Raw genomic sequence first — 67,261 nt, 5'->3', positions numbered from 1 at the left:
CCCTGAACCTTGTCAAGGCCATTAACTTTTTTTTCAGCTGTATCAATTTAAGAATTTTTTATTGAGATGTAATTGACATCTAACATTATATTAGTTTCAGGTGTGCAACATAATGACTCGCTATTTGTATGGAACGCTGAGTCTGGGTGCTGAGCAGCCGATCTGGTGAGGGTGGGTCCAGGCCTCATTCACCCCTGCACCCCAGCACCCAGCCCTGTGTCTGCCACCTCAAGGCCACTTCCGCAATGTTTGCTGTGCTGAAATGAGCTGCATTTAGTCCACATTTGTGGAATTTGGGTCTACCTCCCCAAGCCTTTTAATATCCCCAAATAAGTCTCAGGCTCTGAAAAAGATAAATTGATTTTACTAATTGACTCAGGTGATTCTAATTCTTTGTCTTTGCTTTTCTAATTGTTCTCCGTGCTCCGCAAGCATCAAGGAGTGCAAAGTGCAAAGGAGTAGAAAGCGAAGGGAAAGACCCCTTCTTATCTTCAGACCAGACTCTCATGTGCTTTTGTGGAATAAGTATTTTGTACCAGGACTGGACAACAAAGTGGGTTCCTGATGAGAGAAGATGAAAGGAATGACCGCGTGGCCAGGATGGGGATATCAAAGGCCGCCCTCTCTTCCCTCTGGCCAGCTGCTCAGCTCCGTGGAGCAAAACAACCCTTCTGTCCGGGATTTGTGTTAGACCTGATCCTGCTGTGGCTTTTCCCCAGACTCTGTAAGGCAAGTTCCCTGCTTATTATCCTTGTTTAGACTCAGCTAAACTCATAAACAGGACCTCTTAGGTTGCTGCTATTGTTTTGAAACTTTCTGGGCTTTGAAGATGGTCTGTGATTGATTTATTACTTACAGAACCTCGAATTCTTGGTTCATTAACCCTCACAGCTCCCAACTCTTGGTGCAAATGGAATAACTTAGTTGAAGTGCAGCTGAATTATCTAAACCTGCAAAAGATTTTAAATGGTTGCTCTTTGACCTTGTGGTATATGTGTGGCAAACTGTTCTCTGAACCCCATACAGGACATGTAAGAAAGGAGATTTGAAATCAAAACTGTCCTGGGAGTGAGTTGTATGGTCACTTTATGTATATTGCATATTACTTGGTTAACAAAGTCATTTGCCTAAACTTGTTTTGCTTAGACAGATATTATAACTACTTATATTCTGTAACCTCACACCAATTTGAAGGTATGGCAAACAGTTGTGGGTAAGAGAAAGACGGGAAGAGACAAACTGGTTCAGGTGTTCTGAATGAATGTTTTGGAGCTATAGGTGCTACTGATCTAAAATTAGTTATTTGTATTTTATTTTATTATTTCCATTACATAGCATATATTGATACAATATGTAAGTATATATATTATATTAAATTTAATGTATTCTGTTAATATATAATGCATTAATATGAACATATATTTAATTTATTGATAAATATATTACTTTACCTTTGATATATTAATATATAACATGTAATGTATGTTATATTAAATATAAATTATATATATTTAATTGGAAGTCCCTTTAGTAAATAAAACAACTTGTTCTGTGATGGCTCAGAGAATACTATTTGGTTAAGCACCTGAATTCCAGTTGCCTTACTTTAGAGGCGAGAGTGCTTCACTGCCAAGCTTTAGTTTAGTTTGTCATTTTTCCTCATTTTGCCTTTGCAGAAAGTCATCATATGAGTTATCTACTTCTGTGTAACAAGCTAACCTACAGCTCAGTGGCTTAAAATTGTAAGTGTTTATTATCTCAGTTTCTGTGGGCCTTGAATCTGGGTGCAGCTTAGGTGGTTGCTTGAGCTCCTTGCTGGCTGTCAACTAGAAACTTCCCTCAGTTCTTTGACATGTGGGCCTCCCCACAGCATGGCAGCAGGATCCTCAGAGTGAGTAAGAGTGAGCAAAAGAGAGCAAACAGAAGCCTGTCTTTCTGTGACCTAATCTTGGAAGTGACACCCTGTCAATTTTGTCACAGGGTCCAGCCCAGTCAAGGGGAGGGGATTCCACAAGAGCATGAATATCGCATGTAGGGATTTGAAGCCATCTTAGGTGCTGCCTACCCCAGCTAAAGAGAGAAAAGTGACTTTTTACTTATCAAAATGAATATCATCGAGATATGACACCAAATACACAAGTAACCAAAGAAAAACAGGTAAATTGGACTTCATCTAAAGACTTACATATCACAGGATACTATCAAGAAAGTGAAAAGACAATCCACAGAATGGGAGAAAATATTTGCAAACCACATATGGAATAAAGGTCTAATATCCAAAATACATAAAAAGCTCTTACAGCTCAGCAATAAAAAGACAAATAACCCAATTTAAAAATAGGCAAAGGAGGGCTTCCCTGGTGGAGCAGTGGTTGAGAGTCCGCCTGCCGATGCAGGCGACACGGGTTCGTGCCCCGGTCCGGGAGAATCCCACATGCTGCAGAGCGGCTGGGCCCGTGAGCCATGGCCACTGAGACTGCGCGTCCGGAGCCTGTGCTCCACAACGGGAGAGGCCACAACAGTGAGAGGCCCATGTACCGCAAAAAAAATAATAATAATAGGCAAAGGATTTACATAGACATTTCTCTAAAGAAGGTATACAAATGGGCAATAAGTGCATGAAAAGATGCTCAGCATCATTAGTCACTAGGAAAATGCAAATCAAAATCACAATGAGCACCACTTCATACACACTATATTTTATTTTATTTTTTAATTAATTTTTTACTGGAGTATAGTTGATTTACAATGTTGTGTTAGTTTCTGCTATACAGCAAAGTGAATCAGTTATACATATATCCACTCTTTTTTAGATTCTTTTCCCACATAGGTCATTAGAGAGTACTGAGTAGAGTTCCCTGTGCTATACAGTAGGTTCTTATTAGTTACCTATTTTATATAGAGTAGTATGTACATGTCAATCCCAATCTTCCAATTTATCTCTCCCTGCTCCTTCCCCCTGGTAACCATAAGTTTGTTTTCTACATCTGTGACTCTATTTCTGTTTTGTAAATAAGTTCGTTTGTACCAGTTTTTTGCATTCCACATATAAGCGATATCATATATTTGTCTTTCTCGGCCTGACTTCTTTCACTCAGTATGACAGTCTCTAGGTCCATCCATGTTCTATATTTTTTTTAAATGAAGAATAACAAATATTGACAACAATATGGAAAAACTGGAATCCTCACACACTGAGGTATAAAATGGTGCAGCCACTGTGGAAACAGTTTGGCAGTTCCTCCAAAAGTTAAATATAGAATTACCACATGACCCAGCAATGCTACTCCTACATAGGTATACACCCACGAGACATGAAAATATACATTCACAAAAAAACTTGTACATGAATGATCATAGCAGCATTATTCATAATAGCCAAGAAGTGGAAATAATGCAAATGTCCATCAACTAATGAATGTAAAAACAAAATGTAGTCTATCCATGGAATGTTACTCAGCCATAAAAAGAAATGAAGCACTGATACATGCTACAACATGAATGAACCTTGAAAACATTATGCTAACTGAAAAAAGCCTGACACCAAAGGCCACATAGTGTATGATTCCATTTATGTGAAGTGTCCAGAATAGGAAACTCTGTAAAGACAGAAAACAGATTAATGTTTGCCAGGGGCTTGGAGGAAGGGGGAATAGGGACTGCCTGCTAATAGGTACAGAGTCTCTTTTTGAGGTGGTGGAAATGTTCTGAAATTATATAGTGGTGCTGGTCACACAACTCTGAGAATACACTAAAATCCACTGAATTGTACAGTTTAAAATGGTGAATTTTATGTTATGTGAATTTTATCTCAATAAGAATTTTTTTTTAAGTTACTATGACCAATGGTAACAAATATTTACCGAATGTTTGGTAGCCTGCTAAGTACCCTGCTGTGTTTGGGTTCTAGAACCCAGGTCAGTGGTTTTCAACCTCAGTGGCACATTAAAATTACGTGGGAGCTTTTAAAATTTTTGATGCCCAGGCCACACCCCAGACCAGTTAAATCAGAATCTCTAGGGTAGAATCCAGGCCTCAGTGGTTTTTAGGGTGCCGCATGAAATTCCACTGTGCGGCCAAGTTTGAGAACCGCCAGCCTAGAGCATCATGACTCCTCAGCAAGTTGGGTTCCCTCAAGAAGTGACCACTCTCACACCCTGTCTTCTTTCCATTAACAGTAATCAGCAAAGAAAACTGCTTGTCCTCAAGGACAGACTCCTCTTCCAAGTCAAGACGGCCCCTTAGTTTCTCCTAATTCACCACTATTTTCCTTTCTGTGGGTGACCCAGAATGTTCAGTAATTTAAAGAGGGAATATTTTATGCTTTGCAGTTTTTTTCTCATTTTGGATTAGGTTGCTGTGATTCAGCTGTGGGCAGAGAATCATTTGTTCCACTTTGGAACAAAAGTTGAATTCTGTCCAAATGGGTTGGCACTTTTGCCCTGAAAAACCTGGATTTTATAGTTTATGAAGTTCTGAGCAAAAAACTAAGATGAAATGAGCTAGAAATGTGAGGACTTTTACTGAGCCTATGTGGTCTCTTTTGTATTTATCATCTAACTGTAATACTTTAGTTTATTTAACCATCTTCTTGGCCTCCCAGAGCCTTAGCCTTTAGTGTCCTAAATCCTCCGTTGCCAGCAGCACAGCAAGCTGCTTTTGCACGGTATTCATTCTGTTTGGCAAACCCATGTGGTCTTGTGTCCCAAACCACAAGTGGTCCTAGTTAAATCCACCAATCAAAGTACTAACTTTTTTTTTCATTTGTCCCCAGAAGCTGAAGCCAATTTGTGAAAAAGATGGAAATGGGTTAAAAAAAAAAAAGTTAGATGATTTTAAAGAACCATAAAGAAAGGGTCAGCAACAGCTACTTTAGGCCAGTGAGGTTTTAGCTAGTAACCCACCCTGGTGGTAGGTGATGGGGGTAAATATAGTTGGTCCTCCGTACCCCGGGGTTCCACATCTGCAGATTCCACCAACCATGGAACAAAACATATTTGAAAAAAAAATTCCAGAAAATTCCAAAAAGCAAAACTTGAATTTGCCATGCGCAGGCAACTATTTACATAGCATTTACACTGTATTTGCAACTATCTCTATAGCATTTACATTGTATTAGGTATCATAAGTAGTCTAGAAATGATTTAAAGTATACAGGAGGAAGTACACAGACTATTTGCAAATACTATGCTATTTTATATGAGGGACTTAAGCATCCAAGCATTTTGGTATCTGCAGAGGGTCCTGGAACCAATCACCCAAGGATCCAAAGGGACAGCTGTACACAGGATCAGCTCTGGCACCACTCACAGGGACAACGAGAGAAATACTCTGGAAGGGAGACTGATCAGAGACTAGCAACTGCCGAAAACTTCTGACAAGAACATAAAAAAATTGCAGAGGCCTGTGGAGTGGAGGAAACCCAGACAAGAAAGGGCAGGGAAGTAACAAGCAGAAGCGTGTGGATCTGCCCCTTAAAGGTAGTAGAAATCAGCCATCTTCCTAGAATTAAATAGAGTGCACAAGTCTTAAGTATATAGCTCAGTGAATTTTTACACATATACACCTATGAAACCACCAGCCAAATCAATACCTAGAACATTCCTATCTTCCCAGAAAATTCTCTCATGCCCCCTCCAGCTCAGTAGCCTCCTCTCCTCACCCAGAAGTAGCCTCTATTCTTATTCATATCACTGTAAATTAGCTTTGCCTTTTCTTGATCATCATATGAATGGAATCATATAGCATATTTTCATTTGTATATGGCTTCTCTTGCATGGCATAATGTTTTTGAGATCTACCCGTATTGTTATGTGTATCAATAGTTTGTTCTTTTATTATTGCTGCATAGTATTTCATGATATAAATATGCCATATTGCTTATCCAGTCCTCTGTTGATGGACATTTGGCTTGTTTAAAGTTTGGGGCTATTCTGAATAAAGCTGCTATGAACATTGGGGGTACAGGCCTTTTCATAGACATACACATTCATTTTTCTTGAGGATATATCTAGGAGTGGAATTTCTGGGTCATACAGTAGGTATATGTTTAACTTTAGTAGATACTGCCAAACAGTTTTTCAGAGGTGGTTGTATCATTTCACACTTTCAATAACAGTGAGAACTCCAGTGGTTGTTTTTGAGATGAAAAGAAAATCAGCAAATACCTTAACCTGGGCCAAGTTCCTGGCAGCATAAAATTTGGGATATGAACTATCCATGCTTTGCAGTTGAGTGATGAAAGAAAAACAATAAAAACAGAGGCCAGGGAGGGGCCTGTAACTGTCCCACCCCAACCAGTACCAGCAGGAAGGAAACCCTGCAGCTATTTTGGGATAGTTTCCTAGCAGGGACATTAGCTAGTTAAAAGGGAAAGGGATTTGATAGAAAGGGAGATGCTAAAGTTGTTTCCAATTAACCTGTTGAAAAACAGTAATTAAAAAAAAAAACAGGTAGGTAGCAATGTTCCTCATACTTTACTGGGCAGGAGAATTCTGGTTAAAAATACAGAATTTGCATTTTTATTTTTATTTTTATTTTATTTATTTTTTTTTTTTGGTGGTATGTGGGCCTCTCACTGTTGTGGCCTCTCTCGTTGCGGAGCACAGGCTCCAGACGCGCAGGCTCAGCCGCCATGGCTCACGGGCCCAGCCGCTCCGCAGCATGTGGGATCTTCCCGGACCGGGGCATGAACCCGTGTCCCCTGCATCAGCAGGCGGACTCTCAACCACTGCGCCACCAGGGAAGCCCCAGAATTTGCATTTTTAAAGAGATATCCCAGGTGATATCACTGGTGTTTCAAAAACTACTCCAAAACATTGTTTAGAGGTTCAGCAATGCTAGCACATAATGTGTGCTGGGGATAAAAGTAAGAATATTCCCATCTCACTCTACATCATAGCACCTTACTGACACTGACCTTTTTGACCATTAAATGTTTTGTTGAGTATTCTTTTAAACACATAAAAATTGGGGGCAAGCTCCCACCTTTCACTTTGCCCCCTGGGGGTCTTCGTCTCAGTAATGCAAGGTTTAAAAGTGAGAGTCGGCTTCTTTCCTCCCTTCCTTGTTGCCAAGGGGGACGATCAACCTAGGTGACCCCAATCACCTTTTAAAAAGATTTACTGTTAGTCTCAATGTAGAGCTCTGAGGAGATATCAAAAATTACTGATACATCATTGCAAAGTTAAAGCTATTTTGGCACATAGTAGGTACTTGACACATGTTGAGAGAATTACATTTATTTCATTAAAAAATATATTAAGTGCCTGTTATGTGACAGGCACTATGCCAAAGCAAGGAATACCGTGGTGGAAAAGATAGAGAAGGTTTCTATTTTGAAGAGGTTTGCGTTCTAATGGGGAACTGTATTAGTCAGGGTGGGATAACTTCTCTAACGAAAACACACAGACACCTAATTCTCAGTGGCTTATTAGCTCAATAAAAAATGGATTCTTCACTCGTTTCGTCTCAGTCTGATTTGGGCTGATGAGAGGATGGGTGTTCTGCTCCATGCAGACCTTCGAGGTCCCAGGCTCCTTCCACATTCTTTTATGTCCACAGAGCCCTCTCCATTCAGCCAGCAGATTGGAAAGAGAGTTAGGAGACTGCACGGGTAGTTTTCATGATACGGCCAAGCCTGGAAGTGGCAGACATCACTTTACCCACATTGCATTGACCAGGCTGAGTCATGTGGCCACACCTAACTGCAGAGGATGTTAGGAAACATAGCTGAGTACGCAGAAAAGAAAGGAAAGAGTTTGGTGAACACACACAGTCTCTACTGAAGGGGTAGACAAGGAAGTATAATCTGGTGTGGTAAGTGCTGTAACTATGGGGAGGTAAAGGGTGCTTGATAATATACAGGAGAGACACCTAACCCATACTGAGCTTGGGCAGAGAATATCCTGAAGGAACTGATGCCTAAGCTGGCAGAAAAAAAAGTTCATTGCTCTCTAGAATATGGTAACTTGTCCCCTAATGAGATACTACTCCCTTGCATGAACAATTTGTTTAAATCTAAAACCCTTTTTTTCCCCAAAGTAACCATTAGAAAATAATAAGCCCTTTCTTGGGTTCCTCTTGTTCTCTGCTTTAAGAAGAAATGGTAGGGCGGAGTCAAGATGGTGGACTAGGAAGATGCAGAATTCGTGTCTCCTCACAACTAGGGCACCTACAAGGCACTGGTGGGGGACCATGGACGACTAAGGGGACGGGAGGAACCTCCAGTGACCGGGTAGGATGTGAGGCATGGGGGGAGTGAGGGGGGAGGAGAAGTGGAGGCCAGGCAGGACTGGTGCCCCTGAGGGGCGTCTAGGGGAGGGGAAGGGATGCCACACCCGAAGAGGGAAACTGGGGGACCGTTGGGAGGGCGGAGGATCAAAAGGGAGCGTGGCCAGGCTTCTCCTGCCTACTTGGGCCCCCAGAGCCTGCTGAGATCCGGGGCCTGATCCTCTGCCCACTGAGGCCCCCTCCAGCTGGGCGGGTCCTGCGGGAGTGGGAGGGGGGGAAGGCAGAACAAAAGTAAAGGCCGGACCTCTGGGACCAGCACCCCTGAGGGGCGGCTGGGGTGGGGGAGGAGTCCCTACACCCAGCGGGACCCACCCATGGTGAGGGGTCCAGCGGTGACGGGGGAGACCCTGGGGGAGATGGGGAGGAGGGGCACGAAGGAACGGAAGGGAACGGTGCCCATGCTTTTCCTGTCCACTTAGGCACTGGGGAGCCTGTTGGGCTCCCGGGCCTCAGATCCTCCCTCCTAACACGCAGAGCCCAAGCCCCGTCCCTACACCCCCACCCAGGGCCCCACCTCTACACTCGGTGACCCCCTCTGAGACCCCCTCCAACGTGCTGGGGCTAAACCCCACCCACACACCCTCACCCAGGGCCCTACCTCCAAACTCCGGAACTCCACACTCCAAAGGCCCTCCTTTCCACATGCTGCCTCTCCCCTTCTGTGCAGGTCCTAAGCAGAGGCCCCACCCCACGCTTGAACGGCACCCTGCCTAGGCCCGGCCCCCAAAGCCTTTTCTGGCTGCGTGGGTCCTGAGCCTTGGCCCCTCCCCATGCTCAAACGTCACCCCCACACCCGCCTAGGGCCCGCCCCACCCTAAACCCCGCCCCTCCTAAACTCTGCCCCCATAGTCAAGGCTTTTTTTATTTTATTTTATTTTCTCTTTTAGATTGGGGTTCTCTTTTACCTTGTTGATTCACTGTAGTTGATTCTTTCAAATTTTTATTTTTCCTAATAAATCTTTTATTTTTCTAATTTTATTCTTTATACTTTGTTACTATTCTCTCCTTTTGGCTTGTCCCCCCCCCCCTTTTTTTCTTTTCTTTTTTTCTGTTGTAGTTTTATTTTACCTTGTTGCAGTTGTTTCAATTATATTTTTCCTATTATTCTTTGATATTGTACTGCTTTCTTTTTTTTTTACTGTGCCACGAAGCTTGTGGGATCTTGGTTCCCAGGCTGGAGGTCAGACCCAAGCTCCTGTGGTGGGAGCTCTGAGTCCAAACCACTGGACTAACAGAGAACCTCAAACCCCAGGGAATATCAATTGGAGTGAGGCCTCCAGGAGGTCCTCATCTCAGCACCAAGATCTGGCTCTTTCCAACTGCCCGCAAACTCCAGGGCTGGACGCCTCAGGCGTAAGACAGGAATACAGCCCCACCCATCAAAAAAGAAAAAAAAGAAGAAACGACAAAAAAAATATGTTACAGACCACGGAGCAAGGTAAAAACCTACAAGACCAAATAAATGAAGATGAAGTAGGCAACCTACCTGAAAAAGAATTCAGAGTAAAGATAGTAAAGATGATACAAAATCGCAGAAACAGAATGGAGAAAATACAAGAAATATTTAACAAGGATCTAGAAGGACTAAAGGCAAACAAACAGTGATGAACAACACAATTACTGAAATTAAAAATAGAAGGAATGAATAGAATAACTGAAGCAGAAGAACAGATAAGTGAGCTGGAAGATAAAATGGTGGAAATAACTGCCAGGCAGGGAGCAGGATAAAGAAAAAAGAATGAAAAGAATTGAGGACAGTCTCAGAGACCTCTGGGACAACATTAAATGCACCAACATTCGAATTATAGGGGTCACAGAAGAAGAAAAAGAAAGGGTGTGAGAAAATATTTGAAGAGATTATAGTTGAAAACTTCCCTAACATGGGAAAGGAAATAGTCAATCAAGTCCAGGAAACACAGAGAGTACCATACAGGATAAACCCAAAGAGGAACATGCCGAGACACATATTAATCAAACTATCAAAAATTAAATACAAAGGAAAAATATTAAAAGCAGGAAGGGAAAACAATAAATAACATACAAGGGAATCCCCATAAGGTCAACAGCTGATCCTTCAGCAGAAACTCTGCAAGCCAGAAGGGAGTGGCGGGACATATGTAAAGTGATGAAACGGAAAACCTACAACCAAGATTACCCAGCAAGGATCTCATTCAGAGTCAGTGGAGAAATTAAAACCTTTACAGATAAGCGAAAGTTAAGAGAATTCAGCACCTCCAAACCAGCTTTACAACAAATGCTAAAGGAATTTCTCGAGGCAGGAAACACAAGAGAAGGAAAACACCTACAAAAACAAACCCAAAACAATTAAGAAAATGGTAATAGGGACATACATATCAATAATTACCTTAAAAGTAAATGGATTAAATGCTCCAACCAAAAGACATAGACTGGCTGAATGGATACAAAAACAAGACCTGTACATATGCTGTCTACAAGAGACCCACCTCAGACCTAGGGACACATATAGACTGAAAGTGAGGGGATGGAAAAGGATATTCCATGCAAATGGAAAGCAAAAGAAAGCTGTATAACAATTCTCATATCAGACAAAATAGACTTTAAAACAAAGACTATTACAAGAGGCAAAGAAGGACATTACATAATGATCAAAGGATCAATCCAAGAAGAAGATATAACAATTGTAAATATTTATGCACCCAAGATAGGACCACCTCAATACATAAGGCAGATGCTAACAGCCATAAAAGGGGAAATCGACAGTAACACAGTAATAGTAGGAGACTTTAACACCGCACTTCCACCAATGGACAGATCATCCAAAATGAAAATAAATAAGGAAACACAAGCTTTAAATGACACGTTAAACAGGATGGACTTAATAGATAGTTACAGGACATTCCATCCAGAAACAACAGAATACACTTTCTTCTCAAGTGCTCATGGTACATTCTTCAGGATAGACCATATCTTGGGTCACAAATCAAGCCTTGGTAAATTTAAGAAAATTGAAATCAGATCAAGTATCTTTTCTGACCACAACACTATGAGACTAGATACCAATTACAGGAAAAAAAACTGTAAAGTACAAACACATGGAAGCTAAACAATATGCTACTAAATAACCAAGAGATCACTAAAGAAATCAAAGAGGAAATCAAAAAATACCTAGAGGGGCTTCCCTGGTGGCGCAGTGATTGAGAGTCCGCCTGCCGATGCAGGGGACATGGGTTCATGCCCTGGTCCGGGAAGATCCCACATGCCACGGAGTGGCTGGGCCCATGAGCCATGGCTGCTGAGCCTGCACGTCTGGAGCCTGTGCTCCGCAATGGGAGAGGCCACAGCAGTGAGAGGCCCATGTACTGCAAAAAAAACCCCCAAAAACCTAGAAACAAATGGCATTGAAAACATGATGACCCAAAACCTATGGGATGCAGCAAAAGCAGTTCTGAGAGGGAAGTTTATAGCAATACAATCCTACCTCAAGAAACAAGAATAATTTCAAACACCCTAACCTTACACCTAAAGCAATTAGAGAAAAAAGAACAAAAAAACCCAAAGTTAGCAGAAGGAAAGAAATCATAAAAATCAGATAAGAAATAAATGAAAAAGAAATGAAACAGTGGCAGAGATCAATAAAACTAAAACCTGGTTCTTTGAGAAGATAAACAAAATCGATAAACCATTAGCCAGACTCATCAAGAAAAGGAAAAGACAAATCAACAGAATTAGAAATGAAAAAGACATAACAACTGACACTGCAGAAATACAAAGGATCATGAGAGATTACTACAAGCAACTCTATGCCAATAAAATGGACAACCTGGAAGAAATGGACAAATTATTAGAAAAGTACAACCTTCCAAGACAGAACCAGGAAGAAATAGAAAATATAAACAGACCAACCACAAGCACTGAAATTGAAACTGTGATTAAAAATCTTCCAACAAACAAAAGCCCAGGACCAGATGGCTTCACAGGTGAATTCTGTCAAATATTTAGAAGAGCTAACACCTATCCTTCTCAAACTCTTCCAAAATACAGCAGAGGGAGGAACACTCCCAAACTCATTCTATGAGGCCACCATCACCCTGATACCAATACCAGATAAAGATGTCACAAAAAAGGAAAACTATAGGCCAATATCTCTGGTGAACACAGATGCAAAAATCCTCAACAAAATACTAGCAAACAGAATCCAACAGCACATTAAAAGGATTATACACCATGATCAAGTGAGGTTTATCTCAGGAATGCAAGGATTCTTCGATATATGCAAATCAATCAATGTGATACACCATGTTAACAAATTGAAGGATAAAAGCCATGTGATAATCTCAATAGATGCAGAAAAAGCTTTTGAAAAAATTCAACAACCATTTGTGATAAAAACTCTCCAGAAAATGGGCATAGAGGGAACCTACTTCAACATAATACAGGGCATATATGACAAACCCACAGCAAACATCATATTCAATGGTGAAAAACTGAAAACATTTCCTCTAAGATCAGGAACAAGACAAGGTTGCCCACTCTCACCACTATTATTCAACATAGTTTTGGAAGTTTTAGCCACAGCAATCAGAGAAGAAAAAGAAATAAAAGGAATCCAAATAGGAAATGAAGAAGTAAAACTGTCACTGTTTGCAGATGACATGATACTATACATAGAGAATCCTAAAGATGCCACCAGAAAACTACTAGAGCTAATCAATGAATTTGGTAGAGTAGCAGGATACAAAATTAATGCACAGAAATCTCTTGCATTCCTATACACTAATGATGAAAAATCTGAAAGAGAAATGAAGGAAACACTCCCATTTACCATTGCAACAAAAAGAATAAAATACCTAGGAGTAAACCTACCTAAGGAGACAAAAGACCTGTATGCAGAGAACTATAAGACACCGATGAAAGAAATTAAAGATGATACAAACAAGATGGAAAGATATACCATGTTCTTGAATTGGAAGAGTCAACATTGTGAAAATGACTGTACTACCCAAAGCAATCTACAGATTCAATGCAATCCCTATCAAACTACCAATGGCATTTTTCACAGAACTAGAACAAAAAAATTTCACAATTTGTATGGAAACACAAAAGACCCTGAATAGCCAAAGCAATCTTGAGAAAGAAAAACAGAGCTGGAGGAATCAGGCTCCCGGACTTCAGACTGTACTACAGTAATCAAGACAGTATGGTACTGGCACAAAAACAAAAATATAGATCAATGGAACAGGATAGAAAGCCCAGAGATAAACCCACACACAAATGGTCACCTTATTTTTGATAAAGGAGGCAAGAATATACAATGGAGAAAAGACAGCCTCTTCAATAAGTGGTGCTGGGAAAACTGGACAGCTACATGTAAAGAATTGAACTAGAACACTCCCTAACACCATACACAAAAATACACTCAAAATGGATTAAAGATCTAAATATACAGCCAGACACTATAAAACTCTTAGAGGAAAACATAAGCAGAAACTCTATTATGTAAATCACAGCAAGATCTTTTTTGACCCACCTAGAGCAATGGAAATAAAAACAAAAATAAACAAATGGGACCTAATGAAACTTAAGAGCTTTTGCACAGCAAAGGAAACCATAAAAAAAGACCAAAAGACAACCCTCAGAATGGGAGAAAATATTTGCAAACAAAGCAACTGGCAAAGGTTTAATCTCCAAAATTTACAAGCAGCTCATGCAGCTCAATATCAGAAAAACAAACAACCCAATCCAGAAATGGGCAGAAGACCTAAATAGACGTTTCTCCAAAGAAGATGTACAGATCGCCAACAAACACATGAAGAGATGCTCAACATCACTAATCATTAGAGAAATGCAAATCAAAACTACAATGAGGGGCCTCCCTGGTGGCGCAGTGGTTGAGAGTCCGCCTGCCGATGCAGGGGATACGGGTTCGTGCCCCGGTCTGGGAGGATCCCATATGCCGCGGAGCGGCTGGGCCCGTGAGCCATGGCCGCTGGGCCTGCGCATCTGGAGCCTGTGCTCCGCAACGGGAGAGGCCACAACAGTGAGAGGCCCACATACCGCAAAAAGAAAAAAAAAAAAAAAAAAAAAAAAACCTACAATGAGGTATCACCTCACACCAGTCAGAATGGCCATCATCAAAAACTCTACAAACAATACATGCTGGAGAGGGTGTGGAGAAAAGGGAACCCTCTTGCACGGTTGGTGGGAATGTAAATTGATACAGCCACTATGGAGAACAATATAGAGGTTCCTTAAAAAACTAAAAATAGAACTACCATACGACCCAGCAATCCCACTACTGGGCATATACTCTGAGAAAACCATAATTCAAAAAGAGTCATGCACCACAATGTTCATTGCAGCACTATTTACAATAGCCAGGACATGGAAGCAACCTAAATGTCCATCAGCAGATGAGTGGATAAAGAAGATGTGGCACATACATACAATGGAATATTACTCAGCCATAAAAAGAAATAAAATTGAGTTATTTGTAGGTGAGGTGGATGGACCTAGAGTCTGTCATACAGAGTGAAGTAAGTCAGAAAGAGAAAACAAATACCGTATGCTAACACATATATATGGAATCTAAAAATAACTGGTTATGATGAACCTAGGGGCAGGACAGGAATAAAGACACAGACATAGAGAATGGACTTCAGGACACGGGGAGGGGGAAGGATAAGCTGGGACGAAGTGAGAGAATAGCATGGACATATATACACTACCAAATGTAAAATAGATAGCTAGTGGGAAGCAGCCACATAGCACAGGGAGATCAGCTCAGTGCTTTGCGACCATCTAGAGGGGTGGGATAGGGAGGGTGGGAGTGAGATGCAAGAGGGAGGGGATATGGGGACATGTGTATGCATATAGCTGATTCACTTTGTTATAAAGCAGAAACTAACACACCATTGTAAAGGAATTATACTCCAATAAAGATGTTTAAAAAAAAAAGATAATGCAGAAATACACAAAGCAAAAAAAAAAAAAAAAAAAAGAAATGGTGTGAGAATTCCCTGGTGGTCCAGCGGTTAGGACTTGGTGCTTTCACCTGGTCGGGGAGTCAGGGAACTAAGATCCCACAAGCCGCACAGCTTGGCCAAAAAGGAAAAAGAAAAAAGAAATGGCGTCATGTGGTATATGCTGTTGGCTGACTACTCAAAAGCTATTCCTTCCTTCTTCTTTGAAAAGAAAATGCAAAGTTTCTTCAGCTATCAAACAACAGTGTGTTCTAGGAAAATGGATTCTATGAAATGGGCTGGAATTAGTCTAAGGCAACCATGGTAGTCCAATTCACCTTTCATTCATTTGGCAAATATTTAATGAGCTCCTGCTATGTGCCAGTCTGTTCTAAGTGCTGACTATCTTTGCCAGTTATAAGCATGGGGTGGACATGTGGTGCAATTCTAGACAGTGAGGGGCAAGGGGAAGACTGCTGGGGGGCTTCTGGGAAAGGCTTTTCCTCCTTAAAACAATAAAATGAGAGTTGCCTGAAGAGAAAGGGCTTTTCCTTCCTGTGTCTGGATGGTGGGCGGTGTTATGTGGGATGTGGTGCTTGGAACTGGAGTAGTAATCTTGCGACCACGAAGAGAAAGAGAAGAGAATCTCAGGGAGGATGACACAGAGCTCTGGCCTAGTTAGGTGGTCAAATTAGCCAAACCTGGAATCACCTACATTTCCTATATGAGAAAATAGAAAGCCTGATAACACTTTCAGTTGGATATTCACTCACTTGTAGCCAAAATCATCCTAACAAATATGCATGGTTTTGTTGGCATTGTTTGTTTTGGATTAGAATGAGTGAATATTTTAATAAATGGATGAAGACTGATATTTTTTATTTTCCTCTCAGCTGTCCTGTTTGATCATGGAGGATTTTATATCCCAGACATCTTTATGGATAAAAGTCATTTTCCTTGATCTGTCTCCTCCTTTGGCCACTGCAGATCCCCCCCACTGGAAACTGACGTGTTTGGCAGCAAAGCCACATTCTCTTCTAGGTCCCCTAGATGTGTGCCCCTTGGGGAGCACTCCGATACGAGGGTGTTTGGGTTTTTTAATGTGGAAGAGGCATCTTCTCATTTGAAGAATCATCTTTCTTTCTGTGAACTTGATAGGCAGGTTCGTTCCTCCCTGCCTCCCTCCCTAAATGTGCTCCCTCCCATCCTCCCCACCCCACTTCTCTCTCTCTCTTTCTTTCTTTTACCACAGATGAGCTGGGCTGTGAGCTGTACTCTCTTTGACCTGTGAGATTTTTGGAGGTTCCTTGAATTTTGTTCAGACATGAACCTGGCAAACTCCATGTTCTAATTCAAAGCTTCCTGGCTGAACTCAGTGGAACTCCAGCTAAGGAATTAAATTGGTAAGTCAATGATATTTGAAATGAATAATGGAGATATTTGGGGATAAGCTTTAATTTTGGAATAACTATGTCAAAGAGCTTTTGCTGGAATGATTTGGCATAAAGTTGCAAATATTTAAGATGCCACTTGGCTTCTCACTGTCTTGATGTTGCCAGTACAGGGGATATCTTTCCCATGCACTGTGAGATTTGGGTGCTAATGCCTATTTGATCTCATTATTACATTGTTGGTCTAAAAGATCATCATCACCCTTTTGGGATTTTCATGTCTGCCCATTTCTTATGTCATTGGTTGTTTTGACTAATAGCTATAAGTCAAGGGAGAAGTGTTGCATTGGTTAGGGTACTGACAGGAAATAGATGGTAGAAGTAATTAAGACAATTTAATGAAAGGACTCTACAAAGATTTGAGGAGTTTTAAGGGAAATCAAGAAGGGTAGTGTGGGCTTCCCTGGTGGCGCAGTGGTTGAGAGTCCGCCTGCCGATGCAGGGGACGCGGGTTCTTGCCCCGGTCCAGGAGGATCCCACATGCCGCGGAGCGGCTGGGCCCGTGAGCCATGGCCACTGAGCCTGCGCGTCCAAAGCCTGTGCTCCGCAATGGGAGAGGTCACAACAGTGAGAGGCCTGCGTACCACACACACACACAAAAAAGAAGGGTAGTGAAACACTGGGGCTAATAAGTGTTACTACCTCTAGGATTAGAATAGGTCAAGGAGAGGAAGAGGTTACTGAAAGCTGGAGAGACTTATAGCTGTGGAAAGGGCCTCCTGACACAGGCTGTGGCCTTGGCTAGAAGAACATAGTCACTGTCAAACCGTGACTCTGGACGGACGTAGACCGGGAAAAAATACCCTGATCTTACTCTACTCTTATCCTCTGATCTCCTGCTAGTGACTATCATTGGCTAAACCCCAGCAGAAGTCAGGGGGCAAGGGAGCCTGGTTGAGGTATCTGTAATGTCACCCTCCTTGGCCACAGAGTTGGGTAGAGAAGGATGCCAAGTGGATGTGGAAGGACAAATAGGACTATCCATTTGTGTGCCTTCATTTTCCTTGTCAATAACTTTAGAATCAGTTAGTAGGTAGGCAGATCCTAGACCCATTCTTTAATCTATATGCCCTTATTGCTTAGGGTAAAGGCTAGGCTCTGTAATAAGAGGTCCCCAACACTGTGACTTAATCAAGATGTAACTTTATTTCTCTATCAGGTATAGTCCTATATAGAAGTCCAGGGTTGTTGCAATGACTTGATGGTGCTGAGTGCTTTGGTAGATTATTAGTTCTGCTGAAAAAAGTATTTCCAGTCTTCTCCCTCTGGAAATAAGGAAGAAATGTGCTCTTCTGCCCCCTTGGGGTTAGTTGTGGTCATGCAACTTGCTTTGGCCAGTGAAATGTGAGTGTGAGGTGTGTCAGAGAAGCACTTAGTTGCCAACGCAAGGCTTTCGCACTCCTTTCCCTGTTCACTGAAATTTGTGGAAGCACTACTGATGTGAAGGACAGCCATCCTGAAGAGTTTTTCAGAGCTGCAGCAGATTTGTGGAAGTGAGAAATAAAGCATTGCTTTTAGGCCACTGAGATCAGAAGTTGGTTGTTAGTGCAGCTAAACCTGCTATTTCCTGACTGATACAGAGACCCAGGCTCTTTCTGTTTTGTTGCCCTCCAGCACCTAAGGGATTGTGGTCATCTGCATGATATGAGACAGCCAATTACTATAGTCACATTCTAGCTCATGGGAAGTGGGAAGGAGAAACAAGAGAACACACTTAGTTTTTTAGGGACATGACCCAGAAGTAGCACACATCACTTCACTGACCACATCCAGAGCTTTAGTTATCTACTGCTGCCTAACACATTATCCCAAAGCTTAGCAGATTACAACAACAGACATTTATTCTATCAAACCATTTCAGGAACAGCTTAGCTGAGTTGTTGTGGCTCAGGGGCTGCAGTTGTCTGAAAGCTAGACAGGGGCTGGAGGACGCACTTCCAAGCTCACTCACAGGGTTCTTGGCAGACCTCTTTCCTCACTGGCTGTTTTCAGGGGCCTTAGTTCCTGCCACATGGACCTCTCCACATGGCAGCTGCCTTTCCCTGGAGCAACTAATCCAGAGAGAGAGAGAGAGAAGCTGCAGTGTCTTTTAGAAACTAATCTCAGAAGTGACACATCATCATTTCTGCTTTTTTTTACTGGGTCACACAGACCAACCCCTGTTCAGTGTGGGAAGGGCCTATGCACATGTGTGAATACCAGAAGGCAGAGCTCATTGGAGGCTGGCTATAAAACCTAACTATATGGGAAGTGAGCAAATTTAGTCTTTAGCTGGGCAGCCATTCTCCTCAGATAAAATTACAGGAAGAAAGAGAGAAGGGCTAAGGGGACAACCAGAATTCTCTGCCCCAGCTCTCTCAAAAAAACACACACACACACACACACATATATATATATATATATATGTATATATATATATATATATATATATGTATATATATATATATATGTATGTATACATATATATATATACATATATATATATACAGTTTTTCTTATACATGAACACACATTCTGTATCTTGGAAAGATTCTAAGCTTCTGGATTATGGTTCCTATGCTACGCCCTGAGGATTCTTATCCTCAGCATCACTATCCCCAGAAACTTGCCTTCTTCACTCCCAGGCAATGCCAAATTCCAAAGTAGAAACCTTTTTTTTAAAAAAGGGGTGGGGACATGCCACAGAGCAGCTGGGCCCGTGAGCCATGGCCGCTGAGCCTGTGCATCCGGAGCCTGTGCTCCGCAATGGGAGAGGCCACAACAGTGAGAGGCCCACGTACCGGAAAAAAAAAAAAAAAAAAAACAGGGTGGGGAGAGGAAGCCTCCATCTGGGAGAAAGAGAAAGAAAATCCTTCTGCATTGCTCATCTGGAACTCCAAGGATGAGTCATAGGAACTGTGAGTCAGTTTGTCATTGTATCTAGGTAGTTGGATGAGTTACATAAATTGAGATTCAAGTCCAATATTTCTCATATTTTTCTAAGTTTAGGTGGTGAACTCTTACAAGAAGCCACATTGAAATTTATGTTTACAGGAGTAATCCCCAGTACAGCAGTGCTGAAATATTTGTCAGAATACAGCTGATGGTGAAGCTGAAGGGAGAGGCTCTCTAGAAATCTTTGCTTCTTCATGCCTATACTTGTTCATAGAGACCACACCATCAAAGCACCAGCCTTCTGAAAACCAAGAAATCTTATTGTCCTTCCTTGTCAACATAAACAGTGGCTCATGTCCTGCATCCCTGCCTGACTTACGTGTGCTCCACTACCTCCTAGTACTTCCATCATTGGATGAGAATATGAAGTTTTAAATTATACCATTATTATTGCTAGTTACTTTAACATTGAGTTTGGGCAGGGATACATTTGAAACAGTGTGAGGTTTTAAAATGACCCTTTAGTGGACAGTGGAATATGTGAACAAGATTTCTACATGGAGATGGCCAGGGTTGAGGAAGAGTAGCCAGATGTCCCCAGGAAGGTAACAAAATCATATCTACCATATATTTGCACTTAATTCAAAAAAGTATGTACTTAATATCCATATATTATCTACCTGTTAGTAATCATCTTTTCCATTAATATGGAAAAATAATCTTTTTTCTCAAGTCCCCAGCGATTGAGAAATGTCTGGTACTCTGTCCAGTTACTTTCAGGGTTTGTTGGCCTATGTATTCCTGGCTCTCTTCTACTCTAAGTTCCTGCTTCTCCTGGATTCATAATTCCCCTAGTGGCCGATATTCCTCCTTCCACGTACTCCTATCTTCCTTTCTTCACTCTCCCATTAGTTAGGATTCTTTTTGCTGCAAATGACAGACACACCAAGAAGGGAATTCACTAGTTCACAGAGCTAGGAAGGCTGGGATGGCCTGAGGGAAGAGTGGACCTAGCTTCTGTCTGTCTGTCTCTCTCTTTCTCTAACGTCCATCTCTGCTTGCCTCCATTCTCTCTCATTACAGTGTAACCTTCTCTACGTGGCTGGGTAGATGGCTGCCTGCAACCCCAGGCCTCCACCCTCACAACTCTCCATGCATGAGGTTAATAGAGAACTGCCCCTCCCGGTCCAGTTGGGAAAACTCTGGTGAGGGATTTTGATTGGCTCAGCTTAGGTCAAGTGCCCATACCTTGGTTCAGTCCCTGTGTGTGAAGGGAGGTGGCTTTGTGATTGGCCAGTCTGGGTCATGTGTCTAATTCTGAGTAGAGTGGGGAACCTGGGACACTGTGATTAACTGCTCTACCAGGACCACATGAAGTGGGAGGCGTACCCCAAATGTAAAGGGGTGCTGTTACCCCTTTATAAGAAGAGAGCAGACAGAAGCAGAGCTTCTGCTGTCCACTGTGGGCCACAAGTGTGGCCCAAGCAGCTCCTTCCCTGGCTCCCAAAGCATCACCAATGCAAGGCTATTTTGTGCAATAGTGCTTTCCTAAAGGTAGAAGGTAACAAAGAGCAGTGACAGAATGGCAACAGTGGACCAGCATCATACAGGTGTTAATTTTAAATGAATATTTGACATGTTGAAGTCTCTGAGCCAAATTCACCAGCCTTCTGGGTCAGCCGACTTGTTGCTGGAGCCTGCACTCCCATACCAGATCATTCTTCTCCATCTTTCCTCTCAGTGCCTGAGGGCCCCAGCTAGCCTCCTACCTGAGCGTCCATGGGACACAGTCCCAAGTTCCTGCTACTTTATTGTGCACAACCACTGAATTCTTCATTTTTTTTTTCTCCTTCTAGACCTATGTTTTATTGCCAAAAACACTCATCAGGGCGCTTTCATAAACAAAAGAGCAAATTCTCCCTTAGGAAGAATCTTTCTAAGGATATTGTGATTCATAATAAGAAATACATATGTTTGCTCTTCATCTTACTCCTGGCACACAGCTCCTAAAACCCTTGTAATTTCCTAAGTGATAAGAGTAATGTGAGCATCTTTTGTTACAGTATTTGGTCTTTTGCCCTCAAATAGTTCCAATTTCTGAAGTAGCTCCAGAGTGAGAAAGGTGAAGGGAGCATCTTGTTATTCATTAACAAGCCCCTTTCAACCACACCTGAATTTATGTTATGCAGGTGATTTTTGGATAACCACAGGATGGGGACTGGTCACCGGGGGAACCGATCAGGTGATTAGAGGGTTGGAACTTTCAGCCCCACCCCTCCACCTCTGACCTCCAGGGAGGGGAGAGGGGCTGGGAATTGAGTCTAATTGTGAATGGCCAATGATTTTATCAATCACGCCTCCATAATGAAACCTCCATAAAAACCCCCTAAAGTACAGGGTTCAGAGAGCTTCTGGGTTGGTGAATAGGTGGAGGTGCTGGGAGAGTGCTGTGCCCAGAGAGGGCTTGGGAGCTCCACATCCTTCCCCCGAATACCTTGCCCTTTGCATCTCTTCCATCTAGCTGTTCCTGAGTTATATCCTTTATAATAAACTGGCAATATGGTAAGAAAACTTTTCCTGAGTTCCGTGAGCTGCTCTAGCAAATCAGTCCAATCCGAGGAGGGGGTCTTGGAAACCTCCAATTTGCAGCCAGTCGATCAGAAGCACAGGTAACAACCTGGGCTTGTGACTGGCATCTGAAGTGGGGGCAGTCTTGTGGGACTGAGCCCTTAACCTGTGGGATCTGATGCTAACGCCAGGTAGACAGTGTCAGACCGAATTGAATTGCAAGACATCCAACTGGTGTCACAGAATTGCTGCATGTGGGGGAAAAACCCCCACATATCTGGTGTCAGAAGTGAAATATTCTGAGTAGAGTGTTGTAGCAGAGAAAAACAAGAGTTTTTCATTTATACATCCTCTCAGAGCAGTGGCTCAAACAGCAGCTACCTCCTAAAATGGTTTCTTCTCCCAGCTTCCTGTGTATTTATGCACTGAAAACATGCCTACCCTCAAGAATATTAAGGTTAATATTAGGGTTACCTCTGCACGGTGAGATCATGGTTAATTTTTATGGGTTTGTTTGTTTTATTGTACGTTTGTTTGGGGTTTGTTTTGCTTATCTGTTTCTACAATTAACAAATGAAACTGGTGCCATTCAAGACAAGAGAAAAGCACAGAGCCTGCTGTTTCTGTACCTTTTAGCAACACAAAACTCTTCCCCAGGACTTCTCTGGTGGCGCAGTGGTTAAGAATCCGCCTACCAGTGCAGGGGACACGGGTTCGAGCCCTGGTCTGGGAAGATCCCACATGCCGCGGAGCAACTAAGCCCGTGCACCACAACTACTGAGCCTGCGCTCTAGAGCCTCGAGCCACAACTATTGAGCCCACGCACCACAACTACTGAAGCCCATGCGCCTACAGCCCGTGCTCTGAGACAAGAGAAGCCATGAGAAGCACAATGAGAAGCACACGCTTCTGCAATGAGAAGCACACACACCACAACGAAGAGCAGCCCCCGCTCGCCGCAACTAGAGAAAGCCTGCGCGCAGCAACAAAGACCCACACAGCCAAAAAAACCCCAAAAATCTCTTCCCCAAAGCCTTCTAACACCGCACCCCCCCACACCATGCACTTAAGCCTAAACCTCATTGGCCAGACTGTGTCACATGACCACAGCTCCGCGTGAGGAGGTGTAGTATTGTATTTTGGTTTTCCAGCCTCAGCAACCTTGGTAGAGAAAGGAGGTAACAGAGAGGGGTTGGGAATAATTATCAGGCTAAGCAACCAACAGTGTCGGCAACAGAAGCAGGACACACACTGAAGAAAGAGGGGATTGTGCAGTTTTTCCCAGCCTGGGGTGGGTATTACCACTTTGGTGTGTGACCCTGGGTGTCCAGAAGAGACTCCTGATATTAAAAGTTAGTTAGAGCTCTGGGTTCTGGTTAAGACTTATCTCAGGCATCAAAATGAACCTTTCCCTGTCCTCATTAGTACTTTGTAGCAGTAGTAATTATTATTATTTTTTCAAATTTCAATAATTTATTTCATCTGACCCAGTATATCCCAAACACTACGATTTCAACATGTAACCAAGAGAAGTTATTAATGAGATATTTTACATTTTCTTTTTTCATACTCAGGCTCTGATATCTGGTGTGCACTTTACAGCACATCTTAATTTGGATTAGCCACATTTCAAGTGTTCAATAGCCACATGTGGCTAGTGGCTACCAAACTGGACTGCACAGCAAGCTCTAAAGAGAGCTGATCTAGAGTTAGAGGGAGCTCTAAAAAGATTTTGATCTAGACTTAGAGAGCTCTAGAGTACTAGCAATAGTAATTATTATTACTATTTACAAAGTGCTTTTTTTCTTTTAGTAGAGTATTGCTATCTTTGTATTACAGTTGAAAAAGTAAACTCAAGGAGGTTAATATTGGTAACAAATTTACATTTAAAAGGGCACTGACTCTTTCCCTGAGGCTGCCCAGCAGTGCAGAGGTGGAGGCTCAGGTACATTTAAGATTTCACTCCACTTGCTGACCACTACATCAACCTAATTAAGGCTGATGACAAGGAGAAACTAGGGCAATGGGTAGGCAATGGGTAGCCCTCTGAAAAACTGACAGAGAGGAAAAGTTGGCAGAGTGGTTGGTCGCAGTTGTGTGGTGGTTAAGGACTATGGTATCATCAAGGAGTACTTCAAATGCAAGAAATGAACAAATAAAAAACTTGGCTCTAGTTAACTATATATAGTAATTGAATAATTAATTAGTTAAAGGATACCTGATCCTCATTCCCTTCCAGCACCTTCTATTTAAGGACTCTTGACTCTCGGGCCTGATAAACACAGGAAGTGATCCTTCTGTCCTAAACATGCTTCTCAGCTCCCAGCTAAAGGCACACTCTCTGCCCAGCTGGTTAACTCTTCTTGTCCCGGATGGCTTATTCTAGAATCATGTCTCTGGTGTACTGGAAAGACTTCCGAGCTGGGGCTTAGACCTGGTTTAGCATCTCTCTCATTGCCTGACATGGGCAAATCTCCATGCTCTGTCTGGATCTGCTTTGCTCACAATCATATTAACGGCACAAGGTAAAGAATACTCTCTCTATGCAGGTATGTATGATGTGCTCACATTCCTGTATTGTCCCCACCTCCTCCCTTCTTTCTTTCCAGAAAGTGATGTCAGTATCCAGCCCTGTGCTGACAGATTCTCAGACCACCATCAATTAGGTTGCAGAGGAACAAGCCAGATGAGGCTGTTCTGCTCAGACCCTGGTTCACTGTGTATTGTTTAGAGAAGAATCTTGTAAACATTTGTATTCTGCATAACTGCTAGTATTTCTTATGCTGGGCTCTTTATTTTAAAGAACTGAAAAGACTGTGCCTGCATTGTAGGTAAGAGTTCAGAAGTGCACACCGGCATCATTCTGGGCTGGGCTGGCAGACACTGCTAGTGGCTTTTCCAATATCCATCCTCCCCTTCTTTCTTACCAACAGAACCCTAATTTTTCTCAAGGCAGTACTATGTCCAATTAAAAAGGCTCACCTTCCCAACTCCTTTCCAGTTGGGAGTAGCCATGTGACCCAGTTCTGGCCAATGAGATGTAGGGGGAAGTCCCTAGATGGGGGCCTCCAGGAACCTTTTTTACAGGGAAAAGTCTTAGCTGGCATTTCCCTTTGCTTTTTCCTTTTTTACTTGAAATGCATCCATCTTGTCTCCATAAACACAAGAGCCACATGCTAAAGATAGGAAAGTAGGAAGATAAAATGTCTGCAAGTTCTTGGCAATCTTAGGGAGCAACCTACCTGCTGATTTCTTATGTAAAAATAATTAATCGATTAAACAAGCATACAAAAAGCCTATTTGGTTAATCCATTGTAATCAAGTTACTGCTCCATGCAATCAAACACAATCTTAACTAATGGACTGCTAAGATGTTTAATGTGCTCTGACAGAAAATGGATGTAGATCCACTGTAGAGTCCTTTAGAGCAGTGCTGCTCAAGCTTTCACGTGCATAGGCACCACGTGGAGAGCTTGTTGAAAATGCAGATTCTGATTCAGTAGGTCTGGATTGGAGTCTGAGATTCTGCACTTCTCACAAACTTGCAGCTAATGCTCATGAGCCAGTCCTGGACAACTCTTTGAGTAGCAAGGATTTAGAAAATGACAGCTCTTTTGTCAGGCGGCTTCTGTGTTGAGCTATTCTGTTTTTCTTTGATATGCTTATTATTCAGTTAAAAATCTGCAGAGGACTCAGTGCATTTTCAACAAAATGTTAAGGTTTTATTTAGAAAATCATTTTAGAGACAAAACGCAGTTCATTTTGTTTAGCAAAATGAATTTAACAAATGCATTTAAATAAGGTAAATTCAAGACTTCTGTGGATTTTTTTCCTTAGTTACTTGATTTTCTGCCAGTGGAAGTTTCTGTCTTCCAGCCTGAGTGCTTTCCAAGTTAATTCAGCTATAATCCAAGGAACTGCTTTATGGAATCTGAATAACTCAAATTCCCTCTGTATTCTCACTCAGTCTCAATGTATTAAATGAAACACAAGGAAAATGACTTAGGGAAGTAGAATTAGAAGGAAATGTTTCTCCCTCTTGGTCATGTTATCTTTTCAACAGAGGCCTTGTCTGCTCTGAAATGGATGGTGAAAGTAAATTGTTACTGGGAGGTGATGGTCAAAAAAAAAAACTTAGATGGTTTTCACACCATCTGTCATCATGACCCAAAGGAAATGCAAGCCACACCACTTCCAGCCAAGCCACTGCTTTACACAGAAGCTGCCCATAGCTTCCTATTGTTATTTTCTTTTCTAGTTATGTACATTAAAAAAAAAATACAACGTTGTGTTAAATAGGAGGACAGCTAACAGAGGAGCGTATGACACCACACTGAAAAACCAGAAGAGCTTGATTAAGCCGAGGAGAGAAACAGCAGATGGTCTTCATGGAGGGAAGCCGCCAATGACCACCGTCTCCTCAGTCTGTGACGGATCTGCACTCTGAGGGTAGGCCTTCTGATAGCCGCCACTGGGCCAGGCGCTGCTTGAACCATTTCTGGAGGAGGGAAATGTGCAAAATTACCTGTCACATACTGAAAAACTGAAATGTCCATTCCCTTTCTAAAAGTAGCTTCTGTGGCCCAGCTGGAAAAGAGGAAAGCAAGAACTGAGTCCCTGGGGGTGGTTCTTCTCATTGTGATACTTATATTTCTGCCTCAGGACCTTTGTACCTACTGTTTTCTATGCTTAGAATATCTGACCTTCCTTATTTATCTGATGATAAATAATTCTCAGGGCTCAGCTTAAATAGAACCTTCTCAATAAGGCCTTCCCTAACCCCTTTATCTAAAGTAGATTCTCCATCCATCTCCTATTCTCTATGTTAATACTTTGTTACCTTCACAGAACTTTTAATATCTGTAATTAATTTATTTGTGTATTCACTTGTTTTTAATCTGCATTTCCTTCTAGAATATGAGATCCATGAAAGCCGTCTGCATCCATCTTATCATCATTAGCCCCTAGCATAAGAGCTTAACAGACATTAATAAATGTTTGTTGAATGAATAAAAGAAATTGAAGCATCTCCTTGATGCCCCAGATAAATCTGTATGGCTGCTATACCTCATCAGTGTGTAATGATCTCAAGGGCCTTGGTCATCAGTAGCACTTAGTAAGAATTTGTTGAATAAAATGAATGAAAAACTAAGCACTGAACAACCTTGGGGCACTCCTTTTTGAGGATCCATGGAGTAGTCTAGACCAATCGTTCCTGCTCCAGGGCCACTGAACAGTGAGAAAAGAGCAAGTGGGATTCCCAGTTTACTCAAAATCTTCTAGCTCTGTGTGACCCAAATATTCACACCTCGCAAAAGTGACCATGGATTTAGGAAAAGCCCCAGATGGGCTACTTCTAGACAAGGTACCATGTGAGGGCTAAAACATATTTTATGCATTTTAAAATGCATATAAAGGCATATAGATCTGCCTTTATTATACCCCTGAAGGGTGGGGGATTCTGCAAAGTGGAGATAAGGAGACCCATGCTGGGGAATAGTCTGGGGTATGAACCAGGTTGGCCAGGAGGAATCTGGATTTTTAAACAACAACATTGAAGAGGCAATAGTGAAGAAATAGAAGCAGCAAGCATTAATCCACATGGCAGAGGATGAGTAGAGGGCTCTGTGGGCAGGCAGGACCTCCAGGCTTTATTCTCCTGTGCTTCCCAACCCTTCACACATCATGGCACACTTTGAGAATGAAGACATTTTCATGTCATACTGCTTGGGTAGGTGACCACTGGGGGCTCTGCAGTCCTGGGCCCTGCCAACAGGAAGCTCTGTTGTAACCAACTGGCTCAGAACTTGAGGAAGTTAGAGTGCCAGTCAGCTCAACTGTAAATGAAGAGGTAAACTTAGGGGCTATCTACTGTCCCTTGTAGTGTTTCTAAAATTTACCTGTTCTAGGGGTCAGTAGATGAGGGGACAGAAAGGAAGCAAAAAGAACACAGTTGTGGGATGGATGCCAGACCTGGAATGTGCTGATGGAGATGGTATGGTGAGAAACACCTAGAGGGCTCTGACTTGGCACAGCCAGATGCAGATTCAACCTCTGAACAAACAGGGTGGGCTCTAGGGCCATGCGTGGGAAGACCTCATCTCTGCAGAGATCTAGGGAGTCAAAAGGCATTTCAGCATAAGCCCAAGATGAGAAGAAAGGGCGAGAATCACAGGGGAAGGAGTGCTTCTAAGCCTCAAGGTCTGTAGAGCTAGAAGGGAGCGAGCCCACAGCACGGCCTAGGGCTCTGCACCAATGCTCACCTGGCTGAACAGCAAGGCACCACGCCTACAACTCGCCCTAACTGTTCAACAGTTTACACACTGAAGTGCCTAACACCTGTCGAGATCAGTTGTCTTATATACCTTTGTACTGTGGGGTGGCAGCAGAGAAAAGTAATCTAAAGCCAAGGGCAGCAGACTACTCGTAGGGAAGCCTTCTCTTTGGGGGCTGCTCTCTGGGTGCCGTAGTTCACTCCTGGGGATCTCCAGCCTTAAGGAGAATAGAGAGCTCATGTATCTTTGGTGGCTTTAACCAACATTCTGCTAAAGGTGGGCATATTTGCTTCTGTGATCCATGTGTGTATTTAGTTAACTCTGGAATCTGGTGTGAGAGCAGCACAGTTCCAGTTTCATTAATGAGGTGGCTCTGCAGGGGTTTCAAGGCTACAACGTCTGATTAAACAGAATTTGCAGTTTCTAGAGCTGAATAAATGGCAGAGTTTTACAGACTGACTAATTAAAACTTGGAGGGGGAGAGGCTCATTTTCTATCAGGATTCATTTAAGACAAAATGATTGAGCTGGCTTCATTCAGAAGAGCCACCCACATCTTTATGCTAGTAAGGAAGCAAAATATTAACATACAGTTAACTGAAAATAACTTCAGCAATGACCAAATCTGTGAATCGGTGAGTTGGTATCCAAATGCTTAATAAATTGCACCCTAGCATTGGGGGATGGGAGGAGGTTCAAGAAAAGCTCAACTGTTTTCCACAGATATATATTTTTTAAATCACATATGTATATAATAATTTAGCAAACCAGTTGCTCTCCAACAAAAGTCATTGAACACCTTGCTTGCTTTTTTCACCTCCAGAGCTGAATCTTATCACATCTCACTCACATCAATACTAATTTTCCACCTGGCTTTCTCCTTCTCTTCTTCGTTTCAGTCATCCCCTGGGAAAGACATTCATCCCTTGCTTGCTTATGAATGGATGCCCTCATTAGCCTTGCCCATTGATGGAGATTTATTTACTCTGAGAGAACAGATGATAATTAGACACTGTGATGGGGAAGGGGTGAGGCAAAATAATATTGTTCCTGTCCTTTTCTCTAGTAACTAACATTTCATTCTTTTTAGGAGGAGACCTTTAGAGGTCTTTATTCCACTGATAAGACATCTAACAACTAAAACCAGGGTTCTAGGAAGAGTCCCAGGACATCAAGAGGGGATAAAAATCCTGGAAACCAATCTAAGAACCAACGCCAACTACACTGGGATTGAATCAGTGATAATAGAAAATGGAAGATCATTCTAACCTCCCAAGGGGCTGATAAGAGCTTTCCCAGCCCCTTCTCACACTGACTTCAAAATAATGAAAGACACAGGGGTCGGGATTCTGTAAGGTTTCTCTAATTTAAATATAGGAGATATCTAATTACTGTCATGAGAAAAAACCCATTCTAGGACCCCAGCAAATGCACCATAAAAAGTTATTTCCATTAGAGCATCCTTCACCCCATTCTGGGTTCCTACAGGTGTCCCTCCCCACCCCACCCCAAGTGAAGAACATTGTCCTACAGTGGGACAGTTATAAAGAGGTCAAAGCCCCCAGTCAGAGAATATTTCAACATTTTAGTCCCTCTTGCCTTTGCCAAAGTATCAGCAGTGTGAATCAGCTTGAGTTAACTATCTCATAGGAGCATAACATGCTTATTTTTCTTCTCCTAGTGTTACTTGTTCTAGGAAAATGAATATGAACCCAATTCTGGAAGTGGGTGGTATTAGGCCTAAGGGACCAAGCATATGAAATAAATATTTTGTCTTTGATGACCTTTTCTCATGGAAAAGGGTAATGTGAACAAATAGAAGAAACAGGGGAAGTGCTGATACCAGACACTGCTTATGTTTAGGCCCAACAAACCTGGCCTCCATCAGTTATTTAACGGGTCCCTACAGGGAAACCATTCTCACCCACCAGTGACATGCGGGTGAGAGGGTTGGGAAGGGGTTAAGGGGATGGGAGGGAACGATGGGAAGTTGGAAGATGAGATCCAATCTGGTAAAGGGATGACGGAGGGTTACCTAGGAAGCCTCTTTCCCTGAAACTGCTAAATTTTGCCTCTCTCTGAGCTCTTGGGTCTCAGATGCTTCCCTGTGGTTGATGCCAGAAGACAGAGGGGCAAGCTGAGCCGTGGCAATCTCAGGGAGGAAGAGGGTGTTAGCCCAGTGTCAGGAAAAGGAAGCAAGGAGCCCTGCTATGAGGCTGACTCATTGCCCTGAATGCTTACTTCAGGGCTGAGTCTACCATTTGCTCATTTGAGGATGGGAGAAGTGGGAGGGGGGGGAATGGGAGAAGGGCTGCCTGAAAGGGGCAGAGGAACCTGCTCTGTAGGGGTCTGAATCGGCCGACCTCAGTTATAGGAGGGTGCCCTCTCTTTCTTTCTGCCCCTGACCTGATCTCAGTTCAGTTCTCTCGTATAAGGTGAATCTTGAGGAAAGATTGAATATAGCCTGAGATGACTGTCGTTTACTGCATGGATTTTTTTTCAGGAAGAAATAGAACATAAATTGAATTTTCAGTGCTTCCCTCCCACCCCACCCAGTTGTTTCCATTCCTTTTCTGTGGAGACAAAACAGCATGGTAGTTAAGCATCTGGGCCAGGGGGCCAGACTGCCAGGGTTCAGATCCCAGCGCTGCTACTCCCCAGTGGTGGTCTTCAGCAAGTTATTTAAACTTTCTGTACAGTGGGGCCAAGAGTGCCCATCTCATAGCATTGTTGCGGCAAATAAATGATTTAGTACTCGGAGAGTACCTGGGGCAATTGGCCGCAAGTGTCATCTGTTACAAAGGCCAGCATAATCATTCTGCTTTACAGGTAAGGGAATGACAGTCACTTGCCAAGGGAGAATCAGGCTAATACGGGGCCCATGGTAAACCCACAGCCTTAAAGTTGAGTTACTGTCTCTGTGATCACTCCTCTTTTCTAAATACAGTGTGGGATTGTAAATGACCACAGTTCAGCAGGCTGCCTCCTGGGGAGAGCTGGGGTTCTGAGAAACATGAGCTGTTAGACTTGGGTTACAGTACATCACCTTCCATTAAGTTCTGGTTCTGGCTAGCCAGATATCTGTTCCCTTTGCAAAAGACTGATATGCTGGACTTCCTGTTTGACCTAGGAGAGGGAGGATTTTCTATGGGCAAGTTCTCCAAAGGCTTAATTAGTAAAAATCATTTTGGGCTTGGGATCCAAAATGGATCTTGGGGTCTTGGTTCTAGGATTCACTGGAGCAACCATTACAAGCCTTTAAGCCTCAGCGAAGTATGATTCATGGTGAGGAGAGAACAAAATGTCTGAATGCTCTGGTCTATAAGTTGGGAAGAATAAGAAAGTCTGCTTTAGACCTGCGACTAGAGGTGTGAATTGCTTTGGGCTCCCATGGGAGAGGTGCTAGAGGAGTTCCAAGTGGTATCATCATGCAGAACTAATTGTCTTTCCATGACCAAAGGGGAAATAGAAGATTTTAGACAGGGGTTTAAAAAAAAAAAAAAAAGTCAGTTGAAGGAGCCAATACTGCACCTACTGTACCTAGTGGTTAAAAATCATGGGCAGTGTTGCATTCTCTACCCTAAACAATTTTCAGGATAATAGAGGAGCTTTTAAAATAGATAAATAAATCAATGCACTTACGGTGACATCTTTTTCCAGTTCCTTCAGTTGTAATGTCAGATGTCTACCTTCTCAGAAAACTCCAGAAAAGGACCCTAAACCTTAGACCCGTGGAATTTTAAAAAACCGGAACCAAATCTCCCTGGCTCCGTACAATTTTAGCTCTGCAGCTAACCGGAAGCTGCAGCGCGATGTGATGCAAAGAGCATGCTTAACGACCTGTGCCATCACGGCAAGTCTCTCCCTCTAAACCTCAGTTTCCTCGTTTACTAAACCTGAGGACTGAATTTATAGCTGATCACTAAGATCCCTTCCAGCTCTGACACTCCCGCTGAGAATAGATTTGAGGGCGCTGGGCTCAGAGGGCGCACACTGCACCTCTCCTAAAGGTTTCGCTTCCAGCCCAGAGGAGAAAATAAACCCGGGAAAGCGAGACAAAAGTGGGCCAAGGGACGCTGCTCCCAGCCCAGAGGGAGGAGAGAGCGTTTATCCCGTGCTGTAGGCGAGAGTGGAAAAGCAAGGAGAAGGGAGGGTGGGCGTGGGGCTTCTAAGCAGCTCCCGCGGGAGCCACCGGGCTGGGGTGGAGGGACAGACCTGGCGCCCGTGGAGCCGGGAAGCTGGGATGCTGCTGTGGGAGCGATGCAGGTCTGGGCTCCCGGGGTGCGGGCAGAAGCGACGAAAGAGCCGGGGGAAGGAGGCCAAGCGGGAGCTGAGGACAAGGGCGACCCCCCACCTTCTCGTGATCGCCCAGGCGAGGGTGGGCGCGGCGGGTCCCCGCCGGCAGGAGTCGGGCGCGCGCGGGGGCTTACCTGGGTCTCCTCCTCGGAAAGGCCGGCCTCGGCCGCGATCAGGCACAGCGTGGTGGGGTCCGGGTGCTTGTTGACCTTGTTGAAGTTGTACTCCAGGATCTCCACCTGGTCCTCAGTGGGGCCGCTCGCGGTCTCCGCAGACATGGTCCCGACACGGCTGCGGGAGAGGGAGAAGCGGCGGGGTGAGCGAGGCCCCGGGCGGGCGGGCGGGACGCAGGGAGGAACGGCGATCCGGGGCGCTGCCGGGCACCTTCAGCCCCGGGTCTGTCCCCGCCCGCGGTCGCACGGCGCACGGGTCCCCGGCGCTGCAGACTGCTGCGGGAGCCTGCCCGGGCTCCTTCCAGGGGCGCGCGCCTAGGGGTCCCGCCTCTGAGCTGCGCGTCCTTGGGCTGCGCTCCTGCCCCGAATTTTTACAAGTTTCCCCGGGGTCAGTGGTCTGGGGTGGTGGGAAGAAGCTGACGTCGCGCCCTCCCGGCCGTGAGCCTTTAAGGAAGGGGTGGAGGAAGCGCGGCGGTGATTTTGAAAAGTCGTCTTCAAAGCTTCCTCCTGGGAGAAGGAGCTGCCTTGGGTACAGTCCTGACAGATGGCGTGGCTGGGCTGCCCCGAGTCCGCGGCGGGGACGCCTCACCCGTGCGCGCCCTGCCGCCTCTAAAGCAGTTTAGCACTTTGCAGCCCTCGCCAGGGAGGGCTGCACACTCCTACACCTCCTTCAGGGAAATGACCCACAGGACAGAAGTTACTTCTCAAAGTTGGGGAAATGGGGGCGGCGCTTTTAATCTCTTCCTTTTACAGAGGTGAAGGTAGATCCGCAGTGATTTACCCCTGCAGTTCCTAAGGCCAGTTACAGGACTTTGTATGAGGTTTCATGGATAGGTCCACTTGACTTTAAAGTACTCCTTGAGTTGGCTGAGGGCCATTGGACTTGGTTGGCCGCTAAAGCCCTCCACCTGAGGGCTTGTGTGAGCCACTCTACAATCTGCAACCTCCTTCTCCTTCCCTTCACCCCCAATTTTTCTAACTAAAGCCATGAGTCAGAGGCCTCCAGTCAACCCGGCTGTTCACTTCCCAGCGTGACCTGGACATTGTTCCACAGGGTCCCCCAGAGTCCACTTCACTATGTTCCTCCCTAGATGAGGCCTTCCAAGATACAGCCAAAACCCAACTGAGGAGGATCTACAGCAGCTGTCTTTGAAATCAGGCATCCCTTCTAATTGTGTTAAAATTAACTGTAAAGTCAAGAGAATTGGTCGGTTACCAGCTTCAAGGTCTCTTGTATTTCCTTACTTTAGAGCCAAGCATTACTCTAGCAGATCGGGGGCAACATGATTCCTGCTACATCTCTCATACCTAAGTAGCCTCTGAAATGGGACCAAAAAATGGCAGATGTGCACCCCTCCCCTCCCCCCAATTTAAGATGTATTGAGGTATAGGAAGTTAGACTCTAACTTCTAACTATAGAAGTTAGACTCTATCTTCAAGTTCTTGGCTGAGCACTTGGTACAGACAGGTCAGCACTTGCCATTGCTGACAGTAAAAGACAAGCACAAGTGTGGGAATCCCGTTGGTTTGTTGTTTTAACAAACTAATGCAAAATCATCCAGCACAATCCTGAGTAGGTTTTGCTGTGGTCTGTGCCTGGGGATGAGCCATACTCCACTGATCTGCCTGCATAATGTCCCCGATGCCGTGACAACCTTTTCAAATGTGACCTGCATCCTGGGCTCCCTGAATAAATGTCTTTCCCTCTCCTCTTGGTCACCTGAAGAGGCTTCTCAGGTGAGACAAGAAGCCATTCTACTGTGAGAGATTCTGGGCTTAAGCCAGTTGTCAGGTCATAGTGAAATCTTCGTGATTTTAGGGAGTTCTGTGCTCCCCCGCTTAATCTGTCCCAGTGATTCCTGTCACAGTGCTGAGGAAGGACGGGGTCAAGCCAGGTGGTAAATGCCTCTTCTCCTGTTGGCACCATCTCCCCCTTTCTCTGACACAGAACTTCAGAGCTGGAAAGAACCTTGGTGACCAGCAGCCTAGAATGGAAAGCCTTGGCTTCAGTTTCAGTCCTGTGCTCTTCTAGACCCTTCTCAGCGGGCCATTCTGTCTTTAGTTTGGCAGAAGAAAATCAGGAGGGCAACCGTGTAAATGCAGGCAGGGGCTTGTTGCTGTTTTGAATGGGCTTTGACTGCCCTCGTAGGATACCAATTCCAGCCAAAGCTGCCCACTGGAACCACCCACCACTGCACATTTTGCCTGAAAAAACACAGGAGAGGGGAAACTGCTGCCTCTGGTTTTATTCCTTGCCCTAGAAAGGTTCCATCTAATTCGAGTTACACAGTTACGCTGGCTCTTCCAGGAAAATTTTTGCTGCTGCTTTGTAGACTCCCCAGTCCTTCAGAAGTGTTCATCAAATGTACAGATTTCTAAACTGGACTCAGATTCAAGGACTGTTCTACATGTACTTCTTTCCCTCTTTCGGTTTTTTAATTGCTATTATATAATCCATGGGTGACTCATGTTCTTACATTTCATCAGGTGCATTTTCTCGTACATTTTTGCGGCTCTCCGTTACAGGACTTTGTATGAGGCTTCATGGATAGGTCCACTTGACTTTAAAGTACTCCTTGGGTTGGCTGAGGGCCATTGGACTTGGTTGGCTGCTAAAGAGACTTGTGGGAGGACCATTTGAAAGTACCTACTTCTCTAAGGTACACTAAACAAACAAACTTGACTTCTAGAAATGAGGATGGAAGATCTAACCACAATAGAGATATCTGCCTGTTATTTCTCCACAAAACTCAGTCTCTTATTTCAGCTCTCTTTGGTTGACATGTGTTTGCTGCTGCTGCTCCGTTTCTTCCTCCCTCTCTTTCTTTCAAAGGAAAATTATAAATCAAATCACCCTAGTAACCTTGGCCTTATAAAACTTCTCAACTCTTTCCAGTAAGGAAACTGTTGAAAAGTATCTCTGAACGTAGTCTAAACAATGTCAGATGAAAAGAACTAGAAATATTTTAAAGCTTCTTAAACTTTAATCTGAGCACAAGTTCTATTGTTGCTGTAGTTATTAATATGAAACATTCAAAGAGTAATTTGTCCTGTGGTTGTGTTTTCTTTTGTGATTGGGGAAGACAATGCATAAACCTTTTCAAGAGATTAAATGAAAACTGCTGGCTTTTTTCTAAATTCCAATGCCTGGGTAGACAATGTGTGCCAATATGACAGCTTTACCTTTGTCCCCTAATCCTGTAGTCATTTATTTTAAAAGTATCTACCTATATGAACCAGCTCATGGAGAGTGCTACAAATTGGAACCTGCAGAACTCTCTTTAGGGTCACGTTTACCATCTTCTCCTCCCCAACCCAGCCATTCTGACCTCTTTGTAATGCCGCTAATTCTAAACCGAGAGAAGAAGATTATCAGTGGCAGATACCCCTCATAAACAATCCCATGGTGAGCTGACCAAAAGCAAAGAAAGCAGATGGATCATTCTTTAGGGTTGTCTCCCAATTTACTTTAGCCTGGATCTCCTTTATGCTCACCGTGGACTTTCTGGAAGCAGTGGGCTCTTGAACTACTCTGTGTTTTCTTAAGTGAGAAAAATAATATACCACCATTTCCCCAAGAGAAGCGGTGGGTCTTTGGAAGTGGATAGAGTTTCCTCACTTGTCACTTACTGAACTACTCTGGATGGGGTTTGAGGGGGGATCACCCAAGCTGTCAGTGTTTCTCAGAAATTGACAGATGGGAGTGGAATACTGATCTGCTTAACAACAGAATACTGATCTGGTTAACAACAAGGCTGGTTTTCAAAGAAAGGATTTTTTTGTTTTTGTTTGTTCTTTAAATATGAACCTGGTGGTTAACATCCTTAAGCTTAGGATAGTTCTCATGCCTGTCTGGGCCTCAGAATCATCTGTAGAAATGTGCAGGCACACTGCTGACCTCCTGAACCAAAACCACATTGTAGGAATCCAGCATGGGAGAGACAGAAAAAGTATCTCAGCTCTCACACGAGTTTGCAACTTTATCATTAAAATCAACTGTAAATGTTTAGAGCTTCATATACCTTACACCATTAAGATGCTTTAAAATCTTCTAACTCTGATGCTGTATATCATCTCAATGCTTGAGTAGACAGTATGTTGAGGTAGTTTTAAAAGAATAAGCTTTTAAAAATACACATTGGAGAGGAAATTTAGACGTTATGCTATTTACCTTTTGTATATATGGTCAGGAATGTGGAAGTTGTCTTTAAAATTATGAATTATTAAGAGAAATTTCCCCATGCTTTCAAAAATTCAGAAATAATATAAAACTCTTTAAATTTTTTTTTCAGAAAAACCCATTCTTTTGTTGAGATCAGAGTTTAAGAAAGCAGGTCATCAAAAGAAAAATTTCTTCCACCTTGTCATACAAATTTTCATAATTGATTTAGAAGCCGAAATTTACAGTGGAAGAGATTTGCCAACCTTGACAAATGATTGTCCTCTAAATTCTTAAATTTTCCAGTGAGGGAAATGCTAAAGTTTAAGTTATGATCTATACAGACAGTTTATATAATACAACTTAAAACTGAACATTAGATTGTGAAGGCACCATATACACATAGTGTCGTTGCTGTCTTCAGAGAAACAAGATTCCAAATTTAAATAGGAAAAAACATTTTTAATGCTCTATTGATTCCAGTTTTACATATTAAAAAAACTGGAGGAAAATACAACAAAATGTTAGCAGTGTTTCTATCTAGACAGTGAGACTACAGATGACCTAAAATTTTTCTTCTTTTATTGTTCTGTTTTTTCACATTTACTACCCTGAAATCAGAAATTAAAATTTTTTTCTTAAAAAATTATTCCTTTTTTAGATTAGTTCCATCACATATGTATGGATCCCTAAAAGACCTTTTCTTTTAGTTTTTGTATTTTTGAGATACATAAAAATGATATCATACTATATGTAATTCTTTTGTTATTGCTTTGTTCATCAACATGTTTCCAAGATTCATTCATATCTCAGCATGCAGAGAACTTCATTCATATGCTGTGCTATTTCCATTTAGTGAAAATACTGCAATGGATTTATGTCTTTTCCTGTTGGTGGATATTTGGGTTGTTTCCAGTGTTTTGCTATTATGAACAATTTTCTCTGAACATTTTTGTATATATCCTCTGAAGCACATCTAGGAAGGCTTCTCTGGGAGTGGAACTGGTCATAACGTATGTGACTAGTAGCTTTACAACATTATACCAACTTCTTTTCCAAAACTGTTGAACAAAACTATACTCCTATCAGCAGTATATAGCATTTCCTTTGTTCTACATTCTCCTCAATGCTTGGATTGTCAAACTTCTGAATTTTTTTCCAAAATTGTTTTGTATTCTTTTTGTCCATGAATAATATTTAAACCTACTTGAAGCTATTTATGTTTCCATCCTGATTAACTTCTTGAGGCTAAAAGGTTCCATATGTTTACTATTTACTGTAAAAACGTATTTCCTGTTCCAGCCCAGAAGGAGATTTGAGGTGTTTTTGGAGGGTTTAGACTCTGTCTCCAGGCTAGCTTGTTATCTCCACTGGTCACCAAGAGCCATATGGAAGATATATGGAAAACTAATTACAGCAGATCTTTTGTCTGTATAATGCTAAAGATGTTACTATCTTCCCTTCTACAAAGCTCTTGGGAGTCAGGACTTGACTCTGCACTTAAAAACTGCGTAACCTCGGGCTTCCCTGGTGGCGCAGTGGTTGAGAGTCCGCCTGCCGATGCAGGGGACACGGGTTCGTGCCCCGGTCTGGGAAGATCCCACATGCCGTGGAGAGGCTGGGCCCGTGAGCCATGGCCGCTGGGCCTGTGCGTCCGGAGCCTGTGCTCCGCAATGGGGGAGGCCACAACAGTGAGAGGCCCGCGTACAGCAAAAAAAAAAAAAAAAACTGCGTAACCTTATTAATTTACTGTCCCCCGCCCTTAAAGCAAATATCAAAGTCTCCAGATGAAAACCACAAAGATGGATTTAAAATGACTGAATAAGGAAGAAGAAAGGATGTAGGGATAGACAGGAAGTGTAAGAGAGAGAGATTATTTGGCTGTGGGCTTAAAATAGGATATAAACATGTGAAGTCAAATAATGCGCTCAGTGTTTGAACTGCAATATCATGACCATGGGGGTGCTGAGTTCTAGTTCAAAAGCAGGTCGCCATTTGTTCTTTCAGTTTCACTCACAGTCCTCTCTTAGAAATCAGAATGGAATTAGTTCTGTTTTGTGGTGGAGAAAGGTTAACTAACTTATCTACAGCATCAAAGAAAGACTCTGAATTCTTTGATTATGACCACAGCTGTAAAGGCAGCTCTTGATGTCTTGAGCATCAAGATTGATGCCTACTTCCAAAATGTAGTCTCCTTATACTCTCTTGACGTCAGAAATTCTAAGATATCACTGAATCCCCTACTTGGATCTTTGAGCTCTAATTTTAGTCATAGTCTGTCACTTTAGTGAATAACTGGGGCTGGGGCAGCCAGGCCATTGCTGACCAACTGTGGGGTCTCCAGCCTCATTCCCTTAGTGGCTGCCACAGCCCAGCACTCTTGCAGACCTCCTCACATCTCCTGGGAAAGCCCTAGTATCTACTTGACACCAAGGCAACAGAAAGAATGGGATCGCCCCTTTCAAGTTTTGTTCTGACTCCACATTTTGAGGTGCAGATACATTGGGGAAATTTGTTCAAGTTTGGTAAGACCTGAGCTCCTAACTTTTTTTTTTTTTTTTTTTTTTAGTTTCTGCTTTATAACTGAGCTCCTAACTTTTGACCTAGTGTAACAGCTACAGGCACACACAGAACCACCCGCCATCTCACAATGACAAGCACTCTGTTCTCCCAGAACATGCTGCACTTGACTGCATGGGGCAGGAAGGCTGAGATGCCAACTAGTGCCTGAATTCATGCCATTCCAACTGGTCGCCAGTGACCATACCATCCCAAGTACGTCTCATTCCCCCAGTTTTGTCAGGCACAGGTGTCATCAGATTTGGTTTTCAGTGTTTCAGCCCTGCTCAGAGGTTGCATATCTCTTAGTAGTTAAGTCAAGGCTTAAAAATATGAAGTGCTGCCTTCTTTTAAGTTTTGCATATCTGACATGCACTTTTATGTGTGCTCTGTGTAATTGCCAATTCAACTTAGTACTTTCCAGGTCCTCCTCTTTAGACTTGCTTTCCTCTTGGCTTAGAAGCCCCTCTGTTTCAGGAAACCCAGCAGAATTAAGAGTAAGATGAAATTTGAGTTAATGTAGTAAAAAGGTCAAATAATTAGAAATCCTGAATACTAATCCTTTGAAATATCACTTTGCTGAGCCTCCATTTCTTTCATGTGAAGAAGGGGTATAATAATACACACCTGAGTCTAGCTCACAGCTCTGTTGTAAAGTTCATATGATATCATTGTAGGGAAAGTGTTTCTAAACTGTAAAGTGCTTGCTTGTGGAAGATACTGATACTATTGTTCTTTAAATGACCATGAGCAAGGAGTTCAGTAGGGCATCTTCTGGGTGGCAAACTGGTAAGAATCGTTTGTAGGTTTCACTCTTTCTGGGTTTCAATCCCTTTTTAAATCTTTCTGGAACAGTAACGCACAATGGTTGAAATCAGAACCTTTTTTGAAAAAATCAAATGCTGTATATACTGCTTCATTGAAAGATGTGTCTCTGGATGGAGCTTCTCAAGCCTAACACAAGGGTGTGGCAGGTTTTCTCATTAGCAAAATTCTACACATTGTAAGTTGATTTGAACTTAGTTGTTGACATTTTCACTAAAATATTCGTTTCTTTGCTCACTCCTCACCACCACTCCCTAACTTATTCTTTCCTCTCATCTACTACTGAGGAAGCATCACTAGGACAGAAGATGAGTAGTGAGGAAGTTAATAATAAGCAGGGACAATTATTCTATGAATCGGTGAGTAGATTTTTTGAGGCCATCTTGGCCTATGAGAATAATGACCTAATTGTTCTGAAATAATTTGTTCACGGGCTTGTCTTCCCTACCAAATTATGTGCTCTCCTGTGGTAGATGTGTCATCTCTTATACGTTTCCATCTCTCCAGCATTCATTAAGAGTTCCACCACTTAATAGGTGCTCATTGGGCTTCCCTGGTGGCGCAGTGGTTGAGAGTCCGCCTGCCGATGCAGGGGACGTGGGTTCGTGCCCCAGTCCGGGAGGATCCCACATGCCGCAGAGCAGCTGGGCCCGTGAGACATGGCCGCTGAGCCTGTGCATCCGGAGCCTGTGCTCCGCAACGGGAGAGGCCACAACAGTGCGAGGCCCGCGTACCGCAAAAAAAAAAAAAAAAAAGGTGCTCATTGTATGTCTGTTGAACTGAATGTAACCAGTGGCATCTGGCATGACTTCCTGTCGATGATTGTTGTCAGTAGTTAGTTGTAATTCCAGTGTTCTCGAAAGAGGGAGTGAGAGCATGTCCTTCTACTCCGCCATCTTGAACCAATCCATGGTTTGTTTTTTACTTATTTGCAGCTTAGTTTTCTTCTCTGTAAAGTGTGACTAAAAACTTCCTTCCTTGCCTATTTACTCCAGTTGCTAACCAGTGAGATTATTATGCTCATGAAACAATTTAGAAAACTGTAAAATAACATACACATTTCCAGAAGTGTTATGATTATTTCTTCAGCCAGAAGAGTGAAGCTATTGGGCCACATGACCTCTGAGATCACTTCTCTTTTAATATTCTGATGATCAGAATGGTCTGAGTTTCAAATCATCATGTTATTCTTCATCAACAGTTTACTGATGTCATTGACCTGAGAAAGGGGAGTATAGTGGCCCCTTTTAGCCTATGTCCCTGATTTGCTGAACACTTTGTGCCTAGTTTCTACTTCAAAGAACAACTGAGGGGCCCATGAAATATTTTGAACCAAGGTGCTTTTTAATATTCAGCCTATCTGTTAAATTAACATGACATATAATTTGTCATCACTTAAGTGAGGACACTTAAGTGTAAAAGGGGTGCTGTGAATAATTACACCAGAACAACAGGCATACATCAGAAATGTCCCAGGCAAACCTGGATATCTGGTCCTCTTATTATATGTAAAAGGTTAAATTTTTCACTTAGGTGTGGGAGAGTAAAAGTGCACCTGTTGAATTTAGGCATCTGAGCTGCTGTTAGTAAGATGCAGGTCTATTAGGATCTTAGAGGACAGAACCACATACACCTATCCAAAGTAATGAACAGGAGGCTGCTTTTTTTTTTTTTTTTTTTTTTTGTGGTATGCGGGCCTCTCACTGCTGTGGCCTCCCCCGTTGCGGAGCACAGGCTCCGGATGCGCAGGCTCCGGACGCGCAGGCCCAGCGGCCATGGCCCACGGGCCCAGCCGCTCCGCGGCACATGGGATCCTCCCAGACCGGGGCACGAACCCGCATCCCCTGCATCGGCAGGCGGACTCTCAACCACTGCGCCACCAGGGAGGCCCAGGAGGCTGCTTTTTGCTCTTAAGAAAGCATACTTGTTGCAGCTCTGTGGTTAAAGATAAGAGGATATACTATAGCTTCAAACTTCCTGACCTTTCATTTTTATTGCAGTTTGAATACATAGAATAGAAATTTATCTGGTAGGGTGAATAATGCTTGGGCTTCTGCCTGCTTTGGGTATTGTTAGTATAGTTGTACTAATGCTTAGTAAGTGTGAATACCCATTACATATCAAACAGAGTTTGGTCCTATGATCAAATATAAACAAAGGAACAAAACTGGCTTGTACTAGAGATTTCCATGGTGCAGAGCCAGGGCTTTTCAAACCAGATAACACAGGAAGCATGAGACTTGTGAAGTAAATTGAATCATCAGCTCTCCTCTTTGAAAATCTCTGATTCCCTAATACACCAAGAAATTAGACAGAGTTCTGTTATTGGGGGGGTGGGGGGGTGTCTCAATATTTCTAAAGAAAACCATTAAACATAAAGGGAAATTTGCACTGCTAAACCTAGAAGGAAGTAACAAAAAGATCAAATTTCTAAAGAGTTTGTGGAGAAGAAAACTGGCACAAATAAGTCAAAATGGCAGATAAATATTCTTTTTATGTTTTAGAGTATGTTATTAATTTTTGTGTGACCCATTTAGCTTCCTAATTATGTTTTATTTAGTAGAACATTAATTATATTAATTAAGTCATTAGGGAGGTGTGTGTGTTTGTTGCATAGAAAAGGAGGGATGCTCAAAAACTTAAATGCTGATGATGGAAATCAGTCTGATATTTTAAAAATTTAGTCCCTATAAGCCACACATAGATAATTGAGAATCAAGTAGAATTGTCATATTTCTCTGTGACCATTCAGTCACTTCAGAATGTTAAAAAATTAGTTTCTTTCTGAAAATGTTCTCATTCCAGTGCCTGACTCTGAAAAGGGCTGTTCATTTGTAATTCTGGGGACATGTCATCCTGATTTATTGTTTTTGAAAATGTATTCTGGGTGCTACAATATTTTTGCCTGAGCCCTAATTACCGAGTAAGGAACAGTAGTTGGGGACCTTCATGGGATGGCACGTGAATGATCGGTAGATGTTTAGGGTGCCCACTCATAGGCCTTTGAAACCTGCCCAATGCAAGCAGGCATAACTTGCTCAGGTTGTTTGTGCATTTGCAGAAAAGACTCTTTGATGGAATGGAAATCTCTCTTTGCACAAATACACTTGAATCAATTATTATTTTTTATGGTCCAACTACCATTCTTATTTTGTGACTGTACTTTAAGTAATGGATAAAATAACACACACTTGGTTCTTTGTAGAGCTCCAAGTTATGACAAAGTCCAGCCATGCATGCTGCTTGTTGCCATGATACTCAGTTATATGGACCTTACTTTTTCCCCCATTGAGTGGTTTTTATGAACAGGTGTTCAACTGATGGGATAAACAGAGGGTGTGCTGCTCTAGCCTAATCATTAACATCACAAAATAATTGAAAAGGACAGATAACACCAGAAAGCTAGCTCTGAACCTACAGTAGATCCTTTCTCTGAGCATCAGACATAATGTTGCAGAAAGAGCCTGGATGGAGCCTCAAAAGACCCACACTCTCCTTCCAGCAGTAGCACTTAAATCGCCAAGTGACTGTGGACAACTCATTTAATTGCTTTGAATCTCCATTTCTTCATCTATAACTGAAGCTGTAATCCTACTCCACCTGTCCCACAGGGTTGTAGTAGGATTCAGTGAGATGGATTAAGTTTATGAATAGCATTATAAATTATAAACAGTATATAGATACAAGATACCATTATTAAGGTTCTAATCCAGCTTTCCCAGTGATTCAGGATATAGTGTTGGGCAATTAATAACATTCTGTTTTGCAACCATTAGTGTAGCAAAACATTGTAGAAACTTCATCAAACTTATGCCTAAAAAAATTTCTTAGAACATTTCATTTGCTTTGTCCAGTAATCAGTCACCAATACGGAGAAATTAAGTGCTTCTAAAACTGACCAGCCAAGTTTACGAAGATGACATTGAGAAGGAGAGATTGCTGAAGATCACACTCTTTAGGTTCCAGAAAATTATTTCGGTCACTTTTTAAAGTCTTAGTAAAGGAACACAGAGAAGCTCCTAAATGTTTGAAATACTAGACTAGAACTTATGATGTCATGTGTCTCCATTTCTTATGGACAATTCAATATTCCATATTGCTTAAAGAAGCATAGGCCATCTAGCCCACACCTCTCCCTTCCCCTGTCTCCCACCAACCAGATCTAAAGGGTGGTTGAGTATACGTGTGAGTGTATTCATTATGGCATCATTGGTGAGAACTGGGGGCAGAAAAAAATGCCCAACACTAGAGGATTAGATAAGCCAATAGTGTATATAAGTAGCAAAGTTACTATATATGTGGAGTTAGAAGTAATGCATTGGAAACATTAGAAATATAATCAGCAATGTATGTAGACCATAAAAATATGGTGTTGGGTTAAAAGAGAGAGCAAGGAAGAGGAAGAGTGGGAGAGCAGAAGAAATAGAATGAGATGTAAAACCTAAGAAGGGTCTTGTGTGAACTATGAATTAAGGAATGTGTTAACTCAACGTGAGCCTAAAGACCAAAAAAAAGGACTTGAAAAATTAGAACACTGTTGGACTGCCCCATCTTTCAGAGCTTGTCTGTGTAATTCTTTCCAGTGTATTTTTTGCATAATGAGGGAATACTTCATGGCTCACCTAATACCCTTCATGCTGCAGCCTACACCAATCCCTGGGCTTGGTTTTTCCCCCGAAGGGCAAGGTGAATAGCTGGTCATTGTCCTCCAGGACAGTACTCCATGTTTTTCAACACCATCATCAAATGGCTTTCTAGCCTTCTCTTATCCAAGTTAAATAACACCAGGTCCTTTTGCCACTTTTTATAGACTTTGAAAAAATTATTTAGTCATCTAGGAGCTCTTTTTAGCTAGTTCCAAGGACTCTCTTCCCTTTTAAATTGTGGAACCCTGAACCGGGTACCATGCTAATGAAGGCAGAAGAGGCCTCCCTCTTTCTTCACTCCTGCTTCAAAAACCTCAGTTTTAGTCATTTCCAAAGGACGCTAGTCTATTGGGGCTGGCCAAAAAGTTCATTTGGGGTTTTCCATAAGATCGTATGGAAAAACCCAAATGAACTTTTTGGCCAACCCAATACTATCCACAAAGAGTGTGAAGAGTACACAATAAAGTGATAGACATTTCTGGGCATAAATTATTGAATTAAAGATTTTTATAAAACAGATTCTACTCCTGAACCAATAGAGTAGAAATCTGGAAAGGAGCCAGGGAATATAAGCCCTAGGGAAAATTGTTTATGTAAATTTCCTAAGGGAGAAACCTCACAGGAAGGAAATGAAAAGACATCAACAAAGACTAGACTATCTAAGCAGATCTGTCATGCCCTTAAGAATTACAGGAAATTTCCATCATGATCCATCTAGATCTAATGGCTGGAATGACCACCATTAGTTTTCTGCCCAGTGTACTCTAAGAGATTAGAGCTGATCAATGTCTGCCTTACATTGTTTATGACTTTGTTTTTGTTTTAACATGTAAAGATAGAATAGTTCATTCATGAAAGATCTGACAGGATTTTTATGTTTGGTCATGTTTTATCAAAACCACCAGAAGTAAATTACAAGAAATTATATGAGGGTGGGTAAAAGTTAACTTCCCTACTTTCAAAAGAGCTTCTATCATGACCTAAACATGGCCATAAGCTAACAAGAGCCTAAAGCAAATATCAGAGTAAGCTGACCTTGTGATTAATGATTCCTTGAATGCCCAGCATTCATACTGAACTTCTTTTTGGTGAGCCAATATAAATAAACAGCTCTCTGTCTGGGCAGGATGGATACAGTGCTTCCCACAGGGAACCTGAGTCACAGCAGGAGTGAGTGACTCGGCAGAGAGGCCAGAATGAGGCATGGGGAGGTCTGGGTTCAGTCAGCTCAGCCTACAACTAATCCTAAGATACAGGGCAACTCTCTTTACTCTCTTGTACCTTCATATACTGTATTCACAAGTGACCATAGAGTATATTGCTCATGGCCAGGAATTGTTTACAATGAAAGGGGGCACTATTAATAATCCACTGGGACAAGTGATGTTTTAGGCTTTTACCTCCTGCTTTAAAATTCCATTATAACTGAAGTAGAGCTGAAAATAGGACTGGGTTCCTGACCACCAGACTCCTACTGTGCTTCCCAGGCTAGGCTGTCTACATGGGACTGTAGACCTGTCTACACTGCCAGGACCTGTCTATACTGGAGTTCTGTGGAAGAGTGTTCACCATATCACCTAAAGATCAATGAAGGCATTTTCCCAGCAATTAAAAAAGACAGCCTGACCTGCACCTGCTTGGTCAGGCCCTCATACATCCCTAACCCCACCTGTGTTCAGAATCAACAGCAATGGAACGCCAAATCCACATCAAGGTCACTGAAAGGCAGGGGAGGCCAAGGGAGCCAGGGCCAGGAAGAGGGCAGATGCAGGCAGCCCCTGTGTCAAGACAGCCCCTTTTATTTGCAGCCTCAAGCCTGTTCTCCACTGGCCCGAGGCCTGTGGACAGAATGGGGTGATCCAGGGGCTGCCTTGGGATGCTCAGGTTTTGGGTTTTTTTAATTTTTTTTTTTTTTTGGCCTCACCACGTGGCATGAGGGATCTTAGTTCCCCGACCAGGGATCGAACCCTCACCCCCTGCAGTGGCATTGTGGAGTCTTAACTGCTGGGCTGCCAGGGAAGTCCCTCCTCAGGTGTTGGTTTTTAACCGGCAGGTTAGTACTTCATAAATCACTCTGGGCCACAGGCCACCGTTCTAACAATTTCATCATTGCATAGCCCTGTTCACCTGGCTTTTTTTAAAGTTGGAGGAAGCCATCGACATCAAAAAACTAATCCGTGTTAGGTCATGACACAATCTTAAAAAAATGTGCCCAAGGGAAATAAGCCATTCCACACTAAGAGAATTTGGAAACAAAGATTAGGGGAAAATGTTTTTAAAAAAGTCATCCAAAGAAGGCAGAAATTCTGTCGCTGTTTTACAACCGTTTTTCATCAGCGGTGCAAAAAAAATTCTTTTTTAATTTACTCATTAAAAACTAATTTTTTGGGGTGAAACTCTGAATGGCAAGAAGAAGGAACATTTGGCTTCTGAACAGCATTAAACCAATTTTGGGGTGTCGCCCTGGTGGCAACAGCCTAATCCTTTCCCCCAAAACTTGAGTCCTCATCTCCTGGTCCCCCGGGACCCAGGATAATGCTCACCTTCCCCTTCCCCTCCTCGCTGCTGTTCTCACCAATGAGGTCTCTGTGCCACCTGGCTCCCCGCAGCCTGCAGACTCTACTTCCCCAGAGGGAGGTTAAGTACACCCCTGACCACACCCCTCTTCAGAGGCTGGACCTACCTAGTACAGCTGCCACTTGCCAACGAGAGCTGCAGCAATCTGAGCTTTCCGTATGGAAGAAAGGGCCGTTGGAGTCACAGGAACTAAGGGGACCCAAGCTGCAGGACTGGGTCCTCAAGGAAAGAAGCCCCTTGTCACGAAGCCTGGGCAAGCTGTTCTGCCAGTGCCAGCCTTCTGCCCTGGAGAAGGAAGCAGGTAATATTTATAAAGCCCTGTGGGCAGAATGTATTGACTTTTTATCTCTACTGTAGTGACCTTAATGTGACTTTCCATTTCTCAGAAAGATAAATGAAATGCAGCCACCTCCGATGAGGACGAATGCATTTAACAAAGAATAGACTGATTGAGAAAAAGAAATCTCTCAGGGCCCACAGTGTGCAGGGAGTTCCCTATGGGATGTGATTTGAGGATTTCTATTGAAAACTTCCAATTTTGGTATATATTCCCCCAGCAAGCTGCTTGGGATTCTGACCAGTAGGGATTATAAATTTTGCCTAAAACTTTGATTCTCCTGATTACTCCAAATGGTAATGATATTTATATAACATTTCAAAGAACTCCCAGATAAACATTATCTTGCTGGAACCTACGTAACATACCAGGGAGGGACATAACTCATTAAACAATTATTGTCTATTAAAACTTTAATTCGTTTTCCAGAGCTGGGTAAGAAAAGCCCTAAGGGGATGAGACACTAGAAATTATCGGACTTGGAGGAGAGATGGGAAGTTACTTGAAACACGGCCAGCTGGCCCAGGCAGCGCAGGTGAGGTGCTGTGGCCCCAAGGGCACACGGTGCCAGGGTGAGGGACAGGCAGGAAGAACAGAAACCACAAACTTCACTCCACTCACGCTTCTGCCTGTGCTGACCCGGAACTCACGATGAAAAAACCCTGTGGTGCCGAATCAACCCATCCCAGTACTGAGAACCCGGGCTGGCTCCGCAAAGAACCACCTGGCTGTCCCCCGGAGCAGGGCGCCTGGTGCGTCTGCTGCGGTTCTTTTCAACGATTATAATCTTCTGGCTTAGACCAGATATTATGTAGGAAACAAAAGGAAGCTTTAGTTTTGAAACATCCCTTCTCACACGTTAGCACAATCCTTATATAATGTACCTTTGAGGCTCTAATTCCTCCCGCCTGCCGCCAGGAGCATGTCTGGGTTCTAAGGATTTGCTGGAAATGCGCCGGATACCCTATCCTAGCTAGAGTTGGAAATGTGGTGTTGAGGACCTAGAAGTAATGGTCTTGGGGATCCCTCGTCCTCTGAGGTCCTGTTGCTGTCCTCCCTGGGCCCTGGGACAGGGTGGTCGGGGGTTGTGTGGTCGTGTGGCTAAGGGCAGACCCTGCCCTCTCTCTGTGTCAAGTGAGGGGTTTGGCTGTCACCGGTTCTCATCCCCAGCTGAACATTAGAATCACCTGGGGAGCTTTAAAAAGCAGTGGCGGGGGCCACCCACCCAGGCGTTCTTATTTAATTAGTTGGGGCAGAGCTCAGTCCCAGGTTTTTTTTTTTTTGCGGTATGCGGGCCTCTCACTGTCGTGGCCTCCCCCGTTGCGGAGCACAGGCTCCGGACGCGCAGGCTCCGGACGCGCAGGCTCCGGACGCGCAGGCTCCGGACGCGCAGGCTCAGCGGCCATGGCTCACGGGCCCAGCCGCTCCGCGGCATATGGGATCCTCCCAGACCGGGGCACGAACCCGTATCCCCTGCATCGGCAGGCGGACTCTCAACCACTTGCGCCACCAGGGAGGCCCAGTCCCAGGTATTTTTAAAAACAGTTCTCCAGGTGTGCAAACACTGCATTAGATGATCTCTGGGACCCTTCCAATTCTATAAAGTCCACAATCCTGACGGTCTGGTTCTTCACTTTACTTTTTGAATGGATTTTTTTCCCCCAAAATACTTATTTTTCATTTTCAGTCTGTTGCATAGGCGAATTCTTAGAAATGCTTTTAATTGTTTAAAAAAGATGGATTGTTAAAGTATTGCTTGTTGAGTATAATTGGCATCTAATACTGCACGTTTAAAGTGTACAATCTGATAAATTTTCACAAATGAGAAATGGTTGCCCAATCATGATTGTGAACATACCCATCACCCGCAAACCCTCCTAATCCATATAACCCTCTTCTCTGGCTCCCCTTCCCCAGGCAACCACTGACCCGCTTGCTGTTACTATAGATTAGTTTGCATTTTCTATCATTTTATACCATACAGTATGTACTATTTTTTTGTCTGGCTTCTTATTACTGATGTCCTTGTACTTGAGATTTCAAGCTCTTTAAGAAAAAGAGCCACCTTTTATTTCTTTTCTCTTCCTCCTGGCCCCCAATTTATCTTTGCTCAGAGAAGCCCCTTAATCATTATTTGCTTAATGGAAATCAGACCTTTATGACCTTACAACTGAGCTTCAGTTTGGTGGCAAGAAGTGCCTCCTGTGTTAATGGCCTCAACTCCCCACTACTTCTCTGTAGCTTCCTAGTCAGCAGTTTCAGCTCAGTTAAAACATAATGCATTTGTTTAAACCAGAGGTCTTCATTTAGCGTCATGGACTGTTAGGGGTCCAGAAAATGAGCATCAACATGAGTGTTGGGGGCAGGGGGCGGGGGAGCAACCTGGGAAAAGCTCTTGGATTTCCCCAGATTCTTTTTTTTTTTTTTTTTTTTTTGCGTTACGCGGGCCTCTCACTGTCGTGGCCTCTCCCGTTGCGGAGCACAGGCTCCGGACGCTCAGGCTCAGCAGCCATGGCTCACGGGCCCAGCCGCTCCGTGGCATGTGGGGTCTTCCCGGACCGGGCACGAACCCGTGTTCCCTGCATCGGCAGGCGGACTCTCAACCACTGCGCCACCAGGGAAGCCCTCCCCAGATTCTTAATTGCCAGATTCTTGACCCAAAGGGAGGAACTATAGAATTCATGCCATGCTTTATTTCTTATTCTAGTCCTACATGCATTTTATGAATATGATATCTAATTATAAACCTTTACAATCTGCTCCCCCAAATCCTTCCTTCCTCAGTCCCCAGTACCTTTGTTTTGTTCTCTGGGCTCTGGCTATGCTTAACCCTACTAACTAAATACACTCCAGGGCCCTGTTGATTGTCAGGGCTACCTGGGAATTTTTTGCATTCCTCTTACCTTTTAGATGTTCTCACCTAAGCTTTGTGGTGTGTTGTGCCTTTAATTCTTATTCCACTTTACTTAACAACTTACCTGGATACCTGGTGCTCAAATATCACAAACCTATATTTCCTCAAAACCCCAGAGCATGGGATTCCTTTTCACCTTAAACAAGACCAATGTTTTCGTTGTTATAACTGTTAAGCATTATGAGAACCAGAAGTAACAACAAATAGCACGGCAAATTCAGCCGAGCCACCTCTAATCAATCCAGAGACACCTCCCTTTCTGGGAGTTTTGACCCCTTTTGGGTCAAAAAATATTTTAAAATGATACTATGTCTGATTTTACAGTAAGAAGTAGAATAGCAATATCGACTTCTAAATGACAGAAATTCATATGCATCTGGCACAGTCATATAAGCGCTGGTTTCATTGCGTCTTTCAGATAGGAGAGAGCAAAGAAAGACATCTCACCTGCTGGCCCAAAGGCCAACGTGGACCACCCCCCAACCCGCGGCTCCAAATCCACCTTTACCCCACGCAGATTCTCAAGCTTCTGATGCCTTACACCCCGCAGCATTCTCTGGCTCCCCGCTTGGGGCCGGCTCTTAACTTTCATCCTCCCTTTCACCTCTACCTTTTCCCATCAGAATAGCAAACATGGTAATGACAGCATTTCAGTCCAATCTCTATATAAGTTCATTCCTCTGCATGAAAACAAACCTCTGAAAGTTACTTACGTGGAAGTGGCAATGGCAAGCCCTGGATTTGGAAGCTAAATTGGCTGAAGCCAGCCTGCTTAAATAGCTGGGTTGGCTGACGCAGGCTGTGGGTAGCACGTTTGTTTATGCCTGTGAGTGCACACTTAGGCAGGGACCTGAAAAACCTGCAGCATGGGCAGGAGGAGAACACCTGAGAGTTCCATCTCTCCTGGTTATTCAGGTTTAGTATTCAGGCGGAGACTTCTGAGAGTCTTATGGAACTTTCTCGGCACTGCCTTCTTGTCCCTGATCTCTTTCTTTTTTTTTTTTTTTTTTTTTTTTTTTTTTTTTTTTTTTTTTTTTATTTATTTTTATTTTATTTTTTTTTTTATTTTTTTTTTTTTAGAAGATGTTGGGGGTAGGAGTTTATTAACTTATTTATTTATTTTTGCTGTGTTGGGTCTTCGTTTCTGTGCCAGGGCTTTCTCTAGTTGTGGCAAGTGGGGCCACTCTTCATCGCGGTGCGCGGGCCTCTCACTATCGCGGCCTCTCTCGTTGCGGAGCACAGGCTTCAGACGCGCAGGCTCAGTAGTTGTGGCTCACGGGCCTAGTTGCTCCGTGGCATGTGGGATTCTCCCAGACCAGGGCTCGAACCCGTGTCCCCTGCATTAGCAGGCAGATTCTCAACCACTGCGCCACCAGGGAAGCCCCCCTGATCTCTTTCTTAGCCGAGTAGATCTCTTCACCAAGATCGGGTGAGAGATGTGTGGCTAAGAGAAGGAAGAAACACCGGACCCTGGACCCTTGAGCTGTGCTGCTTATTTTGAGTGGGCTTCCAGTTAGATGTTGCCTCATTTCAAAGCATAGGCTTGGTGAGGTTGATTTCACAGCTCTGCGGGCTGGATGCCAAGCTAAGAGCCTGGACAACTGCCCAATGAATGAAAAGTTTTTTGTTTTTTGTTTTTTTTCCAGGCACGGAATGTACAGGTAATAGTTATAAGGGAGGATCAGGCTAGGATGATACAATTTTAGGTCCCCTTAGAAAGCAATTTTAATTTCTTTCCCTCTGCATCTGGACTTTCCTCCCAATTGCCCCTCCCCTTCCTTTGTTAATGAAATTCCTATCTGAGAGTTGCAAGATTCCCCAAGAGAGCTCAAATAAAAAGCCAGTGTGTGAGCAAGGCTGTGGGAAGATGCACTCTCAGGGTAAGTGTTCAGTGGCTTGTATGATCATCAAAGGAAGTGTTCCTAAGGGTGAGGGTATGTGTGTGGGCGTGGGTACCCGGTTAGTCAGTGTTTATCTGGATTTTACAGCTAGATACAGCAGTCAGCAGTCAGTTGCACGACACTAAGCACATTAAGTGGGTTTGATTTTAAGAGGATGAAGGAAGGGAGAGAGGGTTTGGTGAGATCATTTATGGGAGTATCTGTGTGTGTTTGCTGGTACACAGCACAGACTGGTAAGTGCCACCCAGATATACACATCCTATATTTTTCACTTCACTGGAGCTAGAAAAGGCCCACTTGATTCTCTTGGGAACAGCAGCTGTATGTGAAAGAAAAGCAGCAATCATTCAGAATATTTCTTTCTCTCTTGGAAAAGGGAATAATGGTCATAAAACATGTGTGGGAGAAAAGCAGAGACAGGGGCTTAGCCTACCCCAACCCTGGTTACCAGAGGAATTCTTTTGTTTCTGCCTAATTCATTGCCTAACTTTGACTTCCAAATCTGGATTCTTGCCTCCCAGACTTCCTGAATGCAGGGTCTATGTCTTGTTCATCTTTTGACACCCACAGTGCCTGGCACAAATTATTATGACAATGACGGTGAGGATGGCAATGATAATGATGATCTAGAATCTAGAGAAACTGACTGCGCACCAGGTTCTGTGTAAAACACTTTACAGAGTTTGCTTATTTAATCCTCATAACTCTATGAGTTAGCTTCTTATTGCTTATTTAATCCTCACAACCCTATGAGTTAGTTTTACAGATGAGGGAACTGATACTCAGAAAAATTAAATGACTTTCCCAAGGTCACAGCAAGTGGTAGGGTTAGAATTTGAATCCAGATCTATCTCTCTTATACTCAGGACTGATTTGAAGAAATATTTTGAAAGTTGCCTAAGAATGTTTTCACCTATTCTTCTGTGCTTACCTGTTTATCATCGGTCTCCCAGAATGTGATTTCCATGACCTTAATGACCTTGCCTACTTGTCCACTCTTGTAACCCCAGCACCCAGCACAGTGTATGGCACATAGTAAGGGTTTGCTCAATAAATATGTGCTATTTGCTCAGTTTCTAAATTCCTTTGAAGGCTGTGCAAAGCAACAGACAGAGGGTCTGACATCAGCAGAGTCACATCTTGCTTCAGACACATTTCTTTTGCTCTTGTATAATGTATTGGCTTCAAGCTGTTTCTCTTTATCCATGTATCATGGATATGAAACTAAAAGTGGCTAACACCATAGAGCAGTTTTACCTCAATTAAGAACTCTGCAGGTATGTGGTTTCAGGTTGTCCAGTGGTGTAATGAGGTCACCAAGAACCCAGGCTTTTTCTGTCTTTCATTTTGTAGCCCCAAGTGTGGCAGTGTTGCCTCTCCTCATGGTGGCAAGGTTGCTGCAGTAGCTCAGTACATTACATCCTTAAACAGGAACATTCAAAGACAGGTAGGAAGGGATGTGGGCCTTCTCCTTAGTATCTCTCTTTGTTAGAGAGGAAAATCTATCCAGAAGACATTAGCAGTTTTCCAGTTATGTCTCCTTACTGAGAAGTGGATCAAATGACCACCACATTGGCTAAATCCATCATCTGCAAAGAGGAAATGAATCACACTGATCAAGGTTCATCTCATGGGCCCAAGAGAAGGTTCCACATTCCCCAGACAAACTTCCCTGATATCTAAACAAAATCAGGGTTCAGTTAATAGGGAGGTAGTTGAGAAGTATTACCAACAGTTCTGCCAATCCAAGAAATCCTTTAAAGTATGATAACCTAAACAGCTTTAGTGCTTAGGCACCAATCCAGGTCTCAAAAATTGGGTTTCACAATATCAGTTCTCAATTTCTGTGTGCTTTTTTTTTTTTTAAGTGAGAAAACGCTTTGGCTCTCAGCAAAATTAAAACTATTTCATCAACCCACAAATAAGGGAAGTAGCTGGCCACAGTGATTTTTTTCTATAGGTTTAGATCTGAGGTCTTTATATGACCACTGATTTTCTGCATATCCAAGGAATAGCACACAATCTATCAGCCTCTCTTCTCCTGTGTCAGATGGGATTGATGATGCTGTTGACTTCTTAGAAACGTCAAGTCTAATACTGCAACTAATTGTAAAAGATTGCAAAATAGGCTATATAGGGGTTTAAGGTTCATTTTCCTGCTCCTCCTCTTGTCTATTATATTTCGGTGGATAACATAATCCTACATGTTTGCATCTGTCTCTGCCTCAGAGCTCCAGCTACTGCCTGGGATGTGTGAACTAGAAATATATGATTGATACAGTAATTCTCACATAGTTCTTTTTCTCCTGGGGGTTAACAAACTTCCAATTAATATATGCAGATAGGTACTTTCTTTTCTTCGCTGTTCTAGACCTTTTCCTTGTGGTGAGCTTCAAGAATTCTCTTCTGGATTGTCACAATCAACAGAATTAGGATGAAGGATGAGGTGAGCTAGATGTTATGCTCCACAAGGAAAGAACAATGTCTGGGGGTTGGTAAAAAAAAAAATAAGTTTTTGCCGAGTGACTGGAAGAATGGTGGAAAGAAAAGAGTATGGGCTTCTGAATCATTTAGATTTGGATTCAAGCCCCACCCCTGACATTTACCATCCATGTGATCCAGGGAACGTTGTGTAACTTCTCTCAGACTCAGTTTCCCCAGCTGTAAAATGGGAATAATGACGCTTATCTCACAGGTTTGCTGTAAGGACTATACATAATATAGGTAAATTATCTTAGCATAGTGTCTAGAACATAGTACATGATCAGAAATTAGTAACTACTGCTAATACTTAAAACAGGGTGCCAGATTTTCCTTAGTCTTCTTTGTGGAGCCCACACACGATGGGCACAAAGTATTTAAACCTAAAACCCCCAAGTGCTACAGCAAACAGAGGTGATTGGTAGAGCCACATAGGAGGCAGTGATATCTGGACAGCTATTCTCTTCTTGCCCAAAGCTAGAGATCACTGAAGTGCAGAGAGCCACATTATGAATATGGAACATATGGAACCAAGCAGTAGTGCAGAAAGAGAAAAGCCATTCTTTGAGGGACAGAAAACTACCAAAGCCATTTAAGAAAATTCACTGTGAAGGATACAAACCTCCCAAGGGTCAAAATCTGACTTGTACAGAAGCAAATAGGGAAAAGGGGTAACCAGAATATAGAAGTATACTTGCTGAAAGTTCTGCCCCACCAGGTATGAACTTGCAGACAGAGAGACTGAGAATTCTCTACAGATGGTGTGGGAGTTCTTTTTTTTTTTTTTTTTTTTTTTGCGGTACCTGGGCCTCTCACTGTCGTGGCGTCTCCCGTTGCGGAGCACAGGCTCCGGACACGCAGTCTCAGCAGCCATGGCTCACAGGCCCAGCCGCTCTGTGGCTTGTGGGATCTTCCCGGACTGGGGCACGAACCCGTGTCCCCTGCATCGGCAGGCAGACTCTCAACCACTGCGCCACCAGGGAAGCCCGGTGTGGGAGTTCTGACTCTCAGAGTGCCCTTCCTGGTCCAGCCTGGCTGGGGTGCAGAACAGGGTGGGAAGTAGAAGAGAATCAGCAGACGACAGAGAACCTGGATCTGGAAAAAGATGCCAGCTGGCCTGGGTTGGAGGTGTTTCCATTGGCTACTCCCGGCAGTGGGTTTCACAAGTTCCCTGGTGAAGAGGAACTGGAAGTTATGACATAATCACACTCTGTATTCATTGTAGTTTGTTGTATACCTAGTAATGATTAGGTCATCCACTCGGTGAACTGCGCGTATTTCATTATAAGTGTGGATTCCATCATCTTACCTAATCCATCTGTTGTCTTCATGGAGTCCTGAGTCAGCTGATGATTGGGGGTTAAGATGCTGCAGCCTATAAGCAGCGCCCATGAATGAGTGGGCCTGGGCAAGGCTGTTCCCTCTGGCGTGGCCCATGCTGGCTTTTCTTCTCAATGCATTTCGTTTCACCCAGGGTCTAATGAACAGGGAGGGCATGAGCATTGTTTTCCTTTGAAATCCCATTCATGCTAATGGTCAGAGGAGGGGAAGGCCCTTGGTAATGAGGAGCATCCCCCCATCTGTGGAAAGAGGGTGGAGGGAGGCATCTCTCTTCACCCATGGATGACTGGTTTCACCCATGACTCCCTCAGCACTAGGACTGAACGCCTCTGGCAGGAGCTGTAAGAGAAGCAATGTGTGCCATTCTCAAGGGGCGGGACGGGGTGGGCGGACGGTGGAGCCTCACCTGAGAGGCTTCCTCTTCCATGAATAATTGAAGGATGTTGCAGGTCGGGGCCACCTCAGCCTGCTTGTAATCCCCTAACACACGGGTGAGGAAAGAGAGTCACCACACCCACTACTGAAATTTCAGGGATGGGCCCTGTGCTATTAGAAAGCAGGGGGTGGGGAGCCGGAGTGAAAAAAACAAAATCCTTAGGTAAAAACTCGCTTGACTGGGTGTCAAAGCCAGGCACAGTCCTTGTTCTGACTGTTGCACTGGGGGATCTTTACAGCCGCTTCTAACAGCGGGTCTCACAGAGCCCCAGGCAGGAAACGAAGAGCAGCCCCACCTCCTCCCCATGGGTCCCCCCAGCTCTGAGCTCTGTTTAAGACACTTGACGTCTGTGAATGTTTTTACTTGGGAACAGAGGAAGAAGAAAGGAGGACTGAGCTAATAAAAAGATAAAGTTTGAAGACAAAACAAAACAATTTGCATGCTTTATATAGTGGAGAAAGAAAGGGTTGAAAATAATTTGGGCTAAAATTGTGGATCAGCTGAAGGGAGAGAAGAGTTTTCATTAGAAGCTGCATACCTGGGTTTCCCTGGTGGTGCAGTGGTTTAGAATCCACCTGCCAACGCAGGGGACATGGGTTCGAGGCCTGGTCTGGGAAGATCCCACATGCCTCGGAGCAACTAAGCCCATGCGCCACAACTACTGAGCCTGCGCTCTAGAGCCCGTGAGCCACAACTACTGAAGCCCACGCGCCTAGAGCCTGGGCTCCACAACGAAGAGAAGCCACTGCAATGAGAAGCCCACGCACCATAATGAAGAGTAGCCCCTGCTCACCACAATTAGAGAAAGCCCGCGCAGCAACAAAGACCCAGTGCAACCAAAAATAAATAAATAAATAAATTAATTAAAAAAAGAGAGAGAGAGAGAGAAAACCCCAGGAAAGGTGGGGAATGAAGGAGGGAAGGGAGTATAGATCATCCCTGAAAAAAATGTCTGAAGGTCTTCATTTCTGCTTTTGGCAAAAATATACTGTGGTCTGATTTTGTTAACTAATTCAGTGCAATTCTGCTCTATGCATTTCAGCAAAACCCTGACTCCTCTGTGGCCTTCTCTGAGGTCTCTGTAATGAGGCCCTGACAGTGCAGTGGGCAGTGATTTGAGGTCTCCTGTAAAATGTCTTGTGATGTGGTGCATTGCATAAACAGTGGGGTGCACCCTTGTGTCTGGTTTTCACCTCTCTGGAGAGTCAGCTCCCGGATCCGTCTTTCTAGTGTTCTGAGGAGCCTGCAAGAGGGCCTGCTGTCCTGAGTTGATCTCCCAAAGCTCACACCCCTGACTTTGTTCTCTGACTCAGAGGGAAATGAACTCTGCATTCATCATGGTGCTGTCAGTGGATGCCCCATCTGTCCCAGGGCCAGATCTCAGGCTGAGGATGATTCAGGGTTGTACCAGGGTTCAAAGGAAAGGCTTTGGAGACCTGGTTCAAACCTAGGGTGAACAAGCTTCCTGGTTTTCCCAGAACTGTCCTGGTTTTAGCACTGAAAGTCCCATGTCCCAGAAAACCCCCTAGTCCTGTGCAGACTGGGATGGTTGGTCACCCTATCCTAGTTCTCTCACTTCATAGCCAGTAATTTAAACTCTTTGAACCTTAGTTTCCCCATAGGTGAAATGAGGATAATGATAACAATATGTGGTATTAGAGGACTAGGGTTGATATCCATCCATAGATTGTTCCGAAAGAAAAGAGGATTGAGTGACAAAAATTATGTCTTTCTGCCTCTGTTCCAAGAAGGAGTAGTTGTCTCCTCTCCCCAGGTGTTTTTAATTTTCCCAGTGTAGGTGTGAGGACAGCACTTGAAGATTCTGGAACCATCTTCAGAAAGCCTTGCAGGCCCTGGCTAATGCAGAAGGGTGGATTAAGGGGCTCTCCCAGCCCTATGATTACCTGATTAAGTGATGGCAGAAGCAGATGCCTGCTTGCAGAAGTCACTTTTAGAGCTACCACTTGGGAGTCACAAATAAGGGATTATGAAGCCTTTTCTTTTCAGTTTCTTTGCTGCCCCTTGATGATCGTCTGCAAAGTTCTAAACCAATAGCCATATTCTTTTGTTCTTTTTTTTTTTTTTTTTTTTTTTTTCTGAATGACTATCTCCCAGTAAGTACTGTTTCAGGGCTGAAAAAGGAAAAGAAGTCAATGTTTTCAAAGGACACCCTTGCAAGGCATTTGCAGCACAAGGGTGGATTTCACAAGCATCTTAATCCCTGGCAGTGATGGCTGAGGGCTGTCTTGGAGACCAGAAGCATCGAGCAAGAACTCAGATAACAAAAGAGAGGCGGAGGGGATTATTATTCAAATGCCCAGATAAAAGAAGGCCTTAATCAAAGACACCATAGAAAACAAGCCACAGGCTGATAGGGAGTGTTTGGAACATGAAGGTGTCAAAGGGATCCAGGCTTCTTCTGAAAGGAAGGAAAAGACTGGGGGAAATGGTCCTTCATTAATTGAGCAGAGCTCTGTCAGTGCTGACGACAGGAGGGACCTCTTATTAGGAAGGTGCCAAGGGCAGGGGACTATTCAAAGTGCAAACATCTTCACCACCCCGGGCCTCTCACACCCCCATCGCAAATGAAGTAAGAATCATTAGAATTAGTGGCAGGTTCTGACTGAAAATAGAAGTCTTCAAACGTTGGAAAATTCAACATGCGAGACTCTGGCAGTGATAACAAACTAGTTTGTGTCCAAGGCAACTGATGGCACAATTTTGCATAATTAGGACACCTATGGGAATAGAGAGAAAAAGGGGCTCTCCAATCAGGAATTTACTGATTTACATAAACCTTTAGTGTGACCGGTGGCTTCAAAGCCTACAGTACCTCCTTCACATTTACGTTCTAAAGTAACGAAGGGGCGGAATGCCAAGGAGAGCGACATTGCTGGCTTCGGGGGCACACAAAATGGCCCACCAGATTCTGGGGAAATCTGCAAAGTAGATGTTTCTAGGTTACCAGATCATCTTTTCGCCTGTGCTTCCCACCCTTTTCTAAAGAAAATTAAATTCTGGAACAGTTAGTTTAAAAGTCAAGAAATTTGGGCTTCCCTGGTGGCACAGTGGTTGAGAGTCCGCCTGCCGATGCAGGGGACACGGGTTCGTGCCCCGGTCCGGGAGGATCCCACATGCCGCGGAGCGGCTGGGCCCGTGAGCCATGGCCGCTGAGCCTGCGCGTCCGGAGCCTGTGCTCCGCAACGGGAGAGGCCACAACAGTGAGAGGCCCGAGTACCGCAAAAAAGAAAAAAAAAAAGTCAAGAAATTTGATTATCAGAGTACAGCACCTTAGCGCATGCCCATTAACGGCATAATAAATCACCCCAAAGCTCAGCGACTTAAATCAACCACAATTATTTTATTACCTTCCCCAGTTTCTGTGGTCAGGAATTCAGGGAGGGCTTGGTGGGGAGATTCTGGTCTGGGATCCCTCGTGTGGCTGCAATCAGATAGCGGCTGGAGCTGGAACAGCAGAGGGGCTAGGGGAGCTGCAGTCTTGCTGGGTATCTCTCTCTTTCTTCATACAGTCTCGGGGCCTCTCTGTGTGCTCTCTTCAAAAGAACTGGTTTGTGCTTCCTTCTCACAACATGGCAGGCTCAGGGCAGTTAAAACTGCTCCGGTGCAAGTATTTCTGCTTCCAAGACAGCAGCCACATCAAATTTCATGACATGGCCTCAGAAGTCATGCAGCATCTCTTCTGCCACATTCCATGGCTTACAAGTGAATCACAAACCCACCTAGATTCAAGGAGGAATTAAACTTACTCCTCAGTGGAGAAATGGCAAGGTTCTCGAAGAGCAATGTGGGCTGGGAGATATTGTGACCATCTTTGGAAAATATAATATGCCATAAGGTATAAATAACTGATGATCATAGCCTTTAAAAGAAGTTTTTGTGGGCTTCCCTGGTGGCGCAGTGGTTGGGAGTCCGCCTGCCGATGGAGGGGACGCGGGTTCGTGCCCCGGTCCGGGAGGATCCCACGTGCCGCGGAGCGGCTGGGCCCGTGAGCCATGGCCGCTGGGCCTGCGCGTCCGGAGCCTGTGCTCCGCAATGGGAGAGGCCACACAACAGTGAGAGGCCCGCGTACCGCAAAAAAAAAAAAAAAAGAAGTTTTTGTATTTTAAGAAAATAATGTTAGTCCAAATAAATCTCTATATTAGTGGAATAAGTATTGAAGAACCTTACATTAACTACCTTTAATCTCTTCTTCTCCACATTACTTATGACTATTTAGGGTAGAACGATTGGGTGTAATGTGCTATATTTGCTAGGGCTGCCATAACAAAGTACCACAAACTGAGTGGCTTTAACAACAGAAGAGTATTGTGTCACAGTTCTGGAGGCTAAAAATCTGAGATTAAGGTCTTGGCAAAGTTGATTTTCCCTGAGGGCTATAAGAGAAAAACCATTCCATGCCTCTCTCCTAGCTTCTGATGGTTGGTAATCTTTGCTATTCCTTGTTTTGTAGAAGCATTGCTCCAACCTCTGCCTTCATCATCACATGGTATTCTCCCTGAGTGCATGTATCTTGTCCAAATTTCCCCTTTTTATAAGGACACCAGTCATATTGGATTAGGGACTCACCCTACTACAGTAAGACTTCATCTTAACTAATTTCATCTGAAATGACCCTGTTTACATATAAGGTCGCATTCTGAGGTACTGGGGGATAGGACTTCAACATATGAATTTGGGGGGGACACAGTTCAACCCATAACATGTCTCTCATTTTTTGAAAGAAGGAGCTTCTTTTGACGTGGTTTCTGAAAGTATGAATGGAAGAGCAGGGCCCAATCCCAGGTAAAATTTTCAAATATTATATCTATCTTCTCCTTTCCATGGCCCTGGCCATTCTCTTGTATCTCCTAAACACCTTCTTTAAATTTTAGGTAAAGGTTTTCATTAAGGCTTTTAATGCCATTAGAGTATTTTAGGATTGAATGTCCTTTTTGTTAATAAAATGTAGTGATCAAATATTGCTTATGGGGTCTCATTCCCTCCCAAATTTTCCATCGTCTTAATGCCCCTAGTTATGTAACTTCATATTGCATAGCATTTTTCAAGACTTTATCCTCCTTGTAACCTGGGTCTCACCTATGCAACAACCTAGTTCATTTAAGGAGGCTTAAAGAGCAATTTGTTGATTTTGGGGATTTGAGATTTTTCTCTCTCAATATTAGGCAGACATTTTAAATTTTATTTCCTTTGGATGTCTAAAGTAAAAGGAAAATAAAACAGACACATCCCGCTACCTCATTAGGGAAGCCACAAGTCTTTGGCTTTTCTAACCTAGCACTTACCTTGCACTTGATGTTTTTAAAATACCATCCAATCATTAAATAGCCAGTTCCTACTACATCTTTGTAAGATGTGAGAATTCTTGCCATTTTTAGTAGAGGAAGTTGAAGCAAAAAGAACCAAGGTGACCTTTGCAAGGTGAAATAACAAATGAGGAGTAGACCCAGGTATCCACCATTTTATGAACTAAAACTTTGTCCTGTGCAAGCCCAGGGGTAGATTTTCATGACCACATCCTTTTCTTCTCTTCCCAGAAGCCAAATGCCCACTTTCCCCTTTGCTCTGCAGTCATTAGAGGGGCAGCAGGAAAGGCAGGAGTTAGCAGATGCCCAGCAAACAAGGAGGATGCCCAGCAGATACTTAGTGAGAGCAGGCTTGTTATTAGTGTTTGTAAAACACCACCTGGAGAGTCCCAGAAATCTTAAGGGGAAACTTTGGAATATGAAGCCCTGAGTCAGCAGGGGGGCATCCCAGTGCAATCTCTTTTGCGTTTGCTGGGTGGTGAGATCTGAGAAATTCAGGTCATATGATAATAATGAAAAAGATATGGAAGGTGTTCCTTCTAATCCTAGAAAACTGTAATCTTCTTAATCACAGCCTCTATTAGAAACAGGCCCCCCAAAATACTTTGGTCTGGTCTTATGCCAATAAACGGCAATAGCAACTTTTACCCTTAATTCAAGGAAGGTCTGCAGGAAAGAATCCCAGGCATCTTGTGTGGTTGCCTCCCCAGAAAGGTCGGTAGGCACCATGATGCCCTCTAGTATTTGCAAAGTTCTGTTATTTTTCTGGTGAGGAAAGATTGCATATAATTGGCTGGTCCTATACTTGAGTGGAGGGAAATCAATGGCATGCACATTATCTTGCTTAAGGTAATTCAAGATGCCACCCAGGCGAGCATGTTCCTCTTAGGCGGGCCAACAAGAAGCAAGAGGCCAACTCATATCACATTCTCCTCTCCTGAGCTACCAAACACCTTTTCCTTGCTTTCCTCTTTAGTCATTTACTTTAAAACGGTGACTGGCTTTTTACTGGGCAGAAGTATATCTAGTAAGGTATGCTTCGCTTTGATTATATGATACTTACATGGAATAGCACGTGATATGGCCTTTTTTTTTTTTTTTTGCGGTACGCAGGCCTCTCACTGTTGTGGCCTCACCCGTTGCAGAGAACAGGCTCCGGACGCACAGGCTCAGCGGCCATGGCTCACGGGCCCAGCTGCTCCATGGCATGTGGGATCCTCCTGGACCAGGGCAGGAAGCCGTGTCCCCTGCATCGACAGGCGGACTCTCAACCACTGCGCCACCAGGGAAGCCCTGGACTTCTTTATGAGCAAAGATATAAATTGAGGCTTCTTGTTTTCATATCAAAGTGCTAACTTTGTGTCCTGCACACCTAAATTCTAAGCATATGGATAGAAGCATTTAGGCCTGTTTTCATAATCAATACTAGGAAATTCATCCTATTTCTCATTTCACATTGGCTGCTGAGAGTCTCAGAGCCAAATTTAGTGCTCAGTTTCATTGTATATTCTTAGTTTAGGTTTTCAGGTATAAAATATTTACAATGTTTATTATTTATCCAGTCTTAATGATTTTATTTTCAAAGGGATTTTTACTACAAGGTATGTCAAATCTTTTTTTCTTAATAATTTAAGCATGGTATTAATAATAAATAAAATACATTAAAAAGAAACAGTATACTATTCAACACTGAGAATGTCCTTAGAAAGTCATTATTTGTTTTGTGCACAGGTTGATTAGAGAACACTGGTAAGAGATAACCAGTTCTGATATTTTGCTGGCAAACACCTATCCTGCCATACTGGAAAGTTAAGATGTTGACATCTCTCTATGAATTGTTTAAAGACACTGCCCCGAGCCTCCTTAGGACATGCCACAGCAATTTACCTCCGCCCCTTGCCTGGGACCACTCCCTCCTGCACCTTCCCCAGGATCCAGCTCTGACCTGTAGCCATTCTCTCAAGTTGGTTGTCTAGCCATTCTGGTGATGTATTTTGTTTCGTTTTGTTTTGTTTTGTTTTTTGTGGTACGCAGGCCTCTCATTGCTGTGGCCTCTCCCATTGCGGAGCATAGGCTCCAGACACGCAGGCTCAGCGGCCATGGCTCACGGACTCAGCTACACCGTGGCATGTGGGATCCTCCCGGACCGGGGCACGAACCCGTGTCCCCTGCATCGGCAGACGGACTCTCAACCACTGCGCCACCAGGGAAGCCCTGGTGATGTATTTTAATAACCCCCTTGCCTCCTTTTAGTGCAAACAATAGCTCTGCTTATTAATATAAAGACAGGATAGTGATGGAGAATACAGACTCTCAAGCTGGACTGCTTGGGTTCAAGCCCTGGTAAAGCCTCACGTTGTCCCTGTGACCTTAGTGAGTCCTGTATCTTCTCTGTGCCTCATTTCTTCCTCTCTGAGTTGGAGGTACTAGTGTTATCACCATCACAGGACTGTTGTGAGGAATGAATGAGTGAATGTATGTAAAGCAGTTAGAGCAGTGCTTGTATAAGCTCCATGCATTAGCCATTATTATTGAGCATCTACTCTGTGCCAGGCACAGTATTAAATGCTTTATGTTATCAAATCCCCCAAATCCCCCATCAAGTAGGTATTATCATCCCTAATTTAAAGAGAACTGAATCTCAGAGAAATTAAGAAATGTGCCTGAGGTTACCATGCTGGTGACAGAGAAGGAAGATTTAAATTCCTATCTTTGACCCTAACTCCATGCTTTCCCTTGTGCCCTAGATTCTTCTCTGGAGGAAGTGGTATTTTGCAGCAAAGAAGAAAAAGGAGACAACTGGCTGGTCCAGGTACCTTTGGGGAATGCTGAGTATGTGAAGATGGTCAGTGGATACAGAGACCTCACAGAAGATGGGTGGAAAACAGGGTTCCCCTCTGACTAGGAGAGTCAGAGCTTCTGTTTATCACAGTACTCTCCCATCACCCAGGCTTAAAACCTGGCAGTCATCCCCACCCCTCCCTTTTCCTCCTCCCAAGCACCTCTGTTCTGCTCTAAAGTGACGCCTCTCACATCCCTTTCATTCCGTTCATGCCTCATGCTAACACTCCATTACAAGTTCTCATTACCTCATGTCTAGATCATTTCAAGAGCCTCTTAGCTCTTCTCCCAGCCTCCAGGTCTCTAAGGCTCCCTTCCCACAACCTCCATGTTATCCCTAAAGAAACTGCGTCCATCGTGTGATTTCGCGGGTCAAACCCTGCCCCCTCATGACTACCCAGTGTCTCCTGAATACAGTTCAGCTTTCTGGAACAACATTCAAGTTTCTTCTCTTTTTTTTGCGGTACGCGGGCCTCTCACCGTTGTGGCCTCTCCCGTTGTGGAGCACAGGCTCCGGACGCGCAGGCTCAGTGGCCATGGCTCACGGGCCTAGCCGGTCCGCGGCATGTGGGATCTTCCCGGACCGGGACACGAACCCGCGTCCCCTCCATCGGCAGGCAGACTCTCAACCACTGTGCCACCAGGGAAGCCCTCAAGTTTCTTCTTAATCTAATTCCAATCTTCACTTTCAAATCGCTCCCTCAGGACTCCTCTTAAGAATCCTGTGATTTCGCCAGGACTGTTTCCTTGTTAATCCTTAACCACACTATTTCCTTCCCCACCTCCAAGACTCTACCCACTCCATTCCCCACGCCTGGCACACCTTCCTCCGTCCCGTCTGTCACAACCCAATTCAGCCCCTCCCCGCTGTGACCCCTTCCCTGCTCACTCCAGGGGAAGGAGCCTCTCCCTTATCTGAATCATACCGCCCATTAGGCACTCAGCCCCTACTGCCTTACAGCATTAGGAATCAGCTTTTCATTAGCACGTGCTCTGCTTTCCCGGTTACACTGTGACTGACTTCCAGCCAGAGGAGTAAAGGAGAGGGGTGGTGGGAGGGCTGTGACTTGGGGAGGTAAGTGGTGGGGCTGGTGGCTATAGGCTCTTGGGTGCAGAAATCAGACAAGCTGGGTCTGAACCACAGCTCTGCACCAACTAACTAAGGAGACAGTCTTATTAGGACACCTAATCTCTCAGTGTCCCCATCTGTAAAAAGAGGAGAATGACCATCCCTTCCTCATAGGGCTGTTGTGAGGATTAAATGAGTTAATATGCAGAGAGCCCTTAGCCAGGGCCTGACACACAGATAAAGCTCAATTAATATTAGTTATTATTACTTTCATTATCAAACAAGAGATGGTTTATGATCTACTAGACACTGTATAAATGACCTTATTTAATTTGTATGACAACCCTATGAGACAAGAAGTTCATGCTCTAGCTATGCCCAGCTGTGGAGCCCTCGGATCAGCCCTGAACGGCTAAATTGGGGCTTTTACATGAGAGGGAAATACACGCCAGTCATATTTAGGCCATGTTTAGTGTCCCTGTTGCAGCTGAACTTAATTCTAACAGGCACGATTCCTGTCTCTCTGGTTCTGGGTGTAGCAGAACTTCTCTCTGGTGACCATTAGGAACTTCATTTCTTGTATTAAAAATTCTAGTAAAGGGGGTTCCCTAGTGGCCCAGAGGTTAAGAATCCGCCTGCCAATGCAGGGGATATGGGTTCAAGCCCTGGTCGGGAAGGTCCCACATGCCACGGAGCAACTAAGCCCCTGTGCCACAACTACTGAGCCTGCGCGCCACAGCTACTGAAGCCCACGTGCCTAGAGCCTGTGCTCCGCAACAAAAGAAGCCACCGCGATGAGAAGCCTGCGCACCACAACAAAGAGTACCCCCGACTCACTGCAACTAAAGAAAGCCCACACGCAGCAACGAAGACCCAACGCAGCCAAAAATAAAAAATAAATAAAATAAATAATTTTTAAAAAGAATTCTAGTAAGAGGAAATGACTCAATTTCAGTCTTTCCCACACTGTCCAGCTCTCTCT

At 43.6% G+C, this 67,261-nt stretch overlaps 1 protein-coding gene and 2 long non-coding RNA genes across 3 annotated transcripts in view; 2 read left to right on the top strand and 1 right to left on the bottom strand.

Annotated features, from left to right (window-relative positions):
* The window catches only part of LOC132484397 (uncharacterized), an 8,486-nt gene extending 7,849 nt beyond the window's left edge, over positions 1-637 (top strand). The window contains exon 3 of the long non-coding RNA XR_009531173.1: positions 433-637. This is a non-coding gene — a long non-coding RNA (uncharacterized LOC132484397). The remainder of the gene's footprint in view (positions 1-432) is intronic.
* A 7,103-nt stretch (positions 638-7,740) lies between these two features.
* On the top strand, positions 7,741-27,229 carry LOC132484394 (uncharacterized). Its single transcript, XR_009531172.1, has 4 exons — positions 7,741-7,818; positions 16,486-16,636; positions 26,426-26,575; positions 27,041-27,229. It is a non-coding gene; the product is annotated as an uncharacterized LOC132484394 (long non-coding RNA).
* On the bottom strand, positions 25,877-33,527 carry HOPX (HOP homeobox). The gene is made up of 2 exons (XM_060090890.1): positions 32,831-33,527; positions 25,877-26,624 (listed from the first exon to the last, which is right to left on the bottom strand). Exons 1-2 carry the CDS (start codon positions 32,972-32,974, stop codon positions 26,547-26,549), a joined length of 222 nt encoding a protein of 73 aa, XP_059946873.1. The 5' UTR covers positions 32,975-33,527; the 3' UTR covers positions 25,877-26,546.
* Between the last annotated feature and the right edge of the window lie 33,734 nt (positions 33,528-67,261).

This window comes from Mesoplodon densirostris, chromosome 1 (genome assembly GCF_025265405.1).
Source record: "Mesoplodon densirostris isolate mMesDen1 chromosome 1, mMesDen1 primary haplotype, whole genome shotgun sequence".
Taxonomy (NCBI): domain Eukaryota; kingdom Metazoa; phylum Chordata; class Mammalia; order Artiodactyla; family Ziphiidae; genus Mesoplodon; species Mesoplodon densirostris.
This window is presented reverse-complemented; position numbering and strand designations above follow the sequence as displayed.

Bases quoted from the DNA above. Each gene is read 5' to 3' on its own strand.
- HOPX (XM_060090890.1), bottom strand. From the start codon at position 32,974: ATGTCTGCGGAGACCGCGAGCGGCCCCACTGAGGACCAGGTGGAGATC. The intron at 26,625-32,830 runs GTAAGCCCCCGC...TCCCTCCTCCAG, and splicing joins TTTCCGAGGAGGAGACCCAG to AAATGGTTCAAGCAGCGCCT.